We start from the raw sequence: 72,089 nt of genomic DNA, 5'->3' as shown, positions 1-72,089 counted from the left end.
TAAAATATAATCACAGGCCATCCCTATTTGCCCAGTCCAATTCCCCTATTTCTGTCCAAAATTCATTCCTAAATTCATAATTTCTTCATTTATTCATAATCTACTAAATCCCATTAATCCTGCATATATATGTCTGTACATGTATCCATCCACTGAGGGATATGGAACCCACCAGTGGCCAAACATTCAATGAAGAATAATTTTTATTTGCCAACTGCAAATCATTGTTCAGTTAGAGGTGAGGCATGAAGAGTGTCTCACATACTTAAAAGGACATTTCGTTGACTTGAATTTGTGCAGGCATTGTACAGTGAAACACAAATGATATGAATTTGTATGTTCAACAAACATGGTATGCTAATAAGGTACAATTTACAGCATAGCTTCCTATTCTCCTTCTCTTCCAATTCCTCTAACACTACTACATCTACTACATCTCTTCCGCCAAGTCCTCACTTTCTCCAACAAGCCCACACCTACTTTAACAGGCCACATTTACTCCAACAAGACAACGCCTTCTCCAACAAGACCATACTTCTAAGTCCATACATCCTTTACCAAGGCCACATGTTCTACATGCCCATTCCTCCCCTAGCCAGGCCAGAGCTTTTCCAGCATTGTAGCAACCCTTCCCAAAAGACCTTCTCCAACAAGATCCCACCTCTTTAAAAAGGCCATACTACCTTCAAATGCACCACACCTTCTCCAACAAGGTCACAATCCTCCAATAAGGTCAAACCTCCTCTAAGAAGACCATATATTATTTAACGAGGCCTCTTAATCCTTCACAAAGTGTTATACAAACTGGGGACCAAGTATTTAATCTCATTAGCCTACAAGGCCTATTCTCACTTAAATCACCCAAACTGCTCCTAACCCGCTGGAATTAAGTGTAAAATTAAGTGTTTTGTTTTGTTTATGTTTATGTGTATATGTGTATGTATATGTGTGGATGCAGGGGCTCCTGCCTGTACACCTGTGTGGAAGCCAGAAGAAGGTATCAGGTGTCTTCCTTATCATTCCCTACATACCCTCCCACACCCACCCACACCCCCTCACACCCACACACACCAACACACCCACCCCTCCCACACACACACACATGAATGGGAGTGTGTATGTGGGCGTATAATTTTTGAGTCAGATCCTTTCTCTGAGCACTGGGTTGTGTTTTTTCACCAAACTTTGTTAATTCTCCTGCCTCCATTTCCTCTCAAAGCTGAGGTTTCAGGCAAGCACAGAGTGCCCTACATGTTATTTTGGTGCTGAGATCCAACCTCTCGTCCTCATGATTGTTCCGCAATGTCTTTTAATTGTTGAACCATCTCTTGAGACCTGAATTGACTTTTGCACAGGATACATGGCATGAATCAACTTTTTTGTTTTCCACACATGGATATCCAAACTTTTAGGACTAGAAATTATATGGATAGAACTATGTGGGTTTGCTCATCAGTCCTCTATTCCGTTCCACCTTGTCTGTTGTTGATATGTTCATTGTATTATTATTCTTATGTTTCTATGGTTCTCCTCATGTTTCTCTCTATCCTTCCTTTCCTTTCTACCTTAAGCTTTTCCCATAGACTTCAGGTTAAGATTTCAGTCTTTAAAGGCAAGTGCCTTAACTCCCATACCAGGAATTTTCCAAAATTGTCACAAAAAGGCTCCTGACTTGAAGGATTCCAATTAAAACTAAAACTCTTGTGGCTTTCCAGGAAACCTCAAATTCAGACTCTGCTTAGCCTCCTAGCTTGTTCCAAAGCTTTTTGAAGGGCCTAATACTCTGTGTAACATGGTGTTAAACAGAAGCCAAAAAAAAAGTAGAAAGGAAACAGTAAAAGCTACCCAAGAACATAACAATACCAAGAAAAGGGACACAAGAAAGTCCTTTTCCTTGGTCAAAAGTTTTGGGTGACTTTAGCTTCAGAGGCCAGAGCCAGCATGCTGCCTGGTTCCACTTTGTCTCTGCAGATGCACTTCATAATCACAGTGGGTGGAGTTGTCATATGTTTTCAATCCAGGGTTCTTCAGTAAGACTGTGCTGTTTCTAGTCCCAGAAACACAATTGTTAGAGCATGGTCCACAAGTTCCCTGAGTCTTGCTATGATGACCATGTTGAGTTTCAATGTATTTATGCTTCTTTTTGCATCTAGAAGTTTATTACACCAATTTTTCCCCAAATTGTACTGAGTTAAATATAATAGAAATAAACTGCCTCTTATTAGACTCCTGGATGTTTGATACAAGGTGACAAAGGAAATCTATACTAGATTTTGATTTTTATCTCCCTTTGTGATTCATTTGAAATCTGCAGGGCGCCCCTTTACTGACTGTAAGTGCAACGTTACCAGCTTCTTTGACTTTCTGCCCCTATTATTTATACACTGTGATGGACTACATTTTTGAACTTTTAGCAAAAATAATCCCTTCCTTTCCTACATTGTTATCAGGTATTTGATCATAGCAATGAGAAAAGTAACCTATATAACAGGTATGGGTGTACATGTGAATATATGTATAAAGCATAGAGTCATTATAAAAACCTGTATATATGCTGTGGATGTATGTATATAAAAATGCTATTATATAAGCCTGTATGTATGCTGTGGATGTATGTGTGCAACACATAGCTAGCATATCAAATTGTATATATATTATATATATATATGTATATATATATATAGGTATATGTGTGGAACATAGAGTTATAATAATGATTTGCATATGTGGGTGTGTATGTACAGTATAAAATTGTTATACAAACCTGTGCATATGCTGTACATATATAGATATAGATATAGATATAGATATAGATATAGATATAGATATAGATATAGATATAGATATAGATATAGATATAGATATAGATATAGATATAGATATAGATATAGATATAGATACAGATATATACTGCATTGAATTGTTATATAAAATGTTTGTGTGTATATTGTGTGTGTGTTCATGTGCTCATGCGTTGTGGCTATTTGTACAGCATAGAGTTATTACATATATCTGTATATATGCTTAGATACTTACCGTGCCTAATTTTTAGTTAGACTTCTGTCTCATCTAGACATAATATTGACATGTCGAATCAGGATTTTGTAAGGAAAAAAAATCCACAGCACTTGTCTGAGAACACTTTGCTATTTACTTGGTTATTGGACAACTCTAACTGTCTTCAGCAAGAAGTCTTGCAGTTGCTTAGCCATAACTACTGTTGCCCTGTTATTTCCTCTTATTGGAACTCTACACACAAGCATCTATCCCGTGCCCTACAATAAAGCCTTCCCTGCTTGTTCTTGTTATGTTTGGAACAGAAACCAGTTTCTCTTCCACTTAGAACTCCACTAGAGTAAGCTGTTTTTCTGTTTGATGGTTTGTTTTTTTGTTTGTTTCTCTTTGAATGTGGCCTTATTATCTTTTTTATAGTTCTCTTGCAAGAATTATTTTATTTATTTTATGTATATAATTATACTAGACAAATCAGAAAATAACACTGGATCCCTTTACAGATTACTGTGAGCCACCCATATATTGCTGCGAAGGAAATGAAATCCACATCTCTCTCTCTCTCTCTCTCTCTCTCTCTCTCTCTCTCTCTCTCTCTGTGTGTGTGTGTGTGTGTGTGTGTGTGTGTGTGTGTGTGTGTGTGTGTTGATGTCCATGGTGGCCAGAAGAAGGCTTCTTATCCCCTGGAGCTAGATTTGAAAGTGATTGAGAGCCAACCAACATGGAGTATAAAAGAAGGAATGGTGGGAGATTGCCAGCAAGTGGAGTAGGAAAGGAACAAAATTTTTTAAAGAGGAGATGTGCAACATCTTTCCATAATGTCATTTGGTGACCAGTAGTTAAGAAAAGCTAAGGAGAGAAGTGCTTATCCAAAGAGACAAAAGCAGACTCCCTCTGGGCAGCTACAAATGTACAAAAGCCTCTGGGACTTTGGAGCCCACAGGCTGTATTCCTTTCCCCCAAGAAGAAACACTTGCATGGATACACAAGTTTCCTTATTTTACCTAGTAATCTGATATATTAAGGCTTCCACAGATGCTTCATCAACACAAAATGAAGCATTATTGCCTGTGATTGATACAATATCACATTCATGTTATTGTTATGCTCATGAATAATTTAGTATTCATATTAATGTTTCAATAACATGGTTGTGAATGTCATTTGTTTCTTTTCTATTTCAAGGAAAAATAATATCTAAATACTTGCATTATCTAAAGATTACAAGTTGAATTCTTATTGGAAGGGGTGAATTTTTAATGTTTTGAAAGTGAAAGGATTTGTTCAAGTTGTCACTGAGATACCTTTTCAAAGTAAATCATGGATATGAAGCATTGTCATGGAGTTGTTTTCCTCAACCGAATTAAGGCCACACTCAGGGTAATGCTATTCTGATGGGTAACAAACTGCCAAGTCATGTGATATCTTCTGGATCATCTTCCTCTTGAGAGAATTAAAGTGTCAGATGAGGCTTCAGTGTTGGAAAGACACTATCTGCTCTTATGTCAAGTCCTGTTGTATGTACACTGTAGACAGGTACTTGGACTGCTTCTGCCCAGAGCTCTATGAGAACACAAAAGTAGACAACAGGCTTGTCCAAGGGTTTTTGGGACCATGTGCAAAAAAATTTAACTAAGGACTCTCTAAAGTGGTTTTCCTAAGAGAAAAAATTCCCTAAAGTAGATGAGAAAGAATTCATTGGAGTTACTGGATGAGGGATATGTTGAATGCATCCTGTCATCAGGTGTACATAAACCATTTTTTCTCTTATTAGATTTTTTTATGTACATTTCAAATTTTTCCCCTTTCCTGGTATCCCCTCTGGAAACTATTTATCCTACCCCACTTCCTGCTGCTTCTATGAATGTGCTCCCCCAACGACCCAATCACTTCCTCCCACCACCCCACCATGGAATTCCCTGACACTAGAGAATCAAGCCTTCACAGAACTAAGGGCCTCCCCTCCTATTGATGCTCAACAAGGTCATCTTTTGCTACATACACAACTGGAGCCATGGTTTAATCCATGAATTCTCTTTGATTGGTGGTTTAGTCCCAGGGAGTTTTGGTGGGACTTGTTGGTTGATATTAGTGTTTCTTTCCTATGGGGTTGCAAATCTCTTCAGCTCCTTCAGTCAATTCTGTAACTACTCCATCGGGGACCCAATTCTCAATCCAATTGGTAATTTGAAGCATCCGGCTGTGTATTGGTCAGGCTCTTGCAGAGCCTCTCAGAAAACAGCTATATCCAGAACCTTTCAGCTTGCACTTCAAGGCATCCTCAATAGTGTCTGGATTTGCTGACAGTATATGGGAGGGCCTTTGCTTCAGCTTCTGTTCCACACTTTCTCTCCACATGTTCTCCTGTTAATATTTAGTTTCCCCTTCTATGAAAGACTAAAGCATCAACACTTTGATCTTCCTTTCTCTTCATGTGGTTTATGAATTATATCTTGGGTATTCCAAGGTTTGGGGTTAAAAATCACTTATCAGTGAGTGTATACAAAGTGTGTTCTTCTGGGACTTTCATCCATTTGCCTGAGGATTTCATGAAGTCATTGTTTTTAGTACCTAAGTAGTATTCCTTTGCGTATATGCACCACATTTTCGGTATGTATCTCTGTTGAAGGACATCTGGGTTCTTTCTAGCTCCTGTCTATTATAGATAAGTCTGCTGTGAAGATAGTGGAACATGTGTCCTTGTTATATTTTGTTGCATCTTTTGGGCATATCCCCAGGGGTAGTATAGCTGTGTTCTCAATTATGACTTTGTTGAATTCTCTGAGGAACTGCCATACTGATTTCCACAGTGATTGTACCAGCTTCTAATCCCAACAACAATGGAACAGTGTTCCACTTTCTCCATATTCTTGACAGCATTTTCTGTCACCTGATTTTTTTTTAACTTAGCCTTTCTGACTGGTGTGCTGTTGTATCTCTGAATCATTTTGAATTACATTTTTCTGAAGACTAAAGATGTTGAAAATCTCTTTAGGTGCCTCTTGGAAATTCAATATTCATCAGTTGAGAATTCATTATTTAGCTCTGAACCTCATTTTTAATATGGCTATTTGACTCTCTGGATTCTAACTTCTTGAATTATCCGTATATATTATTATATTAGCCCTATATCAGATGTAGGATTGGGAAAGATCTTTTCCAAATTCATTGGTTGTGTTTTGTCCTATTGACAGTATACTTTGCCTTTCAGATGTTTTTCAATTTTATGAGGTACCATTTGTCTATTGTTGATCTTAGAATATAAACCACTGCTGTTCTTTTTAGAAAAATTTCCCCAGTGCCCAAGTGTTTGTGGCTCTTCCGTACTTTTTCCTCTATCAGTTTGAGTGTATCTGGTTTTAGGTGGAGGTCCTTGATCCACTTGTATTTAAGCTTTGTACAAGGTAATGAGAATGGATCAATTTGAATTCTTCTACATGCTCACCTCCAATTGAACCAGCACCTTTGTTTGAAAATGCTATCTTTTCCCCCACTGTGTGGTTTTAGGACCTTTGTAAAAGATCATGTGATGACAGGTGTGTAGTTTCATTTCTGGGACTTCACTCTATTCCACTGACCTTCCTGCCTGTCTCTGTACCAATACCATACAATTTTATCACTGCAATTCTGTAATATAGCTTATGTAAACATAGTGATTCCCTAGACATTCTTTTATTTTGAGAAAATTTTTCACTGTACTGTTTTTTTTCTTGTTATTCCAAATGAATTTGTATATTGTTCTTTCTAATACTAAGAAGATTTGAGTTAGAATTTTAATGGGGATTGTTTTGAATCTTTAGTGATCTTTTGGTAAAGTGGCCATTTTACTATCTTAATCCTGTTAATCCATGAGTGTGGGAAATCTTACTACCTTCTAAGATCTTCTTAGATTTCTTTCTTCAGAGACTTAAAGATCGGGTCATATAGATTTTTTTCACTTGCTTGGTTCGATTCACAACAATGTATTTTATATTATATTATATTATTTGTGACTATTGTGAAGGGTGTGATTTCTCTAATTTCTTTCTCTGTCTATTTATTCTTTGAGTAGTGGAAGGCTACTGATTTGTTTGAGTTAATTTTTCCCCAGTCACTTTGCTGAAGTTATGTATTAGGTTTAGGTGTTCTTTGGTGCAATTTTTGTGTCACTTAAGTATGCTATTGTATCATTTTCAAATAGTTACATTTTGACATTTCCTTTCCAATTTGTATCCCTTCGACCTCCTTTTTGTTTTCTAATTGCTCTGTCTAGGTCTTCTAGTACTATATTGAATAGGTAGGGTAGAGAGCGGGCATTCTTGTCTATCCCTGATTTTAGTGGATTGTTTCAAGTTTCTCTCTATTTAGTTTGATGTTGACTACTGGTTTCTTGTATATTTCTTTTACTATGTTTATATATGTGTCTTGAATTTCTGATCTTTCCTCGACTTTTATCATTAAAGCTTCTTGAATTTTGTCAAAGGCTTTCTTGGCATCTAATGAAATGATCATTTGTTTGTTTGTTTTTTTTGTTTTTGTTTTTGTTTTTTGTTTTTTTCAGTTTCTTTATATACTGGATTGTGTAGATGGATTCCTGCATATTTAACCATCCCTGCACCCCCGGGAGGAACCATACATGATCATGATGGAAGATTATTTTGACGTGTTTCTTTGATTTTGTTTGTGAGAATTTTATTAAATATTTTCACATTTATATTCACAATTTTAATTGGTATCAATTTCTCTTTCTTTGTTTGCTGTTATGGTCCATTAGGTCTGTGCCATGTCTAAACATAATCCAATTTTCCAGAGGCAGATAAAGGTAGCTCTCTATGAATTTGAAGTCACACTAAGTCTATATAACAAATTCTGTTTCTCCAAGTCTACATTGTTAGATCCTGGCTCAAAAAGTAATTTCATTATTAGATCCTATGTATTTCTAATAAAACACCCAATTTTGTATAAAAGAAGGAATGAATAGAAAGATACCCTATAACTTTTTCATTCTGTTCCAGCCCGTGTTCTACAAACTATCCCTTCTCAATCGGATGATGGATTGTTGGTGACAGGCATGTTCCAGACAATTCTCTACCAACATAAAATAGATAGTCACAGGGAAAGTGGTGTCTAAGTGCCTTCATATACAAATGTCTCTCCATCACAGAAATCATGCCATTAAATATACACTTTTGGGACACTGAGATAGCCCACTCAGTGATATGAGTACCAGAGTTCAATCCCAGACAAACCATAGGGCTATAAGGCCAAGTGATGGAGCATATTCATAATCACAAAAGTAAGAATCAAGGACAAGTAGTTCTGGGGATAACTGGCCTTCCTCTCCAACCCAGCAACTTCCAGGCCAGTAGAGATCTAATTTCATAAGTAAGAAGACTACAGTGCTGGAGGTAGACTGCAGGAACATGCTTTGCTTATGCGATAGTTGCCCTTATCACACCACATGGGAACCCAAGCAACCCAGAACATTTTTTCTGCTCCATACACCATTTCAACTCTGATAAACTACCCCAACTCAGTACAATTTAGAAAGGAGCCCCAAAAGATGGTGCAGAATAGAGAGAACTGTACAGCCCTCTGCCTCAGGGTTCAAATTATTAAATATGCTTTCTATTGCTTTCCATCACTATGCACTCATCTGCATCAGCCTTTCCATTCTTAAATTAAGGAAAAAATGACCACAGGTTCTTGCCTACTTAATGCTCTCCCAGCCAAGGTCCATCCCCATGTATTTCATACCAAACAGGAAAAAAGCCTCAAAACCTGCCAATCCTGATGGAGAAGCCCTGCTGTTTACCATCATATGAAGCAATAACACTGAAAGCTATGCAGGGAGGAACCCACCAAGCACATCTTCTTCCGTAGAAAAGATGTGATAGTCTTCCTGGTCAAATTCCACTCTGCATGCTTTCTTCTTCCAAGAAGAGAATACCTGAGCTGCACACAAATCTCTTCAATTCCCATCTCAAACAAAGTTCATACAGTGCATCATTATTTCATGCGCTGCTATGACAAGTGCCTGCTTACTTTTCCTACCGTTTTGTAAGGAACCTTGATGAAGAAAGTGATGCATGTATCCCAAATTGTTGAGCTGCCGATCTGCCTTGTGACTGGGGGTGTTATGACTATTCAGAGTAGGCAGAATGTAGTTCATCATAGGGGAATCCATGTGTTATATTCTGCTGCAGCAGAAAGGATATATTCTCTGTATCTCTGCTCTCGAATAGAAAAAAAAGGTTCCTCCAGATTCTGGTTTGTCACGAACAGCCAAACATCTGAGAAATACAGCTGGAACAACTATGCAAACAGGCAGTAGGAAGTGGCTATGAATCACACAAGTAAATGCAGGCAGCCGAGGATAATAGTATTGGCATCTGGGACATGAACACCACATGCAGGCTGAATCCAACCTCTAGTGATGATTGCTTGGTGAGAGAATGTTTCCTCTGAGTATTGCAGCTCAATAAAATTGCCACTCTATGATAATTTTTGGTGAAATAAAAAATGCACTATATTCCCTGTGGATAGAAGCATTATAAACCTTTTAAGAGTAGGGTGTGGAGACATTCTGAAGCTGTAGGACAGACTGCTACCTCTGCATACCTCGGCCTATATCTCTCATCCAAGGGGAAACTGCACAGTGCCCCTGGACACAAGTATATAGGAACAGACAGGTGGTGGTACCAACTGTTCTGATCTGTGCCCAGGACTGAACTGAACTTGCCAGACAGCTCCCTGCACCTAAATCCCATGGTGGAGAGAGCTGGATCTGCAGAAGTGTGGATACTGCTGAGAAGTCAGGGGAGACAACCCCCTGTCCACAGACCAGACACAAGAGAGAATCACATAATGCCAACTGTGTCTGCTGGGTGCAAGGACCTACAAGAGCAATCTGGGGCAGGAACCTTTAATTCCTGCCTATGCCTAGAGCTAGAAGACTGTGTCCAGGAGCATGAACACACCTGAAATCAGAACACCTTGTCTCAGGAAAGGCTGAAAGTAAACAGGAGAAATAGTTCTACAGAAGTACTGACATAGATGCCTATACCAGGGTTGAGTCACTCTCAGAAACAGCAAGACTGGGGCTGGGGATTTAGCTCAGTGGTACAGCGCTTACCTAGGAAGCGCAAGGCCCTGGGTTCGGTCCCCAGCTCCAAAAAAAAAAAAAAAAGAAACAGCAAGACTAGCAAACACAAGCGACAACCCAATGGCAAGAGGAAAGTGCAGGAAACTAAGCATCAGTAACCAAGACTACTTGGCATCATCGGTGCCCAGATCTCCCAACAAAGAAAATACTGGATATCCAAACACACCAGAAAAGAAATATTTAGTTTTCAAAATCAAATTTTTGATAATGATGGAGGACTTTAAGAAAGTCAAAAAGAACACCCATAGAAAAATGCAGGAAAACACAAGTAAACAAATAGAAGCCCTTAGAGATGAAGCACAAAAATCCCTGAAAGAATTACAGGAAAATACAAACGAACAGGTGAAGGAATTGAAAATGGAAGTAGAAACTATAAAGAGAGCACAAAGAGAGAAAGCCTGATTATAGAAAACAAAAGGAAGAGACAAGGAGCAATATATACAAGCAATACAAGCATCACCAACAGAATACAAGAAATAGAAGAGAGAATCTCAGAGGCACAAGATATCATAGAAAACATCGACACAACTGTCAAAGATAATGTAAAATGAAAAAAGCTTCTAGCCCAAAATATACAGGATATCCAGGACACAATGAGATCAAACCTAAGGATAATAAATATAGAAGAAAGTGAAGACTCCAAACTTAAAGGGCCAAGAAATATATTCAAAAAAAGTATAGAAGAAAACTTCCCTAACCTAAAGAAAGAGATACCTGTAAACATAAAAGAAGCCTACAGAACTCCAAATGGATGGATCAGAAGAGAAATTCCTCCAGTCCCATAATAGTTAAAACAGCAAATCCACAAAAGAAAGAAAGAATATTAAAAGCAGTAAGGGAAAAAGTCAAGTAACATACAAAGACAGACCTATCAGAATTAAACCAGACTTCTCACCAGAGACTATGAAATCCAGAAGATCCTGGACAGATGTCATACAGACCCTAAGAGTACATAAATGCCAGCCCAAGTTACTGTACCCAGCAAAACTTTCAATTGACATAAATGGAGAAACCAAGATATTCCAAGACAAAACCAAATTTACACAATATCTTTCTATAAACCCAGCCCTACACAAGGTAATAGTTAAAAACTCCACCACAAGGAGAGAAACTACACTGTACAGAAATCCAGAATATAATTTCCTTGCAATGAAACTAAAAGAGAAACCAACAAAGATAATTCCACCTCTTACAATAAAAATAATGGGAAGCAATAAGCACTATTCTTTAATATCTCTCAATATCAACAGACTCAATTCCCCAAGAAAAAGACATACTCACATAATGGATACATAAAGAGGACCCAGTATTTTGCTGCATGCAAGAAACACACCTGAAGACAAAGACAGACACAACCTTGGTGTAAATAGGTGGAAAACAACTTTCTAAGTGAATGGTCCAAAGAAACAAGCTGGAGTTGCCATTCTAATATCTAATAAAATTGACTTTCGACCAACACTCTTTAAAAAGGGTAAGGAAGGACACTTCATATTAATCAAAGGAAAACTCCACCAAGAAGAACTCTCTATGCTACATATCTATGCTCCAAATGCAATGGCATCTGCATTCATAAAAGAAACCTTACTAAAGCTCAAAGTACACATTGCACCTCACACGATAATAGTAGGAAATTTCAACACCCCGCTTTCATCACTAGACAGATCATGGAAACAGAAATTAAACAGAGAACTACAGAAACTAACAGGAGTTATGAACGAAATGGTTTTGACATATATATATATATATATATATATGTATATATATATATGTATGTATATATATATAACATTCCATATTAAAATAAAAAGATATACCTTCTTCTCAGCACTTCATGGAATTTTTTCCAATATTGATTATGTAGTTGGTCACAAAATATGCCTCAACAGAAATAGAAAGATAGAAATAATCCCATGCATCCTGTCAGATAACTGGTCTTCAATAACAACAAAAATGGCAGAAAGCCCACATATACATGGAAATTGAACAATGCACTACTCAATGGCAACTTGGTCAAGGAAAAAATAAAGAAATAAATTAAAGACTTCTTAGAATTTAATGAAAATGAAGATACAACATTCTCAAACTTATGGAATACAATGAAAATAGTACTAAGAGGAAAACTCGTAGCTCTAAGTGCCTGCAAAAAAAAAAAAAAAAAAAAAAAAAAAAAAAAAAAAAAAAACAGGAGAGAGCATATATCAGCAGATTGACAGCACACCTTAAAGTTCTAGACAAAAAGAAATAATAAACCCAAGAGGAGTGGATGTCAGGGAATAATCAATCTCAGGTCTGAAATCACCCAAGTAGAAAGAAAAAGAACTATACAGAGAATCAACAAAACCAGGTGTTGGTTCTTCAAGAAAATCAACAAAACAGATAAAATCTTAGCCAAACTTACCAGAGGACACAGAGAGTGTGTCCAAATTAACAAAATCAGAAATGAATAGGGAGGCATAACAACAGAATCTGAAGAAATTAAAAAAAAATCAGAATCTACTATGAAAGCCTATATTCAACAAAACAGGAAAATCTGGAGGAAATGGACAATTTTCTAGACGGATAGAAGGGACCAAATTTAAATAAACATCAATAAACTATCTAAACAAACACATAACTCCTAAAGAAATAGAAGGAGTTATTAAAAGTCTCCCAACCAAAATGATCCCAGGTCCATATGGGTTTAGTGCAGAATTATATCAGACTTTCGTAGAAGACCTCATGCAAATAATGTCCAAACTATTCCACAAAATTGAAGCAGACAGAGCACTAACAGACTCTTCTACAATTACTTTTATATTGAAACCACACAAAGACCCAATAAAAAAGAGAACTTCAGACCAATTTTCCTTGTGAATATCATCGCAAAAATACTCAGTAAAATTATTCCAAACTGAATCCAAGAACATATCAAAACGTTTATTAAACATGATAAAGTAGGCTTCACCCCAGGGATGCTGGGATGGTTGCATATATGAAAATCCATCAATGTAATCCACTACATAAACACACTCAAAGTAAGACTTACATCGTTATTTCATTAGATGCTAAGAAAGCATTTGAAAATATTCAACACCCCTTCCTGATAAAAGGCCTGGATAGATAAGTAATTCAAGGCTCATATCTAAACTTAGTAAAAGCAATATACAGCAAACTAGCAGATAACATCAAACTAAATCCAGAGAAACTTGAAGCAATTCTCCTAAAATCAGGAACTAGACAGTGCTGCCCACTTGTTCCCTACTTATTCAGTATAGTACTTGAAGGCCTAGACACAGCAATCAGACAGTGAAAGGATGTCAAAGGGATACAAATTTGCAGGGAAGAAATCAAAATATCACTATTTGCAGATGATATCATAGTGTACTTAAGTGACCCCAAAAGTTCCACCTGAGAACTACTTAAGCTGATAAACAACTTCAGTAAAGTGTTGGAGTATAAAATTAACTCAAACAAATCAGTAGCCTTCCTCTACTCAAAGGATAAACAGGCTGAGAAAGAAAATAAGGAAATGACACCCCTCACCATAATCCCAAATAATAGAAAATATGTTGGTGTGACTTTAATCAAGCAAGTGAAAGACCTGTGTGACAAGAACTTCAAATGTCTCAAGAAAGAAATTGAGGAAGATCTCAGAATATGGAAAGATCTTTCATGCTCATGGTTTGGCAGGATTAATATAGTAAAGATGACCATTTTTTTCACAAGCAATCTCCAGATTCAATGCATTCGCCATCAAAATTCTTATTCGATTCTTTATAAAGATAGAAAGAACAATTGGCAAATTCATTTGAAATAACAAAAAACCCAAGATAGTGAAAACTATACTCAACAATAAAAGAACTTCTGGGGAAATCACCTTCCCTGACTTCAAGCAGTATTACAGAGCAATAGTGATAAAAATAGTGTGATAGTGGTACAGAGACAGGCATATAAATCAGTGGAACAGAACTTAAGACCCAAAAATTAACCCACCACCTATAGTCACTTGATCATTTTCAAAGGAGCTAAAACCACCCAGTGGAAGAAAGATAGTATTATCAACAAATGGTGCTGCTTCAAATAGAGGTCGGCATGTAGAAGAGTGCAAATCTTCCCATTCTTATCACCTTGTACAAAGATTATGTCCAAGAGGATCGAGTAACTCCACATCAAACCAGATACACTCAAACTAATAGAAGAAAAAGTAGGAAAGAGTCTCAAACACATGGGCACTGGGGAAAATTTCCTGAACAAACACGAATGGCAATTGCTCCAAGATCAAGAATCAACAAATGGGACCTCATAAAACTGCAACGTTTTGAAAAGCAAAAGACACTGTCATTAGGACAAAATTGCAACCAACAGATTGGGAAAGGATCTTTAACAATCATACATCTGATAGAGGGTATATATCCCAAATAGACAAAGAATTCAGGAAGTCAGACTTCAGAGAGCCAAATAACCCTATTAAAAATGGGCTACAGAGCTAGACAAAACATTCTCAGCTGAGGATTATTGAATGACCAATAAGCACCTTAAGAAATGTTCAATAATCTTAATCATCAGTGAAATGCAAATGAAAACAACCCTGAGATTTCACCTCACACCAGTGCGATTGGCTAAGATCAAAAATTCAGGTGACAGCAGATGCTGGCGAGGATGTGGAGAAAGAGGAACACTCCTCCACTGTTGGTGGGATTGCAAACTGGTACAACCATTCTGGAAATCAGTCTGGAGTTTCCTCAGAAAATTGGACATTCTACTAGCTGAGGACTCAGCTGTACCTCTCTTGGGAATATACCCACGAGATGCTCCAATATACAACAAAGACATATGCTCCACTATGTTCATAGCAGCCTTTATTTATGAAATCCAGAAGCAGGAAAGAGCCCAGATGTCCTTCAACAGAGGAATGGATTAAAAAAAATGTGGTACATCTAAAAAAGCAATGACTTCATGAAATTCATATGCAAATGGAATGAACTAGAAAATATCATCCTTAGTGAGGTTACTCAATCACAGAAAAACACATTTGGTATGTACTCAATGATAAATGGATATTAGCTAAGAAGCTCAAATTTTGCAAGATGCAATCCACAGATCACAGGAAGCTCAAAAAAAAAAAAAAAAGGATGACGAAAATGTGGATGGTCCCACTCCTTCTTAAAAGGGGAAAAAATCCATAGGTGTGTATATGGAAGAAAAGTTTAGAGCAGTGACTCATGGAATGGTCATTTAGAGCCTGCCCCACTTGTGTCCCATATATACATATATACAATCACCAAAACTAGATAAGATTGATGAAGATGAAAATGCATTCTGAAAGGCATCAGATATAGATCTCTCCTGAGAGAAACATCCAGAGCATGTCCAATACATAGGTCAATATTACCAGCCAACTACCCAGCTGAGAAGAGGACCCCCTTTGGTGAATTAGAGGAAGTATTGAAAGAGTTGAAGGAGTTTGCAACTCCTTAAAAAAATCAAAACAATGCCAATCATCCGGAGTTTCCTGGGACTAAACCACTGCCGAAAGATTGTACATGCACTGACCCAGGGCTCCAACTGCGTATGTAGCAGAGAATATTCTTTCTGGGGGACCAGTGGAAGGGGAAGCCCTTGGTCCTGCCAAGGTTGGAATCCGCTGCGAGGGAATATGGGGTGAGGCAATAAGGGGGATCTATAGGGGAAATACCGGTATTGGGGATGAAGTGGGGAGGGATTGGGGCTTATGGATAAGAAACCAGGAAGGGGAATAACGTTTGAAACGTAAGTAAAGAAATATTTCTAATAAAAATTAAAATAAATAAGAGTAGAGTGGAATCCAGAGGTAAGTGTTTCCCTTTGGCTCAGCCTGAGATGATAGGGACGCTCTATTTCCCTGAAAAGGGGCTTCGTGAATGGTCCCTACCTGATTGCCATGACCCTTTAATGTGATGTTGCAATTATTTGTACAAGACGATAGAGGTTAGCAAGCAGCTGGACACACAACTGTCATTATCAATCCTGTGATTACCCAGAAAACATAGCTTCTCAGCCTTACCAGTTCTTTTGTCTGGTAGCATTGTTTACTTGCCCCACACCAAAGGATTGTAGTAGGTGACTCCTCCTGTCTGCCAAAGTATGTTTATCCATCAAATTACACTCATAAATTTGGCCATACCTCTATTCCAGGCAGATTGGCTAGATTATCAGGAAGAGAGTGAAGAGAAAACAGAGAGAACAGTTTGTAGAGGTGAAACAATTTTTCTAGACTTTTTCCCTAATAAATAAGGATACTTGGATTTTCAGATCACTATGGAATCTTATAGAAGATTATTGAGTTGACTATTTTATGCTAATTTGATGCCAGCTAGAGTCAATTGAGTAGAGGGAATCTCAATTAACAATATTCTCACCACCAACAGGCAGTGGTGGTGCTTCCCTTTAATCCCAGGGGTTGGTTGGCAGAAGCAGGTTGATCTCTGAATTGAAAGCCAGCCTTATTTACAGAGTAAATTTCACAAGATCCTCAGCTATAGAAAAAACAAAAATGAACAAAGAAAGAAAGTGGTGGAGAGTGAAGGAATAAGAGAATGGAAGTAGGAGGGAGGGATGGAGAGAGAGAGAGAGAGAGAGAGAGAGAGAGAGAGAGAGAGAGAGAGAGTTTCCCATGAGACTATCCCATGTGCAATTAGTGCTGAAGTTTAATGATTGGTAAGTGATGTAGAAAAGCCCAGTTCACATAGGTGGAGACATCCCTGAGATGTTGGTTCTAGTTACTGTAAGAGAACAAGCTGAATAAGACATACAGAACAAATCTCTAAACACTAATACTACTCTATGTCCTCTTCTTCCCTTCCAGCTTTGAGTTGCTGTCCTGGCTTCTATGGGTAGACTGTGACCTGTAACTAGAAATAAACACTCCTCTATCCAAGTTACCTTTGGTTATTGGGTTTGATCACAGCAGTACAAACCCTAAAACAATCACAGATTTCAAAGATCTTTAGGAGTCTCTTGGCTTGGGAGACAGCAGAATCCAGCTCTCAACATTCATGTGACTCTAAAGGAAGAGATGAAGACACAGAAATTAGCACAACAATTGACCATCATCTTGACAGTTAAGTAACTAACATTTTCATTGCATGGGTTGCCCCCATCCATTGGAGGTCAGAGGCCGCAGTGTATAAGCTACTATTGTTATTTTGCTAGGTGGTCACAGTATAAATTGCCCTCTTAATATTTATAATTATACCCACATCCATTTAGAGTTTCTCAGACTTTATGAGAGAAGCTTCTTTACACAATGGGCAGCAGCCAAAAGAAAGATGCACAACTGGTTCCATTACTGAAAATAAGATGAGTTCTCAGCTATATATGAGACATCAGTACAAAAACACAAAAACACACATGTGTACATTCATGCAGGCACACACACACACACACACACACACACACACACACACACACACACACACACACATAGTGTTCCTAGGCCCCACGTCTCACCGAGAACTATTAGGAAAATTATTCTCAAAAAAAAGTTAAATCTTCCTTCTGTTCTGTACCTACACCTGCAGCAGTCATAGATCAGCACAATGTGGGTGTCACTTTACAGCTCTGACTGTCAGGATTCCAGCTCAAAACCTGGACCCACATCCCTCTGACTCCATAGAGGCCTGCACTAATCAAGACACTCAGACCAGCCAATACCAGAAACAACCAGATGGAAAAATTTAAGCACAAGAACATAATCAACAGAGGCCAATGCAATATGGCACCATAAAAACCTATTGGTCCTACTACAGCAAGACCTGGATATCTTTACACATGTAAAGAATAAGTTTTTTACCCTATATATTATCATGTAAAGATGATAAATACTTTTAATGCGTATAAAACGAATTTTTTAAGTAAATGTATTAAAGTACAATCAAAGAGGTAGAAACACTTAAAAAGGAAACAAATAAATACTTTAACTGAGGAAATAACAACAATATAATCAAACAGATAATGGGAATGAATAAAACATTCTATAATTTAAAAAAGGAAAGAAAACAGATAATGAAATCACAAATGTTGGCAACCCAGGTGATGGAAAACCCAAAAAAGATAACAGGAAACACAGATGCAATTATCACCAACACAATAGAAGAAAAAGAAGAATATGAGGAATAGTGCACACCATAGATGGCATGGATATATGAATAAAAGAATATGTCAAATGTAAAAGCTTCCAAACTCAAAGCATCCAGGAAATGTGCAACCCTATTGAAAGGCCAAACTGAAAAATAATAAAAGAGGGTAAACATACCCAGTTCAAAGGGTGAAAAAATGCCTTCAACAAAATCATAGAAGAAATCATTATTAAATTAACGATAGAGATGGCTATAAATGTGCAAGAACCTTATTGAATATAAAATAGAATCAGAAAAGAAAATCATTCCACCATAATAATCAAAACACTAAATGTACAGAAAAAAGAAAGGATATTAAAAGCTGCGGGTAAAATGGCCAAGTAAAGTAAAAAGGTAGCGTTATCAGAATTATATCTGAGTTCTCAACAGGGACACTAAAAGCGAGAAGATGCTAAAGTATGTTTTACAGACCCTAGGAGACCAAAGTTGACAGGCCAGACTGCTATAGCTAGCAAAACTCCAATCACATTAGACAGAGAAACCATGATATTATATAGCAAAAGCAAATCGAAACAATATCTATCTGCTAAATAAATCCTACTGAGGATACTGAAAGGATAACTCTAATAAAAGGAGGATAACTATACCCAAGAGAACATAAGAAATTAATCACCTCACTGCAAAATAAAAAAAGGAAGAATCATACACACAACTCCTCCCACATCAAAATAACAGGAACTAATATTCATTAATATCATTATTTATATTAATATCAGTGTACTCAATTCACCAATAAAAAGGCACAGGCTAACAGACAGGTTACATAAACAATATCTATTTTTTTTTCTTTTTTTCGGAGCTGGGGACCGAACCCAGGGCCTTGCACTTGCTAGGCAAGTGCTCTACCACTGAGCTAAATCCCCAACCCCAACAATATCTATCTTATGCTGCATACCAGGATCACACCTCAGGGACAAAAATAGATAGTATCTCAGTGTAAAGACCTGGAAATTTTTTTCCCTGCAAAGGGCCTCAAAAAACGTGCTGGAGTAGCCATTCTAATACTTAATAAAACAGACTATCAATCAAACTTAATCAAAGGAGATGGAGAATGATCTTTCATCATAATAAAGGGAAAGATCCTCTGAACATCTAGGACACAAATGTAAGAGCATCCACATTCTTCAAAGAAATTTCACTAAAGCTCAATCACACAGTGAACCTTACACAATACTAGTGGGAAGTTCATAGCCCCACTCTCACCAATGGAGAGGTAATCAAAATTGAAACTATATAGGAGGAAATTAATAGCACTAAGTTCCTCAAGAAATTATAGAGATCTCATGTTAGCAACTTAACAGCATGCATGAAAGCTCTAGAATAAATGACACAATACGAGCAAAAGGAGAAGATGGCTGGAAATGGTAAAACTGAGGGCTGAAGTCATTCAATATAAAGCAAAGGAGAACAATACAAAGAATCAACAATACCAAGACCTGTTTTATTGAGAAAATCAATAGGATAGAAAAACTCATAATCAAACTAAGAGGCACAGAGATGGTATCTAAATTAACAATATCAGAAGTTAAAAAGAAAGCATAATATTAAAACCTGAGGAAATTTAAAAGCTCAAATCACACAGTGAACTTCACAAAATAATAGTGGGAAGATCAAAGCTCTACTCTCACCAATGGATAGGTAATCAAAATTGAAACTATTCAGAGAAAATGAAACTAATAGATTTTTTCCCACAGAACTGCAAAACATATGGATGATTTTCTAGACAGGTACTACTTGCTATACTTGAATTAAGATCAGAAAAACTATCCCAACAGTCCCATAACCACAAAGGAAATAGAAATAGTCATTAAAATCTCCTAACCAAGAAAAAAAATTCTTGCACATTATGCTTTTAGTGTAAAATTCTAAAAGACTTTTTAATAAGACATACCGATAGTCGTCAAAAAAGACACAGACACAGATGGTAAAACAATTTAATTCATTTTGTGTGGCCACTATTACCCTGATAGCTACTCCACAGAAAAAAATAAACAAAGAAAACCTCAGACAAATTTCATTTATGAACATAGACATGAACGTATCCTTTAAAATTCTTGCAACCCAAATCCAAGAACATATCAGAAACATCATTCACCACAATATAGTATGCTTAATCCTGTAAATATAGGCATAGTTTCATATATTAAAATATATCAACATATCAACATCGATATTCATAAGGGAAATTGGTCTGAAGTTCTCTTTCTTTGTTGGGTCTTTGTGTGGTTAGGTATAAGAGTAATTGTGGCTTCATAGAAGGAATTCGGTAGTGCTCCATCTGTTTCAATTTTGTGGAATAGTTTGGATAATATTGGTACGAGGTCTTCTATGAGGTTCTGATAGAATTCTGCACTAAACCCGTCTGTACCTGGGCTCTTTTTAGTTGGGAGACATTTAATGACTGCTTCTATTTCCTTATGAGTTACGGGGTTGGTTAACTGGTTTATCTGTTCCTGATTTAACTTAGGTACCTGGTATCTGTCTAGGAAATTGTCCATTTCAGACAGATTTTCAAGTTTTGTTGAATATAGGCTTTTATATTAAGATCTGATGATTTTTTGAATTTCCTCTGAATCTGTAGTTATGTCTCCCTTTTCATTTCTGATTTTGTTAATTTGGACACACACTCTGTGTCCTCTCGTTAGTCTGGCCAAGGGTTTGTCTATCTTGTTGATTTTCTCAAAGAACCAACTTTTGGTTCTGTTGATTCTTTCTATGGTCCTTCTAATTTCTACTTGGTTGATTTCAGCTCTGAGTTTGATTATTTCCTGCCTTCTACTCCTCCTGGTTGTATTTGCTTCTTTTTGTTCTAGAGCGTTTCGGTGTGCTGTCAAGCTGCTGACATATGCTCTTTCCTGTTTCTTTCTGCAGGCACTCAGCGCTATGAGTTTTCCTCTTAGCACAGCTTTCATTGTGTCCCATAAGTTTGGGTATGTTGTACCTTCATTTTCATTAAATTCTAAAAAGTTTTTACTTTCTTTCTTTATTTCTTCCTTGACCAGGTTATCATTGAGTAGAGGATTGTTCAATTTCCACGTATATGTGGGCATTCTCCCCTTATTGTTATTGAAGACCAGTTTTAGGCCGTGGTGGTCCGATAGCACGCATGGGATTATTTCTATCTTTCTGTACCTCTTGAGGCCCGTTTTTTGAACAATTATATGGTCAATTTTATAGAAAGTACCATGAGGAGCTGAGAAAAAGGTATATTCTTTTGCTTTAGGATAGAATGTTCTATAAATATCCGTTAAGTCTATTTGGCTCATGACTTCTCTTAGTCTGTCTACGTCTCTGTTTAATTTCTGTTTCCATGATCTGTCCATTGATGAGAGTGGGGTGTTGAAATCTCCTACTTTTATTGTGTGAGGTGCAATGTGTGTTTTGAGCTTTAGTAAGTTTTCTTTTACGTATGTAAGTGCCCTTGTATTTGGGGCATAGATATTTAGGATTGAGAGTTCATCTTGGTGGATTTTTCCTTTGATGTATATGAAGTGTCCTTCCTTATCTTTTTTGATGACTTTTAGTTGAAAATTGATTTTATTTGATATTAGAATGGCTACTCCAGCTTGCTTCTTCCGACCATTTGCTTGGAAAGTTTTTTTCCAGCCTTTCACTCTGAGGTAGTGCCTGTCTTTGTCTCTGAGGTGTGTTTCCTGTAGGCAGCAGAATGCAGGGTCCTCGTTGCATATCCAGTTTGTTAATCTATGTCTTTTTATTGGGGAATTGAGGCCATTGATGTTGAGAGATATTAAGGAATAGTGATTATTGCTTCCTGTTATATTCATATTTGGATGTGATGTTATGTTTGTGTGTTTTTCTTCTCTTTGTTTGGTTGCCAAACGATTAGTTTCTTGATTCTTCTAGGGTATAGCTTGCCTCCTTATGTTGGGATTTACCATTTATTATCCTTTGTAGTGCTGGATTTGTAGAAAGATACTGTGTAAATTTGGTTTTGTCATGGAATATCTTGGTTTCCATCTATGTTAATTGAGAGTTTTGCAGGATACAGTAACCTGGGCTGGCATTTGTGTTCTCTTAGTGTCTGTATGACATCAGTCCAGGATCTTCTGGCCTTCATAGTTTCTGGCGAGAAGTCTGGTGTGATTCTGATAGGTCTGCCTTTATATGTTACTTGACCTTTGTCCCTTACTGCTTTTAATATTCTTTCTTTATTTTGTGCGTTTGGTGTTTTGACAATTATGTGACGGGAGTTGTTTCTTTTCTGGTCCAATCTATTTGGAGTTCTGTAGGCTTCTTTTATGCCTATGGGTATCTCTTATTTTAGGTTAGGGAAGTTTTCTTCTATGATTTTGTTGAAGATATTTACTGGTCCTTTGAGCTGGGAGTCTTCACTCTCTTCTATACCTATTATCCTTAGGTTTGATCTTCTCATTGAGTCCTGGATTTCCTGTAAGTTTTGGACCAGTAGCTTTTTCTGCTTTACATTATCTTTGACAGTTGAGTCAATGATTTCTATGGAATCTTCTGCTCCTGAGATTCTCTCTTCCATCTCTTGTATTCTGTTGGTGAAGCTTGTATCTACCGCTCCTTGTCTCTTCTTTTGGTTTTCTATATCCAGGGTTGTTTCCATGTGTTCTTTCTGGATTTCTTCTATTTCCCTTTTTAATTCCTTCAACTGTTTGATTGTGTTTTCCTGGAATTCTTCCAGGGATTTTTGTGATTCCTCTCTGTAGGCTTCTACTTGTTCTCTAAGGGAGTTCTTCACGTCTTTCTTGAAGTCCTCCAGCATCATGATCAAATATGATTTTGAAACTAGATCTTGCTTTTCTGGTGTGTTTGGATATTCCATGTTTGTTTGATGGGAGAATTGGGCTCCGATGGTGCCATGTAGTCTTGGTTTCTGTTGCTTGGGTTCCTGCGTTTGCCTCTCGCTATCAGATTATCTCTAGTGTTACTTTGTTCTGCTATTTCTGACAGTGGCTAGACTGTCCTATAAGCCTGTGTGTCAGGAGTGCTGTAGACCTGTTTTCCTCTTTTCTTTCAGCCAGTTATGGGGACAGAGTGTTCTGCTTTCGGGCGTGTAGTTTTTCCTCTCTACAGGTCTTCAGCTGTTCCTGTGGGCCTGTGTCTTGAGTTCACCAGGCAGGTCTCTTGCAGCAGAAAAGTTGGTCTTACCTGTGGTCCCGAGTCTCAAGTTTGCTCGCGGGGCGCTGCCCACGAGCTCTCTGTGGCGGTAGCAACCAGGAAGATCTGTGCCACCGTTTCCGGGAGCTTAAGTGCACCAGGGTTCCAGATGGTGTTTGGTGTTTTCCTCTGGCGTCCGAGATGTGTGTGCAGAGTGCAGTCTTTTCTGGTTTCCCAGGCGTGTCTGCCTCTCTGAAGGTTTAGCTCTCCCTCCCATGGGATTTGGGTGCAGAGAAATGTTTATCTGGTCTGTTTCCTTCAGGTTCCGGCGGTGTCTCAGGCGCAGGGGTCCTGCCGCACCTGGGCCCTCCCCCACGGGAACCCAGAGCCCTTATACAGTTTCCTCTTGGGCCAGGGATGTTGGCAGGGGTGGGCAGTGTTGGTAGTCTCTTCTGGTCTGCAGCCTCAGGAGTGCCCACCTGACCAGGCAGTGAGGTCTCTCTCCCATGGGGTCTGGGAGCAGAGAGCTGCTTGGGGCCGGTATCCGCTGGTGTGGGACTCTCGGAAGACACAGGAAGTGCCCGGTCCTAGAGGAATTCTGCCTCTGTGTGTCCGAGTTCACCAGGCAGGTCTCTTGCAGCAGAAAAGTTGGGCTTACCTGTGGTCCCGAGGCTCAAGTTTGCTCGCGGGGTGCTGCCCACGAACTCTCTGCGGTGGCAGCAGACAGGAAGATCTGCGCTGCTGTTTCCGGGAGCTTCAGTACACCAGGGTTCCAGATGGCGTTTGGTGTTTTCCTCTGAATTCAGTAATGTGTGTGCAGAGTGCAGTCTCTTCTGGTTTCCCAGGCATGTCTGCCTCTCTGAATGTTTAGCTCTCCCTCCGCCTTACAATTTTTTAACAGTGCTGAACCAAGAACCTTGGGCATGCCAAACCAGTGCTGCATCACTGATCTACAACTGAAGCCTTCAAGATCTATTTCTTGAAAGTGAAAATACAGAGCTTAAGGGTTTGAGTTCATCACCAGTGATGCCATAACACATGTGGGCTATATTTCTTTTAGGCTACTCATTTGCATGGTGTTCAATTTGCAGTTTCTAGCTCTTTAAATGTGTGTGCATGCAAAACTGAACATGTCCATGTTGGCATATACTCATGTATGTGTAAGACAGAGGACAGTCACAGTCATTCCTTCTGGGTCTACCTTGATTTTTGAGATAAGGTCTCACTTTTATTTGGATGTAAATTGTTTTAGATAGGTTAATTGTTCAGAAAGCCTTGGGAATGGTCTTGTTTTCACTTCTCCAGTGCTGATAATAAACACATCTCAACATGTTTTCCAATATCTTGGATGTTTTGGAGTTGGAGTATAGGTAACCATTATGACCTCATGCATTTGTGCCATGCAACACTTTTTTTGTTTAAACCATTTTCCAGCTCTAAATGCCTAGATTTATTTGCTCTATTTAAGTAACCTTTTTTAAAAAGCCTTATTAAAATTATCTGTATGTATGTATGCATGCATGTATGTATGTATCCATGTATATATTCATGTATATACGTATGTATACATGTATGCTAGGAGCTTGTGGAGGCCTAAGGTGTCAGAGTGCCCTGGAACAGGAATTATAGGTAGTTATGAAACATCTGACACAGGTGTTAGGAACAGAACTCAGGTCCTCAGCAAAATTAGTACATACTCTTAAGCATTATGCTTTTTCTCCCATGTTATTTTTTAGTACAGCAGCTCTCAGAGGAATTATGTGGACATCTGTAATATAAGCAATAGACATGAGGACCTCAGGCAATGCCCCTGAGAGAATGACTAAAGGTGAGTAGGGCCTATGCTATTTTTGTTCCTCAAGTTTGTTCAGATTGGAGGACAAAATGCTGATAATGGGTACAATAAAATGATTGCCAGTTCAGCTCAGCTCCATGATGTTTTTTACAGAGTCCTCAAGTACTCTCTGAACAGCTGGCTAGAAAAATTTCAGCACTGGATGGGGTGGTGTAAGCCTTTAGTCTCAGCACTTAGAAAGCAGAGACAAAATATTATTCTTGAGTTCTAGGCAATCTAGTATACATAAAGCATTTGAGGGCAGCCAGAATTTGTAAGCCTGCTGATATGTTTGGACATTATTAAAAATTAAGTCACATAGACAGATGATAGCTCTAGATTATTCTGCAATGACTCCAAAGTCAGAAAATGTGTGATTTTTAATATGACCATTAATATGATGGGATCTATAATCACCTTGTCATCAAATACCTTGGCACACTATGTTGTAATTTCTAGCTAGGATTAGATGAGGTATGTAAACTGAACTTAAACCTGACTTGCAAAATTTTTAGAATAACCCTTCCTTCCTTAAACTCCAGTTGTCAGGTGTCTTGTCATAGCAATGAGACAACCTGTCTCAAAACAGCTAGGTGTGTCTTTCTACTATACCCAATACCTTGAACTGTGTGTGTGTGTGTGTGTGTGTGTGTACTCATTAAAACACAAATATATCAAAATCAAATGATTCAAAATTAAAATAACCCTGTTAAAATGGGGTTCAGAGCTAAACAAAGAATTCACAGCTGAGGAATATCAAATGGCTGAGAAGCACCTAAAGAAATGTTCAACATCTTTAGTCATAAGGGAAATGCAAATCAAAACAACCCTGAGATTCCACCTCACACAAGTCAGAATGGCTAAGATGAAAAACTCCAGTGAATGCAGATGCTGACAAGGATGTGGAAAAGAGGAACACTTCTCCATTGTTGGTGGGATTGCAGATTAGTACAACCATTCTGGAAATCAGTCTGGAGGTTCCTCAGAAAATTGGATATTGCACTATTTTAGGACCCAGCATATACCCAAAAGATGTTCCAACATACAACAAAGATACATGCTATTCTATGTTCATAGTAGCCTTATTTATATTAGACAGAACCTGGAAAGAACCCATATGCCCTTCAACAGAGGAATGGATTAAAATCTGTGGTACATGTACACAATGGAGTACTGCTCAGCTATCAAAAACAATGACATTTTGAAACTCATAGGCAAGTGGTATGAACTAGAAAATATCATCCAGAGTGAGGTCACCCAATCACAGGAAAATACACTTGGTATGCAGTCACTGATATGTGGATAGTAGCCCAAGAGCTGAAACTTCCCAAGATGCAATCCACAGACCACAGGAAGCTGAAGAAGGATGACCAAAATGTGGATGCTCCCACTCCTTAAAAGGGGAAAATATCCATAGGAGGGGATATAGAAGCAATGTTTAGAGCAGTGACTGAAGGAATTGCATTTCAGAGCGTGCCCCTCATGTGGCATATATATATACATACATATATATATATACATATATATATATATATATATCCACCAAAATTAGATAAGATCGATAAAGCTAAAAAATACGTGCTGAAAGGGATCGAATATAGATCTCTCCTCAAAGACACACCCAGAGCATGTCTAATACAGAGGTCAATGCTAGCAGCAAACCACTGAACAGAGTACAACTCCTGTTGGAAGGAATTAGATGAAGTATTGAAAGAGTTGAAGGAGCTTGCAACACTATAAGGACAATAATGCCATTTGGAGCTGCAGGTCCCCCACGATCCATACACCACCCAGACCTGAAGGGACTGGATCAACAGTTCTCTGCACCCAAATCCCATGGGAGGGAGAGCTAAATCTTCAGAAGGGCAGACACGCCTGGGAAGCCAGAAGACACTATACTCTGACCACATTTCTGACTCCAGAGGAAAACACCTAGCACCATCTGGGACCCCGGTGCACAGGGGCTCCCAGAAAAGGTGGTGCAGGCCCTCCTGGTTGCTGCCCTCACAGAGAGCACAAAAGCAGCCCCCCACGAGCAACTTGATCTGTCGGCCCACAGGTAAGACCAAATTTTTTGTTCCTAGCAAAATGACTTGTGGAATCAGGACACAGGCCCACAGGAACAGCTGAAGACAAGTAGATAGGAAAGACTACACGCCCGAAAGCAGAACACTCGGTTCAAATAACTGACTGAAAGAAAACAGGAACAAAGGTCTTCAGCACTCCTGACACACAGACCTTTAGGAGGTCTAGCCACTGTAGAAATAGCAAAACAAAGTAACAACAGAGACAATCTGATGGCGAGAGGCAAGCACAGTATCCCAAGCAACAGAAACCAAGACTATATGGCATCATTGGAGCCCAATTCTCCCACAAAAGCAAACACTGAATATCCAAACACACCAGAAAAGCAAGATCTAGATTTAAAATCATATTTCAACATGATGCTAGAGGACTTCAAGAAATACATGAAGATCTCCCTTAGAGAAATGCAGGAAAACATAAATAAACAAATAGAAGCCTATAGAGAGGAATCACAAAAATCCCGGAAACAATTCCAGGAAAACACAAACAATCAGTTGAAGGAATTAAGAATGCAAATAGAAGCAATAAAGAAAGAACACAGGAAACAAACCTGGATATAGAAAACCAAAGGAAGAGACAAGGAGCCGTCGATACAAGCATGAACAACAGAATATAAGAGATAGAAGAGAGAATCTCAGGAGCAGAAGATTCCATAGAAATCATCGACACAACTGTCAAAGATAATGTAAAACGGAAAAAGCTATTGGTCCAAAGCATACAGGAAATCCAGGACTCAAGGAGAAGATCAAACCTAAGGATAATAACTTTGGAAGAGAGTGAAGACTCCCAGCTCAAAGGACCTGTAAATACCTTCAACAAAATCATAGAAGAAAACTTCCCTAACCTAAAAAAAGAGATACCCATAGGCATACAAGAAGCCTACAGAACTCCAAATAGATTGGAACAGAAAAGAAACACCTCCCGACACATAATAGTCAAAACACAAAATGCACAAAATAAACAAAGAATATTAAAAGCAATAAGGGAAAAAGGTCAAGTAACATATAAAGGCAGACCTATCGGAATCACTCCAGACTTCTCGCCAGAGATTATGAAAGCCAGAAGATCCTGGACAGATGTCATACAGACCCTAAGAGAACACAAATGCCATGCCAGGTTACTGTATCCTACAAAACTCTCAATTAACATGGATGAAGAGTCCAAGATATTCCATGTCAAAAACAAATTTACACAATATCTTTCTACAAATCCAGCACTACAAAGGATAATAAATGGTGGAGCGCAACATAAGGAGGCAAGCTACACAATAGAAAAAGCAAGAAACTAATCGTCTTGGCAACAAAACAAAGAGAAGAAAAGCAAACACTCATATTCTCACATCCAAATATGAATATAACAGGAAGCAATAATCACTATTCCTTAATATCTCTGAACATCAATGGTCTCAACTCCCCAATAAAAAGACATAGATTAACAAACTGGATACACAATGAGGACCCTGCATTCTGCTGCCTACAGGAAACACAACTCAGAGACAAAGACAGACACTACCTCAGAGTGAAAGGCTGGAAAACAACTTTCCAAGCAAATGGTCTGAAGAAGCAAGCTGGATTAGTCCTTTTAATATCGAATAAAATCGATTTTCAACTAAAAGTCATCAAAAAAGATAAGGAAGAACACTTCATATTCATCAAAGAAAAAATCCACCAGGATGAACTCTCAATCCTAAATATCTATGCTCCAAATACAAGGGCACCTACATACATGAAAGAAAACTTACTAAAGCTCAAAACACATATTGCAACTCACACAAGTAGTAGGAGATTTCAAAACCCCACTCTTATCAATGGACAGATCATGGAAACAGAAATTAAAGAGAGGCATAGACAGACTAAGAGAAGTCATGAACCAAATGGTTAACAGATATTTATAGAACATTCTATCCTATAGCAATAGGATATACTTTATTCTCACCACCTCATGTTACATTCTCCAAAATTGTCCATGTAATTGGTCTTAAAACTGGCCTCAACAGATACAGAAAGATAACAATAATGCCATGTGTCTCATCAGACCACCAAGGTATAAAGCTGTTCTTCAATAGCAATAAGGAAAGAATGTCTACATATACATGGAAGTTGAACAATGCTCTACTCAATGATAACCTGGTCAAGGAAGAAATAAAGAAAGATATTAAAGACTTCTTAGAATTTAATGAAAATGAAGGTACAATACACCCAAACTTATGGGACACAATGAAAGCTGTGTTAAGAGGAAAACTCATAGGTCTGAGTGCCTGCAGAAAGAAACAGGAGAGAGCATATGTCCGCAGTTTGATACCACACATAGAACCTCTGGAACAAAAAGAAGCAAATACACCCAGGAGGATTAGAAGGCAGGAAATAATGAAACTCAGATCTGAAATCAACCAAGCAGAAACAAAAAGGAGCATACCAAGAAGAAACAGAACCAAAAGTTGGTTCTTTGACAAAACTAACAAGATAGATAAGTCCTTAGCCAGACTAATGAGAAGACACAGAGAGTGTGTACAAATTAACAAAACCAGAAATGAAAAGGGAGACATAAGTACAGAATCAGAGGAAATTCAAAAAATCATTAGATAGTACTACAAAAGATTATATTCATCAAAACTTTAAAATCTTCAGGAAACAGAATTTCCTAGACTGATACCAGGTACCAAAGTTAAATCAGGAACAGATAAACCATTTAAACAGTCCCATAACTCCTAACGAAATAGCAGCAGTCATTAAAGGCCTCCCAACCAAAAGGAGCCCAGGTCCAGATAGGTTTAGTGCACAATTCTATCAGACCTTTATAAAAGACCTCATATCAACACTATCCAAACTATTCCACAAAATTGAAACAGATGGAGCACTACCGGATTCCTTCTGTTAAGCCACAATTACTCTTATATCTAAATCAAACAGAGACATAACAAAGAAAGAGAACTTCAGATCAATTTCCCTTATGAATATCGACACAAAAATACTCAACAAAATTCTGGCAAAACGAATCCAAGAGCACATCAAAACAATTATCCATCATGATCAAGTAGGCTTCATTCCAGGCATGCAGGGATGGTTTTATATACAGAAAACTATGAACGTGATCCAGTATATAAACAAAATGAAAGAACAAAACCACATGATCATTTCATTAGATGCTATGAAAGCATTTGAGAAAATTCGACACTACTTCATGATAAAAGTCCTGGAGAGAATAGGAATTCAAGGCCCATGCCTAAACATAGTAAAAGCCACATACAGCAAACTAGTCGCTAACATTCAACTAAATGGAGAGAAACTTGAAGCACTAAAATCAAGGAATATACAAGGCTATCCACGCTCTCCCTACTTATTCAATATAGTTCTTGAAGTTCTAGCCAGAGCAAAACAAAAGGAGATCAAGAGAATACAGATTGGAAAAGAAGTAGTCAAAATATCACTATTTGCAGATGACATGATAGTATATTTACGTGATCCCAAAAGTTCCACTAGAGAACTACTGAACCTGATAAACAACTTCAGCAAAGTTGTTGGGTATAAAATTTACTCAAATAAATCAGTAGCCTTCCTCTACACAAAAGAGAAACAATCTGAGAAAGAAACTAGAGAAACAACACCCTTCATAACAGTCCCAAATAATATAAAATACCTCGGAGAGACTTTAACCAAGCAAGTAAAAGATCTGTACAATAAGAAATTCAACCTCTGAAGAAAGAAATTGAAGAAGACCTCAGAAGATGGAAAGATCTCACATGATCATGGATTGGCAGGATTAATATAGTAAAAATGGCCATTTTACCAAAAGCGATCTAGAGATTCAATGCAATCCCCATCAAAATACCAATCCAAATCTTCAGCGAGCTAGACAGAACAATTTGCAAATTCACCTGGAATAACAGAAATCCCAGGATAGCTAAAACTATCCTCAACAATAAAAGGAATTCTGGGGGAATCACGATCCCTGAGCTCAAGCAGTTTTACAGAACAATCGTGATAAAAACTGCATGGTATTGGTGCAGAGATAGACAGATAGACCAGTGTAATAGAATTGAAGAACCAGAAATGAAGCCACACACCTGCAATCACTTGATTTTTGATAAAGGTGCCAAAACCATCCAATGGAAAAAAGATAACATTTTCATCAAAAGGTCCTGCTTCAACTGGAGGTCAATCTGTAGAAGAATGCAGATTGATCCATGCTTATCACTCTGTACAAAGCTTAAGTCCAAGTGGATCAAGGACCTCCACATTAAACCACGTATACTCAATCTAATAGAAAAAAAGTGGGGAAGAATCTCAAACACATGGGCACTGGAGAAAATTTTCTGAACAAAACATTAATGGCTTATGCTCTAAGATTAAGAATCGACAAGTGGGATCTCATAAAACGGCAAAGCTTCTTTAAGACAAAGCACACTCTTGTTAGTACAAAATGTCAAGCAACAGATTGGGAAAAGATCTCTACCAATCCTACAACAAATAGAGGGGTTATATCCAAAATATACAACGAACACAAGAAGTTAGACCACAGGGAGACAAATAACCCTTTAAAAGAAATCGGTTTCAGAGCTAAACAAAGAATTCATAGCTGAGGAATGCCGTATGGCTGAGAAATACCTAAAGAAATGTTCAACATCTTTAGTCATAAGGGAAATGCAAATCAAAACAACCCTAAGCTTTCACCTCACACCTGTGAGAATGGCTAAGATCAAAAACTCAGGGTACAGCAAATGCTGGTGAGGATGTGGAGAAAGAGGAATTCTCCTCCATTGTTGGTGGGATTGCAGACTGGTATAACCATTCTGGATATCAGTCTGTAGGTTCTTCAGAAAGTTGGACATTGAACTACCTGAGGACCCAGCTATACCTCTCTTGGGCATGTACCCATAGGATGCCCCAACATATAAAAAAGACACATGGTCCACTATGTTCATAATATCCTTATTTATAATAGCCAGAACCTGGAAAGAACTCATATGCCCTTCAACAAAGTAATGGATACATAAAATGTGGTACATCTACACAATGGAATATTACTCAGCTATCAAAAACAATGACTTTATGAAATTAATAGGCAAATGGATGGAACTGGAAAATAGCATCCTGGGTGAGGTAACCCAATCACAGAAAAACACACATGGTATGCTCTCATTGATAAGTGGCTATTAGCCCAAATGCTTGAATTGCCCTAGATACACAGAATGCATGAAACTCAAGAGGGATGACCAAAATGCGAAGTCTTCACTCCTTCTTTAAAAGTGGAACAAGAATACCCTTGGGACGGAATAGGGAGGCAAAGTTTAAAACAGAGTTAGAAAGAACACCCATTCAGAGCATGCCCCACATGTGGCCCATACGTATACAACCACCCAATTACGTAAGATGGATGAAGCAAAGAAGTGCAGGCTGACAGGAACAGGATGTAGGTCTCTCCTGAGAGACACAGCCAGAATATAGCAAATATATAGGCAAATATCAGCAGCAACCCACTGAACTGAGAACGGGAACCCTGTTGAAGGAATCAGAGAAAGTATTGGAAGAGCTTGAAGGGGCTTGAGACACCATATGAACAACAAGGCCAACCAACCAGATCTTCCAGGAACTAAGCCACTACCCAAAGACTGTACATGGAGTGACCCTGGGCTCCAACCTCATAGGTAGAAATGAATAGCCTAGTAAGACCACCAGTCGAAGGGGAAGCCCTTGGTCCTTCCAAGACTGTACCCCCAGTGAACATGATTGTTGGGGCAAGGGCGGTAATGGTGTGAGGATGGGGAGGGGAACACCTATATAGAAGGGGAGAAGGAGGGGTTACGGTGATGTTGGTCTGGAAACTGGGAAAGGGAATAACAATCGAAATGTAAATAAGAAATACTCAAGTTAATAAATATAAAAGAAAAAAAAAAGAACAATAATGTCAACCAACCAGGGCTTAAGGGACAAAACCGAAGGTTATACATGGATTGACTCAGGGCTCCAATTTCACATGTTGCAGAGAATAGCCTTGTTGGGGCACCAGTTGTTAGGGAAGCCCTTGGTCCTACCAATGTTGTACACTCAGGGTAGTGGAATTTGGGGGGGCATTAAGGTGGTGGATACGTGGAATACCCGTATGGGTTAGGAGGAGTGAATGGGGAATAATGGAATGGAAACCGCGAAAGTTGATAATGTTTGAAATGTAAGTAAATAAATATATCTAATAAAAAAATAAAAATAGAAAAATAGAAAAGCCAAAAGGCCTATAATGAATATCCCCTCAAATATATTTCTATCAAATCTACTCATAAAAATTATATACATTTAATTATATCAGTACATAAATTCAATAATTAGAAATAAGAACCCTTTCTAACTCAAGAAAAAGAGTGAATGTTAGTAACCACACATCAGAATTTGCACCAGGCTGTTTTGAGACTTCTTTTTTCAAAGCAATTAATCTAAATCTCTTCACCTTAACCTAGGCACACTGTTTGGACAATGGTGAAAAGCAGCCACATTTTCCCCCAAAATACCATAAAACTGTCTGTAGGCCTCATACTTAAATTCTTTTTCACTGAAACCTCCTGGGCTAGGTCTGTACAGTTCAAACCTCTCAGTAACATAGTCTTCTGTAATCCTACTAGGATAGCCCATTAAACCCCATTTAAAGCATTCCATTTCTTTCCAAAACTTCCAAAATTCACATTCTTTCAAGCTCCTACAGAACATACCAGTGGCTCTTTAGATCAACATTCCAAAGTCCTTCCAGTCACAGGAAAACCCCATTCCTGAACCAATTTCTCTTAATCCAGGTTTCTATTCCTGCACAAACGTCACAAACAAGAAGCAAGTTGGGGAGGAAAGGGTTTATTCTGCTTACACTTCCACATTGCTGTTAATTAACATATGAAGTCAGGACTAGAAGTCACATAGGGTAGGAGGCAGGAGGTTTTGCAGAGGCCATGGAGAGATGCTAGTTACTGGCTTGCTTTCCCTGGCTTGCTCAGCTTGCTCTCTTATAGACTATGAACCCAGGGACTGCACCACCCACAATGGGATGGGTCCTCCCCCCAAGAATACTAGTTGAGAAAATGCATTAATGCTGGGACTTATGGAAGCATTTTCTCAATTGAAGCTCCTTTCTCTGCGATAACTCCAGCTTGTGTCAAGTTGACACACTAAACAAGCCAGTACAGTCTCCAAACATGTTGTAGCTGCCACACAAAATGAAGCTTTCTATAGAGAACAGTTCTCTCTTTCCTTTGAGAGGTGGGGTGGAAGGTTGCTGTTTTCAGTTGCAGGTTGTTAATGCTCAGGGATGAAAGAAAAAAATATATTCAGCGATCTCTTTCTCTGTATACTCTCTTCTTTCTCTTCTGTCCAGTGTTAGGTCACAAAACTGGGGATTTGTGAAAAGGAAAAGCAGTGAAGAATATTGCATCTCGTTTTAGAATAAAAAAGTGAGAAAAGTCTGGAATATCTTAGATTGGTAAGGATTTTTTGGAAGAAAATTGAAAATTTAATGTTATAAAGATCTAATTTGATTAACAATAATTAACTTAAGATATATGTCTAACTACTTATGTTTTTGCTAAGTGCATATTACCAAGCTGTTAAATAATTGAGATGGGTAACAACATAAGTTTTTTGGTTCCCAAGACATTCCTTTCACAAGGACAGTGATTTAGACAAAAGCCCCAATCCATCAGAAGTTTGAATAAGGTACCTGCTTGCTAAATAGGGAGTAATTTTCCTCATCTCTGGGAAGAGAAACTTGTGTGCCTTCCAGTAATATAATACTGGTATCTATTGCCATGTGAAGGTTAATACTGGCTACTAGGACTTCTTAACTATTTTCTAGAAGACAGCTTTGTCAAATTTGAATGAGTCTTTTTCCTTTAACCTATGGAGTGATTGTATTGGTTTCTTCATTGTGTCTATTCTCATTGTCAGTTAAGTGGCCTCTCTTCTTATGCACTATGTCCCATACTGGATAGTCATTGCCTGATGTTTCCTAGACAATATAGGATGTACTTCCAAACTTTCTGCTTCAAGGTTAGTTCTCTCAGAACTTCTGGGCTTGGGTGTTAAAGATGGATGTCCCCACTTTTATGGATAAACTTTGACTCTTCTAAGAAGCCAATAAATCTCTGTCATTTTATTTAACACAGAAGCTCCTTGGTCTGCACACCATGCTTACTCAGGTTAAATGTATACCTCTCAGGTCTTTGATGGGTTTGAAATCTAGATTAACAGTAAACTTCATAAGTCCAGAGCTCAATATTAATCAGTGAAGTCCTGATAATAAAATCATAGTCTCAAACCCCACAACTAAAATTTTCTTTGGTTTGTTGTAAGTATAAACTTTAAATCCACTTTTCATCATGTTCATTTGACACAAACCCCCTACAGAACTTTGGACTCAACAAGATAGGGAAGAGTACCAAAATACTTTGTTTAAAGTTGTTAAATTCAAAGGAACTGGACATTGTGATAATGATTCTTAGCTTGAGAGTTCTCATAATTTCTTTTTATAGACTATTCACCAGTGTTTCACATCAGTGAAATAGTTACTCTTAGGAAACAATAAGGACTTTTTGAACAAGAAGCAGAATTTTGAAAATAACATTTCTAGTTCATTTTTTATTGTCAGTTTAAGTGACTATAAATTCCTGTATCATATGCTAACATGTGTCATGATGTATATCTTTAGCTCAGGTAATCAAATATTAATTGACATTATAAAACACAATATGGGAACTTGCTAAAAATGTTCTTCTTGAGCTCCCATACCCATATCATCTGGAGAACCAGGCAAATGGGAGATTTTTATTTATTTATTTTTTATTTTTTATTAACTTGAGTATTCCTTATTTACATTTCAAATGTTATTCCCTTTCCCGATTTCCAGGCAAAAAACTCCCTAATCCCTCCCCCTTCCCTTCTTAATGGGTGTTCCCCTCCCTATCCTCCCCCCATTATCGCCCTCCCCCCAACAATCACGTTCACTGGGGGTTCAGTCTTAGCATGACCAAGTCATAATTTTTATTGTGTAAAATTTACAGATATTAGAGATAAAGCCCCTTTATTGGACTATAAGTAGGATATGTTGGGATAAACTATATGAATGCATATTCTCTAAATGGCTTGAAAGTTTTTTCCCATAGTTCACACTTGTTAGTTGCCACCAAAAGCTCTCCAAAACATTAATTTGAGAGTTTGTACCGCCAATGATTTCTTTTTAGCCTTTTCCTTTTTCACTGAGTTGCTCTCCTCTAATATAAACTGGAGGGATCTGATTAAATTGTTTTTCATATTAAAAGTTTCCTGCTTCATATGTTTAGCCAATTCATCCCAGGAGAAAACAACCCTGAGTTCTTGTTGTTTGTAATCTTTGCTGAAGTTATATTGCATTTGGCTAGTGAAGAATATGAACAAACATATTTGTCAACTTGTTTTTCATGTGAATAGAGGGCCTCAGCAGCAGAGTCCAAGGGAAGGGATAGTTTCAAAATTCAAAATGGGATTCCCAATCCTTTGGAATGTTTATTGTGACAGATTGAATCATCAACAATCTCAAAACATACATGGTCACAAAAACATGAAACAAGCAAATATGTACTGCATAATGTGTGTTCTGCATCAAGCAGACTCATGTAATAATAGGATTTTCACCTGGATTTTTATCTTCTGGATCTTGCAGATTCTCAAATTTGTCTCTGCTTTTGTCTTTAATATCAGTAGATGTTATTACATAATCACTGAAGAATTTCACTATGAAATGATGTTGTCATTGTTGCATTTTTTCCTCTTCATACTTTCTACACTGGGAAGAAAATGCCATATTCAACAGTACCCTATCAATACTGGGACAAATAAATACAGTAAGTACAATTATGTATTTTTCAAGTTCAGAATTCTTATTACTTATTGGGTATAACCATTGAATTTTACTTATTGTTTATCTTTTAATTTTTACAAATTCATTCTTAGAGATTCTAAAATCTTTTTGTTAATTATATTTTCTTTTTCGATTATTTTCCTCATCAGGGTGGAATTAAATGGTAACTTTGACTGTATGCACTTTAGTTTCCCATTTAATTGATAACCATAACCTCTTATTTACCATTCATGCTATGTCACAATTATTGAATAGGTTTCCATGTTATGGTTTAAAGGTTTATTCTAAACCTGACCATGTTCTTCATAGCATTTAGTCATGATTGTACCTGTGATATTAGATAATGTCATTAAATGTAATAAGTGCTGAGTGTTGTGATGCTTGAACAAAGAGAATATATATGTTATTTGTAACTGTTTCTAGAGTTAAGAATGTCACAATTAGAAGTTGTGAATATAGAGGAGAGAGAGAGAATGGACTGAAGGAGCTGAAGGAGTTTGCAACCTCAAAAGAATAACAACAATATCAACCAACAAGGCCGTCAGATCTCTCAGGAAGTAAATTACCATTCCCAGAGTACACAGGGATGGACCTATAGCTCCAGCAGTATATGTAACAGAGGATGGCTTTTTCAAGTATCAATGGGAGGAGAGGCCCTTGGTCCTATGAAGGCTAGATGCCACAGTGCTTGGGAATGTAAGTGTAGGGAGGTGGGAAAGACTGTGTGGATAGGTGAGGGAGCACCCACATAGAAGCAGGGGGAGATAGCTGATTTATTGAAGGGATACCCAGAAAGGGATAACATTTGAAATGCAAATAAAAATATCCAATAAAAGAAAAAGTAAAAAAATGAATAAACTATATACAACTATAACAAAACCAATAAGGTATAGCCATTTGAACATTCAACTGCTGGAAGCTGAAGATAGAACAGGTTGAAAAAAAAGCTTCTCATATGACGACGATAGCGAGAGTCTAAGCTGATGTGAAGAACATGTGGTCATTAGGGAAAAAAATGCTACCAGTGAGGCTGCAGTTTGTCTTTGAACTTGAAGTAATATATTTCAACATATTTTATTGACAAAGAGTTATAAGATGGCAAACAGAGCTGTGTGTTGAATGGTTACATATGACTAACAAAATGCATACAAAACATATCTAGCGAATAAACCAATCATTTCCCTGTTCTTTCTTATTTCTCTTATTGGATTTTTAAATTTTTCATTTCAAATGTTATTCCCTTTCCCAGTTTTCCCACCCCCTCCCCTTTTTCTATAAGGGTTTTCCCCTTTTCAATCAACCCCCTTTCCCACATACCTCTACACTGGGGATTCCAGCCTTACAGCACCAAAGGATTCTCCTTCCATTTTTGCCCAACAAGTCCTTCCTGTGCTACATATGCAGCTGGAGACATGGGTCAGTACATGTATATAGTATTTGGATAGTAGTTTAGTCCTTGGAAGCTCTGGTTGGTTGGCATTGTTTTTCTTATGGGTTGCAACCCCTTTCAGCTCTTTCAATCTGTTCTTTAATTACTCCAACACAGATCCCATTCTCAGTGCAATGGTTTGCTGCTAGCATTTGCCTCTGTATTTGACATTCTCTGACTGTGACTTCAAGAGATAACTATATCAGGCTCCTGTCAGCACTTCTTAGCCTCATTAATCTTCATCTATCTGTATCTGTATCTGTATCTGTATCTGTATCTGTATCATCTGTATCTGTATCTGTATCTGTATCTGTATCTGTATCTGTATCTGTATCTGTATCTGTATCTGTATCTGTATCTGTATCTGTATCTGTATCTGGGGCAGGCTCTGAGCAGCTGTTTCTTCAGTCTTTGCTACAAACTTTGTCTGCTTATCCCCTCTCATGAATATTTTTGTTCCCTGTTTTAAGAAAGAGTAAAGCATTTGCCCCCTTTGTTGGCCTTATTCTTGAGCTTCATGTGGTCTGTGGATTTTATTTTGGGTAATTCCAGCTTTTGAGCTAATAGCGACTTATCAATGAGTGCATCCCAAGTATGTTTGTTTTGCGTGTGTGTGTGTTTTTCGGGATGATATTTTCTAGTTCATTCCATTTGCCTATTAATTTCATGAAGTCATTGTTTTTGATAGCTGAGTAATACTCCATTGTGTAGCTGTACCACATTTCTATATCCATTTCTCTTTTGAAGGGCATCTGAATTCTTTCCAGCTTCTGGCTTTTATAAATAAGGCTGCCATGAATATAGTGGAGGATGTGTCTTTGTTGTATGTTGGAGCATCTTGTGGGTATATGACCAGGAGATTTATAGCTGGGTCCTCATGCCCCGTGCTATTGTCTCGCCAGCATGAACACGCGGGGACACACGAATCCTTCTGTAGCTAAACATTTATTGAATCTTAAAGAGAGGGCCCGGGGCGCCAGCATGGCGCGGCTTATATACACCCTAGCGCTGCGCATCCACACCTGATTGGTCGCTTACCCATGATCTCATAGGCACGCCCCGGAGTGGGCAAAGACCTGACACGAAGGCACTCTTGCACATGCGCACACAGTTAACTTCCTGAAAGGAAGTCGACTGGCGCAGCGGAGGCGAGGGCCATCTTGTAATGGCGAAAGCTATCCCCTCTTTCCACGTGGGGCGCAGTGGAAGCCAGCGCCATCTTGTGGTGGGGAATGTTATTGCGGCTCTCCACATCTCCCCCTTATTGTTTTACTAATAAGAGGCTGGTCTAGGTCCCTGTAGTTACGTCCATCTGTTGTGGCTCCTGTCTTAGGTCGTTCCTCTATGTCACAGCCTTATCCGTCGTAGGGTAGCCCTATCACCAATGGCTGCTACAATAGCAGAGAAAATAAGAAGGTCTTTCCCAGGACAATTTAGGATCAGTCATTCTTCTCTGGAACAACCAGCAGGCAAGGGAACCATGTCTGAGATCTGCACAATCAGGGCAGAATTCCCCGGTCCACAGCAGCTTCACGCAGATGGCATTTCTGTGAAGCTATAGACTGCAAAATGACAACACCAGTTAAGGCAGCAAGAGTCACCAGGGGAATGAGGGGGGCAGCAACGGCTGGAGTCCAGTCTTCTCCAGCAAGCAGCAGTGCACAGAGGGTCAGAGAGCAGGCCACAGTGGGACGGGACACATGCATCGGTAACACTGACTGCAGCAACGCCAAAATCTCTGTGATGACAAAAGATGAGGGGGAATCTTCCATCTTCCTCTCAGGGCAGAGGAATGACTCTAGGGACCCGAAACACGAGAGCTGAATCTTCATGTAACCAGGATCAGCAAGTCTCACCAACCACCTCTGGCAGCTGGCACACTCTTGTAGCATCCTGTAGAAAAAACACAAACATTCCCTCTTCTCCATATAAAATATCTGAACAGGATCATGCCAATACGTGTATCTTTATATTTCATCTAGGCAGAAGTATGTCTAGTTGTAGGGTGCCATAAACTCAGAGTGTTCTTTGGCATCCAAATTTTGAAATTGAAATAAAAGGAGTATCATAAATAATTGTATAGCATACATAGCATAAAGGGATAACTCCCCCTCTTTATTTACTAAGATATAGTAAAGATATTATTTATTAAGGTAAGTCCTCAAGGATTAAATTGAGGACACTGAGCACTTGTATTTATAAATTGACTTGTATACCAAATTATTGTCTCTAGCATTATTGTTTTGGTGATATAAAGAATGAGATTTTTTGACTAAGTTTTCTATGTAAGGCCTGTAATCTGTCTGGCATCATTGTCTTCCCTTGTTAAGGGGTCCAGGCAATCTAGTTTGAGTTCTTAAATGTCCTATAAAGGAACAGTACTTAGTGCTCTTAACCACTAAGCCATCTCTCTAGTACTTTACAAACTTTATCTACCTAATCATAAGCATTAATTAGAAATGTCAAAACCTGTAAATATTGTCTAGATTCAGTTGTACTAGAAATCCCTGAGCTGGCAGGGCAAGGCTGGGAATTGAAAGTAAGCAAATGGAGTCTTCTTCTTTTTATATCAATTCTATTACCATTTTCTATGGTTTTGTATAGTTGTCTGAGTCAGACCACTGAAAGGACAGTGAGTTGTCAGAAAATTTACACTGAAATCATCACTCACTGATTTCATGTAGAAAACCTGTCTCTAGTAAAGCATTAAGTAATTGAAATCAATTGTAAACCATAATCCACACATTAGCTATCAGTATGTGAATTGAAAGCTTGATTTAAAAATAGTGACTAAACCAAGGAATTTAATAATCTGTATTGAAGTGACAGAAACTCAAGAGAATAAACAAGTGATCTAATCATATATGTAGCCTTTTCATTAGATGAACCACCTATAAATATAGTAAGCACATTTCCTATGGGTTGTATGTACAAATTTACAGTAAATACAAAAGCATGTAAAGAGTAAAGTTATCAATTTTGTCTGAAATTTGTATAAGTGATAGGCCAAATATCAGTATTTTTTTTTTTTTTTGGTTCTTTTTTTCGGAGCTGGGGACCGAACCCAGGGCCTTGCGCTTCCTAGGCAAGTGCTCTACCACTGAACTAAATCCCCAACCCCCCCCCTTTTTTAATTTTATTTATTATATATAAGTACACTGTAGCTGTCTTCAGACACAACAGAAGAGGGCATCAGATCTCATTATGGATGGTTGTGAGCCACCATGCGGTTGCTGGGATTTGAACTCAGGACCTATAGGAGAGCAGTCAGTGCTCTTAACCACTGAGCCATCTCTCCAGCTGCCCAGTATTTTGAAATAACCAATTTGATTGTTGTTTGGAATAAGGTATATTTCACCAGGTTTTTTTTTAAAATACTTCTATGACTCTAGCCTATAATTTTGTATTAACACAACTGAAGCCTTATCTCCAATGTGGATAACAAACAAGGACCTAAGTCCTCTGGTAAGGTGAGGTACTTAGCCAATTAACATATCCTTAGAAGCTTAAAATTAGTTTCAAATATTCTTTTCTGGAGTAGTGTAACAGCTACTCCCCAAATATTAAAGCTCATTTTGAGAGCAAAGGTCTGTTGTAAAAATTTCCATATACACTGGAAGATTCAAAGTTCTAACTTTTTACATTGAAGAAGTAACAAAATTACATAATATAAGGCTGTTAGCCATTTCTAATGATAGCACTCTTGCACATGCGCACACAGTTAACTTCCTGAAAGGAAGTCGGCTGGCACGGCAGAGGCCAGCGTCATCTTGTAATGGCGAAAGCTACCCCAGCTTTCCACGTGGGGCGCAGTGGAAGCCAGTGCCATCTTGTGGTGGCAAATGTTATTGCGGCTCTCCACATCCTCAGGTAGTGGAATGTCCAATTTTCTGAGGAACCTTTAGACTGATTTCCAGAATGATTGTACCAGTTTGCCATCCTTGTTCTTTCAAAGAAGAAGAAGAAGAAGAAGAAGAAGAAGAAGAAGAAGAAGAAGAAGAAGAAGAAGAAGAAGAAGAAGAAGAAGAAGAAGAAGAAAAAGAAGTTGTGAATACTTCTGTGCTCCAACAATATTTCACATATCTCATGTTTTATTACAAGTGTTTGTTTGATAATTTAATTTTTATTCTCAGACAATTCTCCTGTGTTTTCCTGTTTACTTCATTTGTTTGCAGTATTTACTCTTGTTTTTAAATACATATAGACCAAGACATATTGACTATGAGAGTTTCATCATGGTGCTGTATCTTAGCTTATGTTAAATTTCCAGGTTAGTTGATAGTCTCAGACAGGTATTGCTGAGTTGGACAGAAATATTCATGTATATTTCTTGATAAAGTAAATAAGATGCTTTTATCCTCAACAGACCTTCACTTCCAGGTTCCTGTGAATACATGAAGAGATGTGTTGGAAACCAGCAAGTTGAAAATGACCAAAACAAAAACATGAAAGATTTTAGAACCTTTGAGAGTTAAATTATCAAAATAATAGTTTTTTTAAAAAGCAAAGAAGGTATAACGGTGAATTATGCTCTATGAGATAATATTCTGTGCTTGGTAAAATCTTTTGAAGTATTAAGGCATTAAATCAATGACAGTGGAGGAGAAATATGTTTAGATATAAATGAAAATGTAATATTTATTTGGCAACTTTATTTTGAATTTTTAAAACATCAAATATGGGTATATAAAATTTATTTGAATAAAATATTTCATGGTATTCTATTTTTTGGGGGAATCATATTTTGACACAAAGTAGATCATAATAATTTGTCATATGATAATAGATGTGGTAACTTTGTTTTTTTTGTGGAGACCCTTCTATTTCATTATTATCAATATTCCTTATAAATCCTCTTTTCTGGTTCCCTGTCCTCTCAGCAGTTGAGGTACCAATATGTATGAGTATGTGTTTCTACTTATTATGTGCAGAGTAAGCTCTTCACTGCAAAGACTCTATTTACAGATATGTGAGCAATTAATGTCTGGTTTAGTCATTATGAATAAAAGGATTTATTTCTGTAAAGAACATTAAATTTGCATAAAATCAGAAGAAAATAAGCTAAATATATGACAAAATTCAGTCACTTTTACTATAATGTATTAACAATATTTTTGGATATAATGTTACGTATGAGTAAAAGAAAAGTGGCTTCTTTTATTGTCATATTTTTTCATTTAATGTACACCTAATTTATTCAGCTTTATATACACTCCATTATCAATATAGCAAGAAAAATGGTCCATGGGTAAAAGTACTAAATGTTGGAATTACTATCAGGAGAAAACTATCTTCAATATGTAGAAATAAGTGGAAAAATTAGAAGGAAAAGAATAGAGATTATGTACTGAAGTAAATTGGGGAAAACATTGTTAAATCCTAGAATGAATGTTATTTTTAATTTTTTTATTAACTTGAGTATTTCTTATTTTCATTTTGAATGTTTTGCCCTTTCCTGGTTTCCGGGTCATATTAACAGTACAATCTTTTCAAACTTGTTATCATATTCTTTATTTGTATGTATATATATTCTTCTGATATAGCCCATATTTTTTGGTGAAGGCAAAATGTTTGAACGAAGGTTGTCATCCTACAATGTATGAGTTAATATCGAGCTCTGGTCTTCAGGGCAACCACTAGGATCCTACCATATATAAATCATATTGTTGACCTATTGGTCAATCCTTTGATTGTCATATCTTGATTTTTTCCAAGTTAAACTGAGAATTTTCTCTATTGGTTTCTGAAAGTGAATTATTTTCCTTCACATCAAGTAAAATATGGGATTGAGCATATGTATCAAATTTAATTTCATCAAATACATATTCACTTTTACTCTTCATAGTTTGATAAAATTGATGTATCATAATATTTCAATTCTAGTCAATTTTGTTTTTAATAGACTATTATTTTACTAGAATTATGCACCATGTGTGCAATTTTCTATATTAAAAAAGAAGCCAATTTTCTAGAGCATTTTTCATGTAGATAATGCCATTTTGGATTCTTTGTAGCATGTCTTCCCTCATGTATATTAGTAGTGAATATGGTTCCATTCCTAAATATATTGTTATTCTGAGTTGGCTTTATAATTGACCTCACTCTTTCTTGGAATTTCAGCAATGCAGTTTTTCAGTAAAAAAACAATGACTGGATCTTGGATATAAATACTAGTCCAACATGACCTTATTTTTACATGTATTAATAATAACTACAAAAGTTCTTCCTTGGTATCTACCCCGTTGTAACCACTGACCTTTATTTGTTCCATTTGCACTTTTCATTGGCAGTGAAATCTTGTTTGTGAGCTCTCCTATTCTCTGTTTGTATTCTAAGAAAGATATAATCTGCAGAGTTATATTTGATCAAATTTAAATGTACAAAAAAAAAAGCAGCTCAGAGCATATAGTGCAGGCTTTGGCAAGTTCTCACTGTGGTAAGAATTGATGGCCCTTTCTATCAGCAATGTAAGGGTTATTTTACCATCCATCTTATACGGGTAGATGTGGGCATCCAACTGAAACATTCATATTCCATAACTAATAAAACAAATATAGACTGATGTTATGTAAAATTTTTCCTGGGGAAAATTATAATCTTTCCTGTGGAAGAATATTACACCTCAGGTAAACTATTTCATAGCATTCTTTAGTTACTTGTAATTATATGTGTGTGTGTGTGTGTGTGTGTGTGTGTGTGTGTTGTGTCAGTTTAAGTCCTCCTGGACGATTAATGAAAGCTAAGTCCATGAACTTAAAATAATAAGAGAATTTCTGTAGAGAGAATGGATGGGGGAAATGATGCAATCATTGTATAATCTCAAGAACAGAAATGATAAAAATGGTTTTCATTTGCAAAACATGTATTATAAAGCATGTAATTTAGAAATTAGGTGTGCAAAAAGTTATCAAATCTGTTTTATTAAAGTTGCCTCTGATCATTGTTCTTTGACTATAGATATTTAGTTCCTCTGATCTAGTAGTAGTTTTTATTACTTAATTAATCATGGACTTCTGAAAATTCATACATATCTTTCAATTTTGTATATATTTTATTTGAATATATAATATTTACACATGAGAAAATGTCATTGATATTATTTCTCAAATTCAACATCCTACTTATCAATTCTTTTACTTTGGACTATATTACTTCATTTATATTTTTATCTGTCTGCTTTAATATAAAATTAATATTTGCTAATTTTTTATTATTTCTGTTTGTGATCTCAAAGAACTTTATTAATCATTTAAATAAAAATAAAATTAAGTTCATAACACATTCATACATCAACAAAAATAGCATTATAATTGATTTCAAACATAAGTTCAAGTAGATAGACTAAGAGATTTTCCTATAGGCTGCTAGGTGGTTGATCTTGCCTTTGATGTTTCAATACCTGTACTGCTTGTCATCATATTGCTATTATTATGACTACCTTTTCTTTTCTTTTTGTGTGTGTTTGTACCTGTGTTCATGTGTGAATATATGAGCCTTTAGTATTTGTACCAATTAAGTCCAGTATTTGTATTGGAACCTCAAGATTTGGGTATAATTTTTGGGAATCAAACTTGGATTCTCTGGAATAATGACACCCTTAATTGCTGAGGAAGATTTCCTCCCACCATAGAAATTGTCATTGGAAATCTTAATAATAACATATTTATACTTATAAGCAATTCAGTGCATTGATAATATTCTCCAAAGCCCCCATGTAGTACAGTGCCCATCCTCTTTGTCCATATCTCTCATTCCCAACTTTAAATTTAGCCATGAGCCATCATAAGACAAGCTAGTATCTAACATGTGACTTCCTCAAATGACTTTGCTTTAGATACTATCTATGATGAAACTCTAATAAGCAAGGCCTAGTAATAAATCATTTTAGGAAAGATTCCTGCTCTTAATATGATTTTTCTGTAATTATTAAACATATGTAACAATCATTAGCTATTTCCTCACCTCTTTAAGCGGAGCTCTGAAAACACAGGAATATGTACTGTCTTGTAGGGATTCTATATAGATAAATAGATGACTTCTTAATTCTTAATGTTGAGTCTATAAGAATCCCTAAAATTATGTTGGTGTTTATTAAGTTTTTTAAAATTAAATTTATTTATTTTTTATTTATTTATTTATTTATTTACAGCAATAGTGAGACTCCTTTTAGGGCCTTTTCTTATAGCTAAAACTGCAATGAGATCTTTGTACTGCCAAGGCTGGACACCCCCCCCCCCCAGTGTAGAGGAATGTCCACAGGTGGAAAGTTGTGCTGGTTGGGCAAAGGAACACAATTATAGAAGGGGAGGGGTATGGGAGAGGAGGCTTATCTTTGGGAAACCAGGAAAGGGATTAATATTTGAAATAAAGATATTCAATAAAAAAAGAAAAGTATATAAATTATACTTACCATGCTTTTAGGTTTTTTAGTTTGTTTGTTTTTTTTTTGTTTTGTTTTTACTAGTATACCTGAAAGCATATAATCCAAACTCACAAAAACAAAGCAAAACAAAACAAAAAAAACCCTGCATTGAGAAATCTGGCAGTCTCCCATGTTTTACCTGTTAATTGCTTCTAGATACTAACCAGACTTTCTACCACTCAGAGAACATTCCAAGAGGTTGTAAAACAATTAAGCAAAGGTCATAAAAAGGGAACTACAATTTACTATAGATGCTAAGACAGAAGACTGAGTTCATACAAAACTTCATAAATAACTTAGCTATGGGTTTTCTCTCTCAAGGAACCAGTGAAACTGTGACTGATGAAGAATGTTTGCCATATAATTATTCCTAATGAATATGAATGTAAACATTTTTTTGTTTTAAACTTTTATTTCAATTTATGATTTGATTATATGTGTAAACTTATGAGAAATGTTTTAACATGTGATCATGTTTTCTAAAAAATGTGTAAGTACTAAGGACAAAGAGAAAGAGGGCTTAGAAAGGAGAAGTCAGAAAAAAATGTCCTTGACTTGCTTTGGATCGTTCTGCTTTCCTGCTTTCTTAGATAGATATCATTTGAAACTTTTTACAACTTAGAAATAAAGTCTATAATCATCTTTCTTATTTTACTTTTAGTGGATATTTTCTTTACTTACATTTCAAATGTTATTCTTGCTCCTGGTTTCAACTTCTACAACATTGTATCCCCTCCTCCCAGGCCCTGCTTCTGTGAGGGTGTTTATCCACTCAACCATTCCCTCCCTCCCTCCACCAGGCTTTCCCCTACAGTGGAGCATTGAGCCTTCATAGAACCAAGGGCCTCTTTTCCTGTTGATTCCAGATAAGGCCATCCACTGATGCATATGCAGCTGCAGATATAGATCTCTCCATGTGTACTCTTTGGTTGCTGTTTAAGTCCTGAGATCTCTGATGAGTCTGGTTAGTTGATATTGCTTTTCTTCCTATAGGTTTGTAAATTCCTTCAGCTTCTTCAGTCCTTTCTCTAACTACTCCATTTGGGTCCCTGTGCTCAGTCCAATAGTTTGCTTTGAGTATCCACCTTTGTATTTCTTGTGCTCTGGTAGAGCCTCTCAGGAGACAGTTATATCAGGCCCCTGTGTGCATGCACCTCTTGGCATCATCAATGTTGTATGGGTTTGGTGTTTGGATGTGGGACAGTCTCTGGATGGCCTTTTCTTCAGTCTCTGCCCTATATTTTGTGTATTTCTCTTGTGAGTGTTTTGTTCCCACTTCTAAGAAGGACTGAAATATCCACGCTTTGGTCTTCCTTCTTCTTGAACTTCATGTAGTTTGTGAATTACAATTCACAAAATGTATACCTTGGGTGTTCTGAGCTTTTGGTCTAATTTCCAGTTATCAGTGAGTGCATATCATGTATGTTCTTTTGTGATTGGATTATTTGACTCAGGTTGATATTTTCTAGTTCCATCTATTTCCCTAAGAGTTTCATGAAGTCATTGGCTTTAATAGCTGGGTAGTACTCCATTGTGTAAATGTACCACATTTTCTGTATCCATTCCTTCCTTTTTTTCTTCCTGTGACTTCGAACAAGCAGACTAAAAGTTAGAGCAATGCAGTTCCTGGTGAGATAGATCAAAGGCCACATTACTTAATTCCTTGCTGCAAGGCTACAGATGCCAATCTCCTAAACCATCAGCTTTTTGCACAGAGAAAGAACAAGAAACTTTTAAGACTTTTTCAAAGTTATTGTCAGCATTTCAGTATAATTAGAGAACTAGAATGTCTGGAAACCCTCAGACTTCAAAGCCACACCAGAGTCTTATTCTGTGCCCTGTCTCTAACTTCTCCATGCCAGGAGGCTCCTGGCATCTAAATTGGCACCTTAAAAGAGGCAGGGACTTTGAAGAAGGTAAGTCTACACAGATTGGACTCTCAATTGGACCTTTCAGACCTGTTTATAGAGGGTGAGAAATAGGAGTTGATATTGCCAACTGCCGTCAGCAAAGGTTGAAATTAGGTACCATAAGGCTTGTGCCAGAAGCCATCATCTCTGGCTGTAAATTGACTGCTGCCATCTGCAGAGGCAGGATAGTAGGTGCCATCACAGCCAGGTTGGGTTGGTTGAGTACCATCAATGCCAACGGTACATCAGGAATCATCAGCTCTGGTTTTCATTGCCTGCTACACCAGGCAGTTCTCAAAGCATTTCTTTTGGGAGCTATCAGCACTAATATTAGGTCTGGAACCATCAGTTTCAGGTTATGTGCATTTCTTTTATCTCTCAGGATGGAACAACGTGAACCTATTGACATAGAGTTCTTTACAGATGTTATTAACTATACTATTAAAGAAAAAAGGGATTAGGGTTAGCTCTAGCCAGCTGATTGACTTTCTTCAGTTTGTATAAATGGTCAGTCCTCAGTTTCCAGGAAGGAGAAATTTAGATATGGGTACATGGGAGAAAACACGGTTAGAGACTGAAAACTGGTTTAAAGAGAACAGAGGATTAGGTGTGTCCCCTATAGCATTTGCTATTTGGAATATGCTTAGGAAGGCATTGGCTGAGAAGCAAAAAAAAAAAAAAAATAGCCACATATGTTCAGGAGACAATAGATTCACCTCCGTGCGAGGAAACTCCTTTCCTACTGTGTCACTTAGGATCTAAGTCCAATGTTTATTCTTCAACAGAAAGGTCTAAGAAAAGTAGCTCAGAAGAAGGTAGTGATAAATCAAAAAAGAAAACATCAACCTCTGAGAAGCAAGCTAACTCAAAAAAGTAATTAACAAAATATCATAAACATATCTGGTCTACCCTGCAGCATTTAAAAATAAGTCATTCTATAAGACTTCCTGAAAAGGGGTTGGGGATTTGGCTCAGTGATAGAGCGCTTGCTAGCAAGCACAAGGCCCTGGGTTTGATCCCCAGTTCCGGAAAAAAAATAGAAAAAAAAAAGACTCCCTGATAAATATAAAAAGAGTCCAAACAGGTTGTGATCAGCTGCTGGTGTACTCTCTGCTCTACAACAGGGTAAATTGTTAGGCTGTTTTTCAGTTATTATGGAGAATAAAAAAGGTTAAAAATTCCTTTTGGGAATTATTGTCATTAAAATTCCTTACAACTCCTCATGATCAATTTAAAGAAGCTAGAGCCCACCAAACTAAAGATAAATTCTTGCCATATATACATATATATATATATATATATATATATATATACATATATATATACATATATATATATATAATTGTCGGAAAGAGAGTTATCTAAGATGTTTGATAAAGAAGGATGAGAAAGAAAGAGTTAACATTTGCCTAGGAATTTTATGTAGTCTTTGTTTTTAATATCTGAGTAGTACTCCATGTTGTAAGAGTACCAAATTTTCTGTATCCATTCTTCAGTTGAAGGACATCTGGATACTTTCCAGCTTCTCGCTATTATAAATAAATCTGCTATGAACATAGTGGAGTATGTGTCCTTGTTATGTGTTGGAGGATATTTTGAGTGTATGCCAAGCAGTGGTATAGCTGGGTCCTTAGGTAGTTCTATGTCCAATTTTCTGAGAAACCACCAGAACAATGTCCAGAGTGGTTCTACCAGCTTGCAATCCCACCATCAATGGAGGAGTGCTCCTATTTCTCCGCATCAATGGATAGAACTAGAAAATATCATCTTGAGTGAGGTAACCCAGTCACAGAACACACATAGTATGCACTCACTCATAAGTGGATATTAGCCCAAAAGCTTGGAATACTTAAAAAAATCGCAGATCATATGAAGCCCAAGACTAAGGAAGACCAAACTGTGGAGGCTTCATTCCTTCTTTGGTGGTAGAACTAAATACTCATGAGAGGAAATACAGGGACAACGTGTGGAGCAGGAACTGAAGAAAAGGTCATCCAAAGAATGTCCCACCTGGGGATTCATCCCATATACAGCCACCAAAGCCAATCACTATTGCTGATGCCAAGATGTGCTTGCTAACAGGAGCCAGATATAGGTGTCTCCTGAGAAGCTCCTCCAGAGCCCTACTGATACAGACGAGGATGATTGAAGCTAATCATTGGACTGAACAAGGGTACACCAACTGAGGAGTTAGACTAAAGACTGAAGGATCTAGAGGGGTTTGCAACACCATAGGAAGAACAACATCAACCAAAAAGAACCCAACCTGAATTCCCAGGGTCTAAATCACCAACCAATGAGTACACATGAAAGGACCCATGACTCCAGCCACATATGTAACACAGGATGGCATTGTCCAGCTTCAATAGGAGGAAAAGCCCTTGTTCCCATGAAGCCACATTTCCCCAATGAAGGGGAAAGCCAGGTGGGTGGGATTGGGAGCCTCCTCATAAAAGCAGGGAGGTATCGGAAAGGAGGGGAAAGGGGGATAATATTTGAAATATAAATCCATAAATTATTCAAGAAAAATAAAATTGAAAAAGAAAAACATAAACATATGAAATGTTTACGGGTATGGGAAAAAAGTTTGAAGAAACAACTCCCCCAAAAATGACAATGGAAGTTATAGTAAGAATAGTAGCTGTAGCTCTAAGAGCATGGAGATGCTTGCCTAACAGAGATACAAATACCAAAAGGCTTGTTAATATGATATAGAAACCAGAAAAAAAAATTGAGAATTCTTTTGCCCAGATGATAGAGGTTTTAAAGCCAAAGATATTATTTTAAAACATCTTGCCTATACCCACTTGTTACTCTCTCCTACAGACAATTTAAAAATCTGTTAATTTATTTAAAACATATGCTGAGGTTGTTACTCCATAATTTTAGTGTGTATCCCTAACAACAACCACACAATGCTAGAACACCATACAGAATCTTACTAATCAAGGACAGAAAATATTTATTAATTTAGGGTTTGCTCAAAAAATTATTCAATTAACCAGACTGGGCATATCATCCAGTAATGTCCCAGTAAGGCAGGAGGTACCATAAATTTTAATGCTTCTTGCCCAATCAGAGCAGAAACTCAAAGTAGTTACCCTCCTTGTCTGAAAGGGTACCACTGGCTTAAAAAGTTCCAAACTAGCTATCATAAAAATCACACTCGAAATATCCAATAAAAAACGAGATTTTAAAAAAAAAGGCACTGCCCTATCTGGTGCTGTAAGCCCCAATAATACAGTTATCTTATTAAATCAGAAAAACTTTGTGAGGGTCCTAATTCAGGCCCCTCAAACAATAGAAGCAATTCAAGAGCCTCAGGAAACCAATGCATTTGTCCTTGAAAAACTATCTAACCGCTCCTGCAGGCAAACCCTTGCAGTACAGGACTGAACCTCAACAACAATATTTACTCATGACCTCCTCAAAGAGCTTACTTCGATTATTATCATTTTAAATTTTTTTCACACAAGAAACATTTGTATAACAAACAAATGTAGTGACAATATTTATTGTCTTTTAAATAGTACAGACAAGCCCACTGTTTAAAAAAAAATACTATGTCATTGTTTTATACCTATTTTACAAGTTTAGCCCCAATATTCAGAATTACAATTCTTGGTTCAGTTTAGAAATTACCTTTGTCTATTGGACATATTCGAGTTTATTCTGATTTCTCATCCTTTGCATGAAGATAATGAAAAATTTAATTCATTAACAGCAAATTGTTGCTTTTGCTAGGAAAATAACTTAGCAAAATCTTGCAACCTCATCAAATCACCTCTCCACTCAGGGAAATTGCTCCTAACAAAATTTAATACTGTTCTCAATCAAGTTCATGTTGTTTTGCACTAATAACTTTGAGAGTGGGGCCATCCCAGAATCTTACTTGTCTAGAAAAAAAAATCACATCATTGAAGAAACCTGACACTTCTTCTACAAGTAACAAAACAGCAATATTTTTGTGCTTTTAGTAGAATGGACCCCATAGCCTCATTTGTATGAAGGCTTGGCTCATACTGAGTGGACTTGTTGGAGTCCATTGGCCTTGCTAGAGTTAGTATGTCCCTAAGCAGGAATGGTTTAGAACTCCAAACAATTTTGTCCACTGTCTTTTCTTCTGCTGCTTGTCGATAAAAATGTAGAACTTTCAGCTTCTTGTCCCATTCCATTTCTGCCTCCATACTACAATGTTTCCCAGCATCATGAAATGGACAAGATCTCTCAAAATGTAAGTTAGCTGCAGTTAAATGTTTTCCTTCTTAAGATTTGTTATGGTCATTGTGTGTCTTCACATTCAATAAACCCAAGGAAGATAGGCTTGTTGTTTTTAAATGTTTGGAGGAATATTGACTTTGGAACTTTCTTTTAGGACAACAGTGAAATCTTTTAAATGTTGCTTAATGAGCCATTCATGGAAGGATATGAAACAAAATGTTGCTGAGTATGACTTGATCTTTGAGTTCCTGGCTCAAGTGGACACACAGGTGATTACAATTAGTATGTTACATGGAGATTGCTTCTTAGATATCTTGGAAAATAATGATGCTGTACTTTTGACGTAGTTTAAAATATGTGCCTGAAGCTAAAGTGTAGAGCTATAGATTTATTCCCTTTGTAGAGGAAATGTCAACATAGCCTCTTATTGACCATTGTCTGCAGTTATTAGTGCTTACGCATATGAATACATATAAAGAAAAGTAAGAAGCTGAGAATGAAATATAGCTGTGAGGAACTGATTTCATACCTCCCAAAAGAATATGAGTATATACTTGTAATCTAGTGATTATGTGGAAAGCAAGAGAAAGAAAAAGAGAATCTCTCTAAGTTTGCTCTATAGCAATCTAGGTATAGGTGATTAGAAAATAAAGAAACCCAACAGGCAGATATGCTGGTGCAAGACTTTTTTCCCAATAGTCTACAGAAAGAGACAGGTGGGTATTTCTGACAAGACCAGCATGATATACATAACAACATACAGTAAAGTTGTGTCTCTGTGTTATTAAATAAACCAAACAAGCATCTGAGCACTAAATGAATGAAATGCATAGATTCATGAATGCATAATTAAATATATGTATACATACATAAATAAATTGAACTCTTTATAAATAAGGCGAATAGCTAGGAATCAACCTGCGTATGTTTTGTCTTGAATTCATATATCCTGAAATCCATAGAACTGTATATATTAAGAGATGAACATGCACACAGTCACACACAAAAACAACATAATACTCATAATGATAAAAATATAAAGGGTATGGTGCTGCATTCTTTTTAACCTTATCTATTCACATACAGAAGCAGGATTTTCTATGCTTGTTCTATGACACTAGTAATTCCATGCTACCATAATAAAAAATTATATCAGATAAATAACTACAATGGCCACATATGAAATAAAATTATCTTTGAAATATTATTTAATTAAGATATTGTTTTTTAAAAGTTGTTGAGTTGATAATAGAATAGTGGATTTTTATAAAGAACCTGAGAAGGCTAGATATCAACAAATCTGCTATTGGGAGAAATATGATTCCTGATTTGTAAACAGAATGTGTAAGGAATCAACTTATAAAATATAAATAATATGTGATTTGAGGATCTATAACTAATGAGATATTACCTAATCCTAACACATTTACCTAAGGTAGTTCATCAATTCATAATGAAGACATTAAATTACATGTTTTATAGAATCAAATTGAACTAGAACATTTAGTGTACTAAATATGTGAATGTGGTGGTATATATGGTATATATAACTATATTATTATGTTTTTATGTCACTTACACAGGTATAACTTTAAGAACTACCAGTATATTCTTGCTCTGCTACTTGCCATTGAGGAGGTCAATGGGAACCCCAATCTTTTACCCAACATGTCTCTTGGATTTGATTTCTACACTGTGAGATTCACCGAGAAGGAAACACTTATGAATACTGTTGTTGGGCTCACTGCTCATAGGCAGAGAAAGGATTTGCCTAATTCCAATTGTAAAAAGAAAAAATTTTCTGCTGCACTCACAGGAACATTATGGATAACATCTGCCCAAATTGGGACATTGCTTCAGCTCTTGAAATGTCCCCAGGTGAGAAAATTTGGATGTGCACACTGAGAGTCAATTTTCTTAGTTCGTATTATAGGTGTCTTTAAACTGAACAAGTCATTTATCAATTATCCAAACATCAAAACATACCCAGAGTTCAATCCAGATATATTTTGCTTGTAAAAGAAAGGTTGGTGTAGTAAATGAAACCAGGTAAGTCCTTAAAAATTACAGACTTAACGGAAATTTCTGTAAAATCTAGTAAATGGAATGTTTTTTTTAAAATCTTCTCCTGTTTTCGTCTATTGCTTCAGGAATGAATTTTTATTTGGTATTAATTTTCTTCCTCTTTTCACCAATATGGTTCAGATTGCTTTTGGACTTTGTGATCCTGCCTTGAATGACCATGGTCTATATTCTTCTCTCTACCAAATGGTCCCCAAGGACACATCTCTTTCCCTTGCCATTGTTTTTGATGGTTCATTTTAGGTGGTCGTGGGTAGGTCTCATCCTCCTTGATGACCACAAAGGTAATAAAATTCTATTAGATTTTAGAGAGGAGATGGAGAGACAAAGAGTCTGCTTTGCTTTTGTAAAAATGATCACAGCCACATGGGCTTCATATTTTCCAAGATTCTGGTAAATATGGATGAGACAAATGTAATAATTGTTTATGGTGACATTGATTCTCTAGAAGATCTAATGAGAAATATTGGGCAAAAATTATTGACATGGAAAGTCTGGGACATGAGCATTGATCACCATGCTGCTGAAGTTACTGATTATTCCATGTTTGACTCATTCCATGGAAACCTAATTTTTAAGCACAATTATAGAGAAAAGTTTGATTTTACCAAATTCATTCAAACATTTAATCTTAATAGATACCCAGAAGAAACTTATCTTCTGAAGTTGTGGAATTTGTTCTTCAAGTGCTCATTTTCTGATATTAATTTTCATCTCTTGGACAACTGTCAAATCAACACTTTTTTGGATGTGTTACCTGGTCATATATTTGATGTAGCCATGAGTGAAGAGAGCATTAGTATTTACAATGGTGTGTATGCTGTAGTGCACAGCCTCCATGATATGAGACTTCATCAAGTTCAAATGCAACTATATGAAAATGGAGAAGGGATGTTTTCCCCCTATGGCAGGTAATAATTGCTATATATTTTATTGACACCACACTAACATATGAGATTTTCAATGACACTAACTTATGTCTTAAAAAATCAGATTGTGTTGTCCACAGTTACAGAAAATTTTGTGTTTCTAACCTTATTTAGACATCAATGCAGCTTCAATAATACATTGCTGTGAAAAGATGTGTATTTACTAGAAGCAAAACTCCTTATTCAACATTAAGTTCATTTCATCAATTTATAGCTCTGCAATCTAACCATGATAATAGTTACAATAAAAATAACACTTTATATATTGCTTACAAGTAAAATAGAAACAGAAACATTTATGTGAAACACCGATTGTTGATTTATACTTAAATGATGCCCTTAATTAATTTCTAAATATCACCACTCTCATTTTAGACAGTCAAACTCTAAAGGTATTCTGAAAGCAAATGTTTGTGGGTAGGTTTCAAGAAATTTGAGCTTTTCATGGGTCATTTGTCACCAATTGCTTACTTGAGCTTGGTTCAGAATTTTCACTTAAAGATCAATAATCAAGAAGCAACGTGATATTCTATACACTCAGCTTGTCACTTACTCAGCAATACTTGAAGCTTCATTATTGTTGATGGTCACATCAGAAGTTAAAAACAGTAAGACACATTCCAAAACCCACATCTTGTTATGCCCCTTGGGCACAATATCTTCAGCTTAACAATTTCCTGAAGGACCTTGAGGTAAGAGACAATAGGGGTTTAGATTGGAAACAGAGAATAGATGCAGAATATGATATTCTTAACCTTTGGATTTACCAAAGGGTCTTGGACTAGAAGTGAAAATGGGATCCCTTTTTGCAAATGCTCCCAAGGGTAAACAGTTGTCTTTATCTGAACAGATGATTCAACGGCCAGAAATATTTTCAAAGGTATGTTATGCATTATCTAAATGCTTTGTGCTAACACAATTATGTTTTCTGATATAAAGATACTTGACTCAAGTTCCTTTATAATTCCAGGATCAGTATGAAATACCATACTAGTATACTGACTATTCGGGTTCCGTGATTCAGATCAATGGAAGTATATAGTGGTCAATAAGTCCCCCACTGTTTATTCCTATGAGGATTAGGTTTCCTTTATTTGTCACAAATTAGGGATGGGACACATGATAAGAAGAAATTTCCATCTCCAAATGACTCATGTATTAATGTGCTGGAAAAAGATCTCTCGTGTGGGATTAATATAATGAAACAATATTGAAATTTAAGTTTTTCCACCATCTTTATTAAATTGGATATTTCTTATTTACATTTCAAAAGATATTACTTTTCCATGTTTATAGGCAAACATTCCCCTCACTCCTCCCCTCCCCTTATAGGTGACTGTTCCCCTCCCCATCATCCTCCCACTACCGCCATCCCCACAACAATCCCTTTCACTGAGGGTCTGGCCATGGCAGGGCCAAGGAATTCCCCTTCCACTGGTGCCCCTACTAGGCTATTCCTTGATACCTATGAATTCAGAGTCCATGGTCAGTCCATGTATACTCTTTGGGTAGTGGCTTAATCCCTGGAAGATCTGGTTGGTTGGCATTGCTGTTCATATGGGGACGCGAGCCCATTCATCTCTTTCAGTCCTTTTTCTGATTCCTTCAACATAACGGCCATTCTCAGTTCAACGGTTTGCGGCTGGCATTCACCTATGTATTTGCAACATTCTGACTGTGTCTCTCAGGAGAGATATACATCCAGTTCCTGTCAGCCTGCACCTCTTTGCTTTATCCATCTGATCTAGTTTGGTGGCTGTACATATGCGACCACATATGAAGCAGACTCTGAATGGGCATTCCTTCAGTCTCTGTACTAAAATTTGCCTCCCTATCCCATCCTAAGAGTATTCTTGTTCCCCTTTTAAAGGAGGAGTGAAGAATCCACATTTTGGTCATCCTTCTTGAGCTTCATGTGTCCTCTGAATCCTCAGTAATTTGAGCATTTGCGCTAATATCCATTTACCAACGAGTGCATACCATGTGTGGTTTTATGTGTTTGGGTTACCTCACTCAGGATTATATTTTTCAGTTCCGTCCATTTGGCTATGAATTTCATGAAGTCATTGTTTTTGATAGCTCTGTAGTATTCCACTGTGTAGATGTACCACATATTCTGTATCCATTCCTCTGTTGAAGGGCAGATTGGGTCTTTCCAGCTTCTGGCCATTATAAGTAAGGCTGTTATGAATATAGTGGAGCATGTGTCTTTGTTGTATGTTGGAGCAATTTTTGGGCATATGCTTAAGAGAAGTATAGCTGCATCCTCAGGTAGTGTAATGTCCAATTTTCTGAGGAACCTGCAGACTGATTTTCAAAACGGTTGTACCAGTCTGCAATCCCACCAGCAATGGAGCAGTGTTCCTCTTTCTCCACATCCACACCAGCATCTGCTGTTGTCAGAGATTTTTATCTTAGTCATTCTGACTGGTGTGAGGTGGAGTCTCGGGGTTGTTTTTCTTTGCATTTCCCTTATGACTAAAGATGTTGGACATTTCTTTAGGTACTTCTCAGCCATTTGATATTCCTCAGCTGTGAATTCTTTGTTTACCTCTGAACCCCATTTTTTGATACGGTTATTTGTCTCCCTAGAGTCTAACTTCATGAGTTCTTTGTATATTTTGAATATAAGCCCTTTATCATTTGAAGGATTGGTCAAGATTTTTTCCCAATCTGTTGGTTGCCATTTTGCCCTAACATCAGTGTCCTTTGCCTTACAGAAACTTTGTAGCTTTATGAGGTCACATTTGTCAATTCTTGATCTTAGAGCATAAGCCATTGGTGTTTTGTTCAGGAAATTTTCTCCAGTGCCCATGTGTTCGAGATTCTTCCCCACTTTTACTTCTATTAGTTTGAGTGTATCTGCTTTGATGTGGAGATCCTTAATCTACTTGGACTTAAGCTTTGTACAGGGTAATAAGACTGAATCGATATGCATTCTTCTACATGCTGACCTCCATTGCTGAATCTGCACCATTTGTTGAAAATGCAAATCTTTTTTTCATTGGATGGCTTTGGCTCCTTTGTCAAAAATCAAGTGACCATAGGTGTGTGGGGTCATTTTTGTGTCTTCACTTCTATTCCACTGGTCTATCTGCCAGTATCGGTACCAATACCATACAGTTTTAACACTACTGCTCTGTAATACTGCTTGAGTTCAGGGCTAGTGATTGCCCCAGAATTCCTTTTATAGTTGAGGATAGTTTTAGCTATCCTGGGATTTTTGTTATTACAGATGAATTTGCAAATTTTTCTTGCTAACTCTAAGAAGAATAGGATTGGAATTTTGATGGGTAATGCATTGTATCTGTAGATTGCTTTTCATAAAATGGCCATTTTCACTGTATTAATCCTGCCAATCGTTGAGCAGAAGAGATCATTCCATCTCATGAGATCGTCTTCAATTTCTTTCTTCAGAGATGTGATGTTCTTATCATACAGATCTTTCACTTGCTTGGTTAAAGTCACACTGAGGTATTTTATATTATTTGGGACTATTATGAATGTTTTCATTTCCCTAATTTCTTCCTCAGCTTGTTTTTTTTTTGTTTGTTTATTTTGTTTTTTTTGTTTTTTTTGTTTTTTTGTGTGTGTGTGTGTGTATGTGTGTGTGTAGAGGAAGTCTACTGATTTATTTGAGTTAATTTTATACCCAGTCATTTTGCTGAAGGTGTTTATCAGGTTTACTAGTTCTTTGGTGGAACTTTTGCATCACTTAAATATACAATCTTATCATGTGCAAATAGAGATATTTTGACTTCTTCCTTTCCACTCTGTATCTCTTTGATCTTCTTTCAGTGTCTGATTGCTCTGATTGGGGCTTCGAGAACTATATTGAATTAGTAGGGTGAGAGTGGGCGGCATTGTCTAGTCCCTGATTTTAGTGGGATTTCTTCAAGTTTCTCTCCATTTAGTTTAATGTTAGCTACTGGTTGCTGCATATGGCTTTTACTATGTTTAGGTATGGTCCTTGAATTCCTTTTCTTTTCAGGACTTTTATCATGAAGGGGTATTGAATTTTGTCAAATGCTTTCTCAGTATCTAATGAAATCATCATGTGGTTTTAAATCTTACAGTTTGTTTTTATAGTGGATTATGTTGATTTTTTCCATATATTAAACCATTCCCAAATGCCTGGGATGAAGCCTACTTGATCATGATGGATGATTGTTTTGATGCATTCTTTCATTTGGTTTGCGAGAATTTTATTGAGTATTTTTGTGTCAGTATTCATACGGGGAATTTGCTCTGAAGTTCTCTTTCTTTGTTGGGTCTTTGTGTGGTTTAGGTTCAAAAGTAATTGTGGCTTCATAGAAGGAATTCAGTAGTGCTCTCGCTGTTTCAGATCTGTGGAATAATTTGGATAATATTTGTATGAGGTCTTCTATGAAGATCTGATAGATTTCTGCACTGAACCTATCTGGACCTGGGCTCTTTTTGGTTGGGAGTCTTTTAATGACTGCTTCCATTTCTTTAGGAATTATGGGGTTGCTTAAGTGGTTGATCTGTTCATGATTTAACTTCAGTTCCTGGGATCTGTTTAGGAAATTGTCTATTTCTTCCAGATTTTCAAGTTTTGGTGAATATAGGATTTTGTAGTAGGATCTGATGATTTTTTTTTGAATTTCCTCTGATTCTGTTTTGTCTCACTTTTCATTTCTGCTTTTGTTAATTTTGACACATGCTCGGTGTCCTCTGATTAGTGTGGCTAAGGGTTTATCTATCTTGTTGATTTTCTCAAAGAATCAGCTTATATTTCTGTAGATTCTTTGTATAGTCCTTTTCATTTCTGCTTGGTTGATTTCAGCTTTGAGATTGATTATTTTCTGCCTTCTACTCCTCCTGGGTGTATTTGCTTCTTTTTGTTCTAGAGCTTTTAGGTGTGCTGTCAAGCTGCTGACATATGCTCTCTCCTGTTTCTTTCTGTAGGCACTCAGAGCTATGTGTTTTCATCTTTGCCCAGCTTTCATTGTGTCCCATAAGTCTGGATATGTTGTACCTTCATTTTCATTAAATTCTAAGAAGTCTTTAATTTATTTCTTTCTTTATTCCTTTACCAGGTTATCATTGAGTAGAGCATTGTTCAACTTCCATGTATATGTGCACATTCTTTCTTTATTTTTATTACAAACCAGCTTTAGCCCATGGTGGTCTGATAGGATACATGAGATTTTTTTCAATATTTCTATATCTGTTGAGGCCTGTTTTGTGACAGATTATATGGTCTATTTTGGAGAAAGTACCATAAGGTGGTGAGAAGAAAGTATATCCTTTTGTTTTAGGATAGAATGTTCTATAAATAACTGTTAAGTCTATTTGTTTCATAACCGCTGTTAGTCTGTCTATGTCTCTGTTTAATTCCTGTTTCCATGATCCCTCCATTGATGAGGTTGGGATATTGTAATCTCTTACTTTTATTGTGTTAGGTACAATGTGTGCTTTTAGCTTTAGTAAGGTTTCTTTTATGTATGTACGTGCTCTTTTATTTGCTGCATTGATTTCCAGGATTGAGAGTTCATCTTGGTTGATTTTTCCTTTGATGAACATGAAGTGTCCTTCTGTATCTTTTTTGATTACTTTTGGTTGAAATTTGACTTCATTCCATATTAGAGTGATTACTCCAGCTTGCCTCTTCAGACCATTTGCTTGGAAAATTGTTTTCCAGCCTTTTTTCTCTGAGATAGTACCTGTCTTTTTCGCTGAGATGTGTTTCCTGTAGGCAGCAAAATGCTGTGTCCTCATTACATATCCAGTTTGTTAATCTGTGTCTTTTTATTGGGGAATTGAGTCCATTGATCTTGAGAGATATTCAAAATAGTGATTGTTGCTTCCTGTTATCTTCATATTTGAAGGTGAGTTTATGTTTGTAAGCTTCTCTTCTCTTTGTTTTGTTGCAGAATGATTCATTTCTTGCTTTTTCTAGGGGGTAGTTGGCTTTCCTCTGTTGGGCTTTACCATGGATTTGTAGAAAGATATTGTGTAAATTTGGTTTTGTCATGGAATATCTTGGTTTCTCCATCTATGCTAATTTAGAGTTTGGCTGGATACAGTAACCTGGGCTATCATTTTTGTTCTATGGGGGTCTGTATGACATCTGTCCAGGATCTTCTGGCTTTCATGGTCTCTGGTGGGAAATCTCATGTAATTCTGATAGGTCTTTCTTTATATGTTACTTGACCTTTTTCCCTTACTGCTTTCAATATTCTTTCCTTGTTTGTGCATTTGGTGTTTTGACTCTTATGTGACAGGAAGAGTTTCTTTTCTGGTCCAATTTGTTTAGAGTTCTGTAGACTTCTTGAATGTTTATAGGCATCTCTTTCTTTAGGTTAGGGCCTTTTATCTATGATTTTGTTGAAGATATTTACTAGACTTTGAGTTGGGAGTCTTCACTCTCTTCTTTACCTATTATCTTTAGGTTTGATCTTCTCATTGAGTCCTGGATTTCCTGTATGTTTTGGGCCACTAGTTTTTTCCATTTTACATTAACATTGACAGTTGTGTCCATGATATCTATGGAATCTTCTACTCCTGAGATTCTCACTTCTATCTCTTGCATTCTGCTGGTGATGCTTGTACCTATGGTTCCTTGTCTATTACTTTGGTTTTCTATATCCAGTGTTGTCTCACTTTGTGCTTTCTTTATTGTTTTCATTTCCATTTTTAATTCCTTTACCTGTTTAATTGTGTTTTCTTGTAATTCTTTCAGGGATATTTGTATTTTACCTCCAAGGGCTTCTACTTGTTTACTTGTGTTTTCCTGCATTTCTCTAAGGGAGTTCTGTATGTCTTTCTTAATGTCCTCCATCATCATGATGAAATGTGATTTTAGATCAAGATCTTGCTTTTATTTTGTTTTTGGATATTCACTGTTTGCTTTGGTGGGAGAATTGGGCTCTGATGATGCCATGTAGTCTTGATTTCTGTTGATTTTGCTCCTGTGCTTGCCTCTCACCATCAGGTTGCCTCTGGTATTACAATGTTTTGCCATTTCTGACAGTGACTTGACCTTCCTATAGGCCTATTTGTCAGGAGTGCTGTAGACCTGTTTTCCTGTTTTATTTCAGGCAGTAATGGGAACAGAGTGTTTTGCTCTCAACCTTGTAGTCATTCCTGTTCATTGGCTTTCAGCTGTCCCTGTGAGCAGGAACAACAAGGGTCTGCCCCTACTTCTTCTGGGTCCCTGTGTGCAGGGGGCCCAGACTGTGCTAAGCGTTTTCCTCTAGAGTCAGAAATGTGGGCAGAGAGTAGTCTCCTCTGGCTTCCCAAGCATGTATGAACCTCTGAAGGTCCATCTCTCCCTCCCACGGTATTTGTGTTGAGAGAGCTCTGTGACCTGTTCCACTCATATCTGGGTGCTATCTGGACCACAGGGCTCCTGCAGCTTGACTTCTCCCAACTTCCCATGCCCAGAGGCAATATTCAGTTTCCTCTTGGGCCAAGGATGTGGGCAAAGGTGGGCAGAAGTGGTGGTCTCTCCTGCACTACAGTATCAGGATTGCACACAGTTCTAGGCAATCAGGTCTCTCTTCCACGGGGTTTGGGAGCAGGGACTTGTGGGCCTTGATCAGCGAGTTTTGGGTACCAGATAGAAACCAGAAAGATCTGGTCCCAGAGGAAGTTTGACTTTGTGTGCCCTGAGTACACAAGGCAGGCCACTTGGGGCAGAAACATTGGTCTTACTTCTGGACTTGGGCCTGAAGTCACTCCTTGGAGCTTGGTTTCATCTCTCTGTGCAGGCAGAAACCAGAAGGCCCTGCCCCCACTTCCCCTGGGTCCCTGTGAACAAGGGGCCCAGATGGCACTAGGTCAGAAATGCAGGCAGAGTGTATTCTCTGAATTCCGAGTCATGTCTGCTCCTCTGAATGTCGAGCTCTCCTCTCACAGGATTTGCATGCAGGGAGCACTCTGACTGAGTTCGCTCAGATGCAGGCACAGTGGGGACTGCCTGAAATTTATTTTTTATTGTATGGTCAAGTACCATGATGAGAATGACTTTTAGAATAAAGATTATATTTTGCTTTATGATTCCAAAAGTATCTGAGCCTGCAAAAGATAGAAGCATGACAACAAATGCTTATAGTGGAGACAGGAATGGTAAAAGGAATAAAATCTTTATATCCACTCATATTAACAGTAGAAAGAAAGAAAGAAAAAGAGAGAGAGAGAGAGAGAGAGAGAGAGAGAGAGAGAGAGAGAGGAAGGAAGGAAGGAGGGAAGAAAGAAAGAAAGAAAGAAAGAAAGAGAGAGAGAGAGAGAAAGAAAGAAAGAAAGAAAGAAAGAAAGAAAGAAAGAAAAACCTGGCATTGAGGAAACATAATATATCAATTCCCAACCACTGTGCCATAATTTCATCATGAAGTCTGCATCCCTTAAAGTTTCAATAACTTCCCATAAAATGTTACCAAAAAGGAAATATGTACTCACATGCTCCAGTCTATTTCAATATGTAATAAAATAACTAAATTAGCATGGATAAATTGTCTTTCAAGTCTTATTATGTCCTATGTCATCCAATGCTTAATAATAACTTCAAATAACTTCAACAATTTAAGAATGTGGGGCATTAATTTCAAAATTCAGAGCCTGCCCCACATGTGGCCCATACATATACAGCCACCAAACTAAATATGATAGATGAAGCAAAGAAGTGCAAGCCAACAGGAACCCCAAGGTAGATCTTTCCTGACAGACACAGCCAGAATACAGCAAATACCTAAGCAAATGCCATCATTAAACAACTGAACTGAGAGCGGAACCCCCGTTGAAGGAATCTTAGAAAGGACTGAAAGAGCTTGAAGGGGCTTGAGACCCCATATGAACAACAATGCCAACCAACCAGAGCTTCCAGGGACTAAGCCACTACCCAAAGACTATACATGGACTAACCCTGGGCTCCAATCTCATAGGTAACAATGAATAGCCTAGTAAGAGCGCCAGTGGAAGGGGAAACCCTTGGTCCTGCCAAGACTGAACTCCTAGTGAACATGATTTTGGGGGGAGGGTGGTAATGGGAGGATGATTGGGAGGGGAACGCCCATAGAGAAGGGGAGGGGGAGGGATTAGGGGGTTGTTGGCCCGGAAACCAAGAAAGGGAGAAACAATCGAAATGTAAATAAGAAATACCCAAGTTAATAAAATGAAAAAATGGAATAAAAAGTATAAGAAAATAAAAAGAACTACAAAAAAAGAGAAAATATGCGATTTTCAAATGTCAGAGCGTGCTGATGGTATAATAATTTCCTCTGAGCGCGGAAGGAATGAAAACTGCAGCTCTCTCCTCTCTCCTCTAAAATTGTGACATTTGTACAGTAAATAGTGACATTTAAGATTTAGCTGACCCTTTTCACCATAGCTAAATTTATCAGTATATGTCTTCATACAAATAAATGTTCATTTGTTTCACTCATAATTATGAGTCTTCTCAAATTAACAGTCAAGATTCACCATAATAGTGAATGTTAAGATGATAAACACAGGTGTCTGAAAATACAAAGTTAGTGTTATACTAGATTGACCACATGGCCTTGTATATTATGTTCCTAATCAACAATGTTTCATAAACTCGTCCTTAACTCATTAAGATTCCAAGTTATTTTAACACTGTGCTAATTCTCAGACGAAAATGTAAACACATTTGCCTTTTAAAGGTATAATCTTTTATTTCGTTAATTTATTTTTAATTTTTTAATTGTTTATTTTATTTATTTACATTTCAAATATTATTCCCCTTTCCAGTTTCTGATAAGCAAGCCCCCATAACATTCTCCCTTCCCCTGTTTCTTTGATGGTACTACCCTGCCTACCCACCAACTCACTCTCTCCTCCTGGCCATGGCATTCTCCTATACTGGGGCATCAAGCCTACAGAGGACCAAGGGCCTCTTTTCCCATTGAAACAAAATAAGGCCATCCTGTGCTACATATGTGGCTGGAGCCAGAGTTCCCTCCATGTGTATTATTTCGTTAGTAGTTTAGTCCCTGAGAACTCTGTGTTGTTTGGTGGATTGATATTGTTGTTCTTCCTATGGGGTTGAAATCCTCTTCAGCTCCTTCAGTCCTTCCACCATCTCCTTCATTGTGTTCCCCGTCAGATATTTGGCTGTATAGGTATCAGACTCTGGCAAAGTCTCTTGGGGGACAGCTATATCAGTTTCCTGTCAACAAGTACTTCTTGGAATCAGCCATAGTGTCAAGGTCTGGTAGCTGCATGGAATGAATTCCTAGGTGAGGCACTTTCTGGATGACCTTTCCTTTAGTCTCTGCTCCATTCTTTGTCTCTGTATTTCCTTTACACAGGAGCAATTCTATGTCAATATTTTCAAAATGTGTGGTGGCGCCATCTCTCAACCAGGGGCCATGTGTAATCTCTGGATATAATCTTTATAGGTTCTCCCTCCGCTTTGTTGGGTATTTCAAGTAATGTCATCCCCATTGGGTCCTGGGAGTCTTTTGCTATCCTGACATCTGGGACTTATTGGTGGTTAGCCCCAGTTCCTCATCCTGCATTACTCCACACAAACTTTTAAGTAACTCTAGGTGTTAATAACAATACTTCACCCTTCACTGCATAATATTCAAAAATCTGTTTTTATGATTTTTTTTAATAAAACACTGAACATTGGATGACACTTTTTTTCATTCTTCTTAGGTCCCTCAGTCTGTATATAGTGAGAGTTGTGGGCCTGGATACAGTTAAGTGACCCTAGAGGGCAAGCCCATCTGCTGCTACAAGTGCACACCTTGTGCAGACAATGAGATTTCTAATGAGACGGCTAAATACAATTTTATGGGTAACTTCCTATTTCTCCATAGGATTCCACAGCATGCTAGAAAATGAAAAAGGTCTGAGTAGAAGTTAGATATAAATCTTTTTGTTTCTCTTTTAAAAAATTTTAATGTCATAATTCATTGCAATCCCCTTTAAAACCTCACCACAGCCATTACAAGTCATGCTTGACATATCTTTACTCCAGTGCCAATATTGGTATAGGAAGATACAATACTTTCTTCTGTACTTTTTAGTATTTTTCATTTCTCTTTTTCATTTAACATGTATTAATAAAGTATCAAAGATCGTTTTTCAAAATATACTTCAATGATTTTAAGAATCATTTAAGGCTCAGATCTGTTGCAACTTCAAGGGATTATTAACAACATATTTCTTATTTTTAGTTGTTTGACAATGTCGTACAATGCATTTTAATCACGTTTCCTACTCACACTCCTTGTAGGTATCTTTTCTCTTCCCTAGTTGCCAAAATATGTAATTATAGTATCTAATACACCTCATGATACTTATCTATACTTATTTGGGTGCATGTCACTTAAAAAGGTAGGTAACTGGCCATATTCTGCACATTGAAAAGAACTTATTCTCCTGCTAGTACCTCATTTTCTAGGGGTTGGAGTGTCTTCAAAGATCCCTGCAATAACTATGCTGAAATTTGGTCTTGATTAAGCGAGCATGCATCTAATACACTTTTTCATTTGTTATGAATTTATGAAATCAATTTCTATGTGTTCAGAAAACAGTGTTATTTCGTAGTTTTCTATACACTGAAGATCTTGGTAACTTTCTGGCTTCTCTTGGATTAGAGTTTTACAGAACTTTTTATTTTGTTACTGGACCCTTTAGGAAAGATTAGGGTTTGTGGTCTTTTAAGGAGTTGTACTGCTAGGGTCTGGCTTTAGGTTTTAAACTTTCATGTGACATTCTTTTTTCTGCTGCTGCTTTCAAATCAGCATATATATTCAACTTGTGTTCTAATGTGATCTGTCCTTTGCTGCTTCTATGTTTCCTGCTAGTGTGGAAATGAACAAATACTCCAATTCTATAAGCACATACCATATTAACTAATTAATTAATTTACAATCCTGTCATGGTCCCCACTCTGTGGCTGGCCTCCAGCAGTCATTGTGGTCACTGGGCTGCCTTTCCTCTATCCTTAGTCTCTTCTTCATTTTTCCCTGCAGTTCTCCTACACAGGAATATTTCTGGGTCAGAATTCAACAGAGGTCTGAAGCAGTGGGGGTTGAGAAACTGGGAGTAGCCACTAGAAAGTCCCAGATGTCAGGAAAGTAATAATTTCTCATGACCCAATGGAGATGAAATTTACTAAAATAACCAATGAAAGGGGAGAAAGTACCTAGAGACCATATTTAGAGTTTAGCCAAAGCCCCCTGGTTGAGAGATTGGGCCTCCCACCCACCTCAAAAAGAAAAAAAAATTCCAGTCCAAAGGAAATGCAGGAACTGAGAGTGGAGCAGAGACAGAAGGAAAGAATATCCAGAGATTCCCTAACCTAGGAATTCACCCTATCTGCTGATGCCAAATTCATATACAATTGCTGATGCCAGGAAGCATTTGCAGGCAAGAGGCTGTTATAGCAGTACCCTGAGATGCTCTGCCAGAGCCTGACTAATATAGACACAGATACTCTAGCTGACAACCATTGAACTGGCACAAGTATCCCAATGGAGGAGTTAGGACAAGGACTGAAGAAGCTGACGGTGTCTGTAACCTCACAAGAAGAACAAAAATATCAGCCAACTAGACTCCCCTCCCCAATCCCACATACATACAGACACACAGATCGTAGGAACAAAACCGCCAAGCAAACAGTACACATGGAGGGAACCAGAGCTCCAGATGCATTTGTAACAGAAGATTGCTTAATCTGGCATCAATGGGAGAGGAGACCCTTGGTCAATTGGAGGCTCAACGACTCATTGTAAAGGAATTCTAGGGCAGTTAGGAAAGAGTGGGTAGGTGGGTCAGGGAGCTCCCTTATAGAAGTTGGGGGTCCGGGGTACGATAGGGGCTTTGAAGAGGGGGAACTAGAAAGTAGGATAACATTTCAAGCGTATGGATGTTATTTTATATAATATAAAATACACATATATACATGCAAGAGGAAAGCAAAAGTTAAGTTAATGGTTTGACTACCAGTACTAGGCAATTTTATTAAAGGCCATAATGCCTCCCCCCTCATCAGATGTTTATCCAGCTAGATACCATCTTCTTGTCTCTATCAATGCATGCCCAAACTAGGCTCATGGCTCCACCTTCTTGCTCTGTCAGGGTTGGTGGGGAGCAGAAGCTCCAGGTTTAGTAAGAGACCATATGGAGATTGCACTTGGTTCCTTGGTGAGCTTTTAGGATTCATAAACATTTCCTGGCACAACAGAATCTTTATTTGGTGTCCTGTCAGAGGGGGTTAGAATGCATTTTCACGTAACAACAAACATAACAAAAGCCCAACTTTGTCAGAGATTACTCCTCTAGGAGACTGTATTTAAACAATGTCCCTGACTTAAGCAGGGGAGGTATTTGAACCTCCTCATCCAGTCCCTGCACAGCTTGCTAATGTACACCACCTGACTTGAATGGTCCTCTTCTCACTAAAATGTGGAGTCATTCTCTTTTGTAAGGAACTATTTCAGAAGTATACACTTGCTTAACAATGCATTTTATGCTGAAAATGGAAACAATTTGTTCTGTACAATGGAGCTTTGTTTTGCTTTTTCGTTTCATTAGTTCATTCTCATAACAGAAAGTTTTTATCCAAATATAGTTTCCTTTGCCCTAAGGGAAAAGATACACTTTACATGTACAAATAAATAAAAGCTATATTAGTCTAATGATCAGATATGTTTGGAAAAATCCTCCAAATATAGATGACCTCCTGTGTCCTTTCAAAAGTGCACTTTAAGTAATTTTATTGTATTATTTATTAATGTTGTTACTTTGTGTTGCTTAAGATGAATATATCGACCACTACTTTATGCCAGGCAGACATTCTGCTCAATTCTTTATTTCAGTAATGTAGGCTTAGCAATCAGGAACCCAAAGAGGATTCAGAACTTTCCTCTATCTACATAACAGCTATGATACATGAAGTACAATAAGCTCCCCGAGTTTCTGTTTCTTCACCGTTGGAGATAAACCTCCATGTTCATGAATGGTTTGTCAGCAAAGGTTTCCTGTACTAGACTTTATCCCTAGTATGGTGATGCTGAAAAATGACAATCCTTTAGAATTGCTGCTTAATGACACTACAGAATCTGCTCTCATAAATGGATAAAAGTAGCTGTCATTGCAGGACTGAGATATTTTAAGGGTGAGTTGTTACAAATTCAGCTTCTGATTGTTCTCTACCCATGGTTTGATGTTGAAACTTTTCCAACCACACACACACACACACACACACACACACACACACACACACACCACTCTGTTACCACAACTTCCTCATTGCAGTCAGCTAATATTGATACTACTTTTGAATTTCAAAAAGCAGTGAGCTAAATAACCTCCTTTCCATTAATTTTTTTAACCTACCTAGGTATTAGTAAAAAACACAGTATAACACCTAAAGAAATGTTTAACATATTTAGTCATAAGGGAAATGGAAATCAAAACAACCCTGAGATTTCACCTCACACCATTGAGAATGGCTAAGATCAAAAACTCAGGTGACAGCAGATGCTGGCGAGGATGCGGAGAAAGAACACTCCTCCATTGTTGGCGGGATTGCAGACTGGTACAACCATTCTGGAAATCCGTCTGGAGGTTTCTCAGAAAATTGGACATTGAACTGCATGAGGATCCAGCTATACCTCTCTTGGGCATATACCCAAAAGATGCCCCAACATATAAAAAAAACACGTACTCCACTATGTTCATCGCAGCCTTATTTATAATAGCCAGAAACTGGAAAGAACCCAGATGCCCTTCAACAGAGGAATGGATACAGAAAATGTGGTACATCTACACAATAGAATATTACTCAGCTATCAAAAACAACGATTTTAAGAAATTCGTAGGCAAATGGTTGGAACTGGAAAATATCATCCTGAGTGAGCTAACTCAATCACAGAAAGACATACATGGTATGCACTCATTGATAAGCGGCTATTAGCCCAAATGCTTGAATTACCTTAGATGCGTAGAACAAATGAAACTCAAGACGGATGATCAAAATGTGAATGCTTCACTCCTTCTTTAAAAGGGGAACAAGAATAACCTTGGCAGGGAAGAGAGAGGCAAAGATTAAAACAGAGACTGAAGAAACACCCATTCAGAGCCTGCCCCACATGTGGCCCATACATATACAGCCACCCAATTAGACAAGATGGATGAAGCAAAGAAGTGCAGACCGACAGGAGCCAGATGTAGATCGATCCTGAGAGACACAGCCAGAATACAGCAAATACAGAGGCGAATGCCAGCAACAAACCACTGAATTGAGAATAGGACCCCCGTTGAAGGAATCAGAGAAAGAACTGGAAGAGCTTGAAGGGGCTCGAGACCCCATATGTACAACAATGCCAAGCAACCAGAGCTTCCAGGGACTAAGTCACTACCTAAAGACTATACATGGACTGACCCTGGACTCTGACCTCATAGGTAGCAATGAATATCCTAGTAAGAGCACCAGTGGAAGGGGAAGCCCTGGGTCCTGTTAAGACTGAACCCCCAGTGAACTAGACTGTTGGGGGGAGGGCGGCAATGGGGGGAGGGTTGGGAGGGGAACACCCATAAGGAAGGGGTGGTGGGAGGGGGATGTTTGCCCGGAAACCGGGAAAGGGAATAACACTCGAAATGTATATAAGAAATACTTAAGTTAAAAAAAAAACAGTATAATAGAGAAACCTATCTTGTTGACATGTGATATTAATCTGAACTAGGTATTTATGCTCACAGTGTTCAGAGTTGTTCAACTAGGTGGCTGGGCCTAACATCCCTAAAAGTTCCTGGAAGTCCTAAAAGGTCTATTAAATAGTTAAGGAATAGTGAAATGCAGAGAATGCAGAGAAAGGTTTACTCAATGTGGCCAAACCAGGAAGGGAAGAAATTTAGAGGTCTAATGATCCACATTACACCACAGTGAGAACTATGCATAATAAAGCAG

The 72,089-nt window shown here is 37.5% G+C and overlaps 1 pseudogene; it reads left to right on the top strand.

The window, feature by feature from the left end:
- The first annotated feature begins 36,910 nt into the window (after positions 1 to 36,910).
- On the top strand, positions 36,911 to 67,143 carry Vmn2r116l-ps20 (vomeronasal 2, receptor 116 like, pseudogene 20; annotated as a pseudogene).
- Positions 67,144 to 72,089: the final 4,946 nt, after the last annotated feature.

The sequence above is a fragment of the Rattus norvegicus genome, chromosome 4 (genome assembly GCF_036323735.1).
Source record: "Rattus norvegicus strain BN/NHsdMcwi chromosome 4, GRCr8, whole genome shotgun sequence".
Classification (NCBI taxonomy): Eukaryota; Metazoa; Chordata; class Mammalia; order Rodentia; family Muridae; genus Rattus; species Rattus norvegicus.
The sequence above is the reverse complement of the archived record's forward strand: the minus strand, read 5'-3'. Positions and strand labels throughout refer to the sequence as shown.